At 35.1% G+C, this 72,089-nt stretch overlaps 1 protein-coding gene and 2 long non-coding RNA genes across 4 annotated transcripts; 2 read left to right on the top strand and 1 right to left on the bottom strand.

The window, feature by feature from the left end:
* Positions 1-23,129: 23,129 nt before the first annotated feature.
* LOC142621813 (uncharacterized) lies at positions 23,130-62,863 on the top strand. Of its 2 annotated transcripts, XR_012841840.1 has the most exons (5): positions 23,130-23,446; positions 47,425-47,598; positions 51,005-51,150; positions 61,751-62,173; positions 62,424-62,863. It is a non-coding gene; the product is annotated as an uncharacterized LOC142621813 (long non-coding RNA). The 2 variants fall into 2 exon arrangements; XR_012841839.1 differs by lacking the exons at positions 51,005-51,150; positions 61,751-62,173; positions 62,424-62,863 and having other exon boundaries at positions 47,425-47,904.
* A 342-nt stretch (positions 62,864-63,205) lies between these two features.
* LOC142639541 (uncharacterized) lies at positions 63,206-68,963 on the top strand. The gene is made up of 2 exons (XR_012845159.1): positions 63,206-63,323; positions 68,635-68,963. It is a non-coding gene; the product is annotated as an uncharacterized LOC142639541 (long non-coding RNA).
* On the bottom strand, positions 68,635-70,624 carry LOC142639534 (cytochrome P450 CYP82D47-like). Its single transcript, XM_075813698.1, has 2 exons — positions 69,651-70,624; positions 68,635-69,353 (listed from the first exon to the last, which is right to left on the bottom strand). Exons 1-2 carry the CDS (start codon positions 70,593-70,595, stop codon positions 68,727-68,729), a joined length of 1,572 nt encoding a protein of 523 aa, XP_075669813.1. The 5' UTR covers positions 70,596-70,624; the 3' UTR covers positions 68,635-68,726.
* Between the last annotated feature and the right edge of the window lie 1,465 nt (positions 70,625-72,089).

The following is a 72,089-nucleotide window of genomic DNA, read 5'->3' as shown; positions in this document are numbered from 1 at the left end:
TTTGCCTTCACATATACTTAGGGTTATCAAGATTGAGATTGATGTCGAGAGCTCAGTGATCATTCAGTTGTTGCATTAAGAGCTTAAAGATACACAAGCAGGAGTGCTTGTACTTGCTATCATGTGGTCATGGTAGTAAGTTTCCTACTCGAGGTAGCAATAGGATGTTAGTGATTTTTTCATAGTGGATTCGTTTTACCTTGAGGATAGCTAGGTTAAATCCTCCCGAGGTTTTTTACCGGTTTGGTTTTCCTGGATTATCATATCGTTGTGTTATTTATTTTCCACATTGTTTCAATGATATAATTTATATGTGTTAACCTAGATCTACATAATTTACCTAAGTCAATCACTTGGCTAAATAACTAAGTTAATCTGATTGTGTTTAAGGGGTCTAAAAACTGTACAAGTGTAATCAGAGCAGGTTAGCTCTTGTGTTTAGATCCTTTGATCTAAGAGTTGGTTCTTGACCCCTGTTGTCATGGAACATGGTCACTCTCTTGTGATCCCACCTCACTTTAATGGAAACAACTATGCCTACTAGAAAGTAAGGATGAAAGCATTCCTGAAATCCATTGATGAGAGAGTCTGGAATTCCGTTGAGTATAGATGGGAGAAGCCCACTACTCCAATTAGTGAGTGGCAAACTTCTCAGAAAGAAGCAGCCGCTTTTAATAGCATAGCTATGAATGCTATTTTTAATGCTGTTTCTATGGAGGAATTCAAGAGAATCTCAAATGTTCAAGTTGCTCATACTGCTTGGAATATTCTCCAAACTGTGCATGAAGGCACAAAAGCAGTTAAAATCAATAAGTTGTAGCAGTTAACTTCTAGATTTGAAAGTATTAGATGTCTAATGATGAATCATTTGATGAATTCTATGCTAAACTGAATGATATTGTTAACTCTGCTTATAATTTGGGTGAAATCTATGATCAACCTAAGATTGTTAGGAAGATACTTAGATCTTTAACTGAGGACTTTAGACCCAAAGTGACTGCCATTACTAAAAGCAAGGATGTTGACTCCATCCCTGTTGATGAACTTGTAGGATCTCTTCAATCCTATGAGTAAGACCTATCCAAGACAAACAAATCCAAATCAATGGCTCTTAAGTCAGTTGATGATGTTGAAGGGAATGGATTTGATAATGAGCTCTCTGTTACAGAGATAGCTTATCTTACCAAGAACTTTAGAAACTTCCTTAGGAACAATAACAGAAGGGCAAGAGGTAAAAACAATGCCGAACCTAGAAATTTTAGGAGGAATGATCCCACTAAGGTGAATAATATTGAAAAACCTAAAGAAAAAGTAGGTCAAACCTTTAGTAATTCTATGGGTCAAGGGTATGGTCATGTGAAATCAAAATGTCGTACATTCTTGAGGTCTAAGGGTAAGGCTATGGTTGTAACCCTTAGTGATGATGAAGTTTCTGATAATGAGTCTAGTAGTGACGAGGATGGAAACTTCATTGCTTTCGCAGCTACTGTTGTCGTTGATGAAATTGTTGTTGTTGAGGAGAACCCTTCTAATGAGGAACTCTCTGAGGATGCAGATTTGCAAGAATCCTATAATAAACTTTGCAAAGTTGCTGCAAAGGATGCTATGAGTGTTGATTTAGGCTTAAAGAAAATTGCATCTCTTGAACTTGATAAGAAAAATTTGCTTGTGAAACTGTTTGATGCTAATGAATTGCTAAATAATGTAAAGACTGAAAACATGTTTTTGCTTAATAAAGTTAAGAATTTGAAACTTGAATTGTCTGTTGCTAGAGAACAAACTAATAGGTCTACAAGCTCCAAACTTGATCATATGTTGAGTTTTCAAAAGTCTCCCTCAGACAGAACTGGTTTAGGTTTTGTAGAGAGCATCTCTATGCCTGAAACTCATTCCACAAACTTTATTCCTGATTCTAAGCCTCCCCTGAGTGAGGTTGTCAAATCTATAGAAGTTACACCTCTTAGGAAAATTAGGGTTGATCTTCAAGAATTTAAATCTAAGACTCCTAACCCTCCTAAGGGCAAGTTGCATGATAGACCTGCATGGGTTTGTCATTTTTGTGGAAAGTCTGGGCACATTCGTCCAAACTGTTTCAAGTTCCAAGCTGCTAAGCGAGCTAATAAGCCAAAAGTATTCGTGCCTTAAGCACAAGATCCTATGATACTTATTGGTGAATCGGTAAAGGCTTCAAACCTTTATTCCAATCTTGGAGTTGTTCATCATTTTAATCAAAACAATAACTCCAATGCTAGAGTTGCATCTAAAAAGTTTTGGATGCAAAAGGCTCAATCTAATTGAGTCTTTTTGACATGGTCCTTGTGCTTCATCTCTCTACTCTTTGTGACCGTTCTTCTTTTTTTGTTTTGGTTTGTTTTTTTTTTCTTAGGATTTGCATTGCATAACATTCATGCATTTCATTCTAGGATTGCTTTTGTTATTTCTTTTCAGAATTTAAAAAAAAAAATTAAAAATAAAAAAGTAAAAGGAAAGCAAAATGTGTTTTTGCATTATTTTTCTTGGTTTTTGAAATCAAGGTTGGCCAATTTATTTTACATAACATGTCCATGTACCTTGTTTAACTTAGATGAGCTTTTTTTTGCACTTTACTAGCTTAAGCTTTGAAGTGCATGTAGGAATGAAAACGGGTCGAGTTCGGGCCGGGTTTTTTCATACCCGGACCTGACCCGCGGGTTTGAACTTGCAGCCCAAACCCGGCCCATTTATTAAACGGTTTTTTTCCCAGGGCCCAGACCCGCCCCGCCGGGCTCCACGGGTCCCGTCCAGCCAGGTCAAATTTGGGCCCAATCTGCGGTCCAAATCATGGCCAAATCATAAAACAGTCCAAAAATGCCACTCCCCTCCCTGTCTAGCAATGTCTTTTTTTTTTATTTGAGGCTTTTTGAGGCACTGCATCAATAACAAACACAAAATAATAATAATCAAATACAAACCAACTCTCATAAATAAATAAATAAATAAACTACAAACCAACCACAACAAATCAACTACAATGAACTAGACCTAAAACAAACCCAAAGTTATTAGAATGACACAAAAAAAAAAAAAAAAAAAAAAAGGACTAAAACAATATGATTGGTGACCTAATCCCTTAGTTTTTAACTAGAAAAGATTGAAATGACTCGTGTTCAATTGCAAGTTTTTTTTACTAAAAAGAACATTTAATGAATTATTAAAAAATAAAAATCAAAGAAAGAAAGAAGCAATGGCCGTGAGAAACGAACCTGTGATGAACTCCAGGGTCGGCGATGATAGCTTGAGACCAGCGGTGACAGCGCTTGAGGGTCAACGGTGAGAGCTTGACTGCTTGAGGCTGGCGATGAGATCAAGTGATGGTCGGCGGTGACAGAGCTTGATACCAACGGTGATAGTGCTTGAGGGCCGACGATGAGATCGAGGGATGGCCGGTGGTGATAAAGATTGAGGGTGAGTGAGAGTAAGGAGAGTGAGGGAAATGAAAGGGTAGGGATGGGGCAGCTGAGTGCATGAGTGAAATGAGATTGGGAGTTAGGGTTTTTTTAGTTTATATATATATGGTTTTTTTGGTAATTTTTTATCTAAGTGAGTCGGGTCGGGTCTAGGTTTTGGGCCGAGTTTTTTTCAGAACCCAGACCCGCTTCGAGTTTCTTTTTTAAACCCAAACCCGACCCTATTCTTTATTAGGCCGGGTAAAAATCTGACCCATTAGGGTTGGGCCAGGCTGAGTACCCGTGGGTCGGGCAGAAATTGTCATCCCTAAGTGCATGTTGTGTGGGAATTGTTTATAGTTTTTGATCACATGATCTTGATATTGAAGTCACATGTCTTTGATTGTTGGACTTAAACTTAATGATAAAGGCATAAATAACCATCTCATCAATGTTTACTAGCCAATCATGAACACCTTAGTGCATATCATAAGATTTTGTGCTCGAGAAAGTGTTGCACATGCACAAAAAGAACATAAGGTGTAGCCTCAATTTAAATAATAAAATCGGTGTGTACATTATTGGCCTATAATAACATCACAATCAAATAAAATTGGTGTGTACATTATCTTGGCTGGTTTAATAAGTTTTGAAACAAATAAAATTGGTGTGTACATTATGAGGCAAATTCAAGAAACTTACATGATTGCAAGCTTTTATTCTAGGAGATGTGGGAGTTATAAGATGTAACTCTTTAAGGGATAGTCTCTTTTAAATTATGTGATGGATTTTGTAGAAATTGTGATTGATTACTATCTACTTATCACCTCACATGTATCTCAAGCTTTTGCTAGTTGCACACACTTCACAAGTTACTCTTTGCTAAACTTGGTACCTGTTATTGTGTATGATCTTTTTGTGGCTGTCCTAGATTGAAAAACCCTTGATTTTGATGCAAAATGTGTTTAAAGAGTTTTTGAAGAAAATTTGATTGAAAATCTTACTTTTGGATAATGAGGTTTAAATTCAAGTGTTTTTGAAAAACTTTTCATCTCATACTCATGCATTTTATTCATAAAATACTATGCTTTGAGGAGTTTTTGCATTAAAATGCTCTGTTTTTCAAAAATTTGTTTTTTTCCAGTTTTTTGATCGATCAAGTGTGTTTTTCCATCAATCAAAAATGCAATTAAAATTTTGGTTTGAATCTGTCTGTTTCGGTTGATGCTTGATTGTTACTGGATCAATCGAATGTAATGTTTGATCTATCGAACTTGTTTTTCGATCGATTGAAAATCGTTCAGAAGGTTTTTTAAAAGCTTTAGCTTTTCACGTGTTCTTCACTTTTTCAAAACTTTCAAAAGCTTTTCTCTCTCTATTCGATCGGTCCAAATTCAAAGTTGATTTTTTGTCATTTTCCTTCCAACTTTTTGCAAGGTTTTTGTCTTCTAAGGCCACTAAGACTCTTTTGCCCCTCCTTTTTTATTTATTTTCATGTTTCATGCATTTTTTTCATGCATTTTGGGGAGAATTTCAAACCTATGGAAAATTGGGGTTTTTGGTGTTTTCAATCAATTCTTTCAAAATTGATCATTGGGTTTTTGTTATGGGATGTTGTTAAATTGATCTTTGCTGTTTAATTTGATCAATTTGTTGATTTGGGAAAAATTAAATTTTTCTAGGGCTTGAAACTACCCGAATTGGGGATTTTGTTCAATTGAGTGTAAATTGATGAAATTGGCTTGTTTGCTTGATTGATTTGGTCATTATATTCTGTTATCTATCTTGTGTAATGATCAATTGATCAATTTGTTGGGATTTTTGAAAGTGGGTTTTCAAAATTTTTGGGTTTTTTTTATATAAACTCTATGCTCAAGCCAGTTTTGTGATTTTAAAGTGAAATTGAACTTATTCTCATAGCATTAGAGCATGCATTATGTGTTGTTATTGTTCATGCATCATATAGATTGTTATTTTTTTTATTGTTTTGTGCTAACTTGTAGTCTGCCCTTGGTTTTTCTGTTTTTCTTCTTTCTTTCTGTCTCTTTTGTTTTTTTCCTTTTAATCCTTAGCATCATGATTAGGAAGACTAGAGCAAATATAAAATCCTCCTCTTCTTCTACCCCCACCTTTGATAGTGAGAGATTTTTGAGTGAGAAAAACCAAGAGACGTAGGAGAAGCTGAATAGTCTTAGGTCAGTGTGGGCTGAGCGGAAAGTAGTGTTAGATGAGTTAGATGGTGAGATTCGGAGAAATTTTGAGAGTAGGGGTTGGCTTCCTTTGTTGGACATTTCACATCCCCCTCCGGCTGCCTTGGTTAGAAAGTTCTACTCGAACCTCTTTGTCCATTCCTATGATTCCAACACTCTAGTGAGGAGTTGGATACGAGGTGAAGAGTACACCATTACTTCTTCAGTGGTGGCTGCTACTCTTGGGGTGCCTTTGGCACAGCATCCTATTTATCCTTACGATGAGTCTCCACCCCTTGATGACATTATGTCATATCTTACTGGGTCTTCTATCCAGTGGGGTTCTGATCCTCGGATCACTTCTCACGAGTTGACCAAGATTTATTATCCCTTTTTCTAGATTTCTTGTCATTCCATCTGGCCTATCTCTCATCTGCACACTATTCCTTTGAAGCGATGTGCGTTTTTGTATGCCCTTGTCATAGACACTTCTATGAGTTTTCCTCATCTTTTCATTCGTTCTTTGATTGAGATTCATAGGAGTAGTTCTATTTCTTGTGGTCTGTTCTTTCCCCTTTTTATTCATCGGATTTTATTACATCTAGGATTAGATGAGTTTCCGGCAACTGAGTCCGTTCATATTATAGCTCCCATAGGTGCCACCTTTCTTAGGCAGAGGGCCGCTCATATGAGAGCCAGCTCTAAACGTCCTAGGGTAGAGTCTTCCTTTGGTGCACCTCCTCTTCCTCCTCCTCTTCCTTCTACAGGTGATCCTGCTGCTGATAATTTTGTCGATCCGACTGTTGCTGCTGCTCCTCCACCATCTACTTCGGATGTTTCTAGCATTCGTCGTGATTTGGATACTATTATGACCGTTCAGGGGGCTCATGTTCAGCTTTTAGTGGATGTGCTTACCAAGCTTCAGGCTTTGAGAGCAGATTTGGCAAGTTTTAGGCGGTCACCTCCACCACCTCCTTTTGTTGATGAGTGAGTGCCCTTTGGCAATTCATCACAAAAAAGGGGAGTACATATGGAGAGGATAGGAGTTTTTGTTGATAGGGGGAGAGATTTTTTTGTTGCTATGGAGATGTAGATTGTATATAGGTGCTTCATCTTGTTTTTATTTTTTTTGGGTTGTCTATGATAGGGGGAGATACTATGATATGTTTATTTCTGTTTCTTGTTTCACTTTGTGCTACATTGATTATTGATTTATATTTATGAGGTTATTCAAGATATATGTCTTGTAGTTTATGATAATGTGAAATCAAGAATTTATTTTGTTTACTTGTATTTTCCACACATGCGTTTATGTGTTTGTTAAGTGTTTCAAGAATATACAGGTTGTTTCAGTCATGTTGCTGTCTACACTTGCAACTGATAGAGAGTAGTTAGGCTGAATTTGTTTATTGTTGGGCAATGTTTTGTAATGGGCTGTTTTTGTAACTTTGAGCACTTTGTTTAATTTGTGTTTTGTCACGGATTGCCAAAGGGGGAGTTTGTTGGGTTATAAGACTTTAGGTTTAAATGTATTAGAACTTCAATTTGTAATGTTGGCAAACTATGATCAAAATGTTTAGTCTTGTTTTTAGACTTGCTCAAAGTATGTTTATATGTAAAGTTGGAATCGAGAGCACTGCAGGATTTACTATGTAAATATGTCTGGCTCGGTCGATAGAAAATTAGAATCGATCGATCGAAACTCGTGCAGATTGTTTTTCTGCAGAATTTTTCCAACTCAGCCCAAACTCGTTTAATGTGTAGGGTTTTATGTTTTGCCCTAGGTATAAAAGGGAAAACCTTATTCACGTTTTAGAGGTTGTTGCAGTTGTTGTTTATGTTGTGTATGTGAATCTCTTGTGGGATCTAGAGGTGTTTGCCTTCACATATACTTAGGATTATCAAGATTGAGATTGATGTCGAAAGCTTGGTGATCATTCAGTTGCTTTATTAAGAGCTTAAAGATACACAAGCAGGAGTGCTTGTACTTGCTGTGAATCTGAGAAAGAAGTAGTCCGTGGGCTCGGAGCTGTCACGTGGTCGTGGTAGTAAGTTTCCTACTCAAGGTAGCAATAGGATGTTAGTGGTCTAAGTCGCTATTGTGTAAACTTCAATTATTTCATACTAGATTCATTTTACCTTGAGGATAGCTAGGTTAAATCATCCCCAGGTTTTTTACTAGTTTGGTTTTCCTGGGTTATCATATCGTTGTGTTATTTATTTTCCGCACTGTTTCAATGATATGATTTATATGTGTTAACCTAGATCTACATAATTTACCTAAGTTAATCACTTGGCTAAATAACTAGGTTAATCTGGTTGTGTTTAAGGGGTCTAAAAACTGTACACTTATGATCAAAACTAGCCTCATCTCTTACTAACATGGACTCCCTTGATAACGTGTACCTCTCCTCGAACTACTTCATGCCATCAGATTGGGCCCCTGGCCCAATATACTTATGGATATATATATTGCTAGGCCTAACACCCTTACAGCTTTTAACTTTTGCTTTTTAAAATTTTACTTTTTTTCCTTTTTTTTTTATTTACTTTATTCACATTCCTTTTTTTTTAATTATAAATATACTCTGGCAGCAAAAATTTTTTAACAAAAATTTAGATAAATTATATCCAAACAGACACTAAATCTTGAAAAAAAATGGATGAAAAAATGTGAGTGAATGAGAGATATACATTAGGCAGGAAAAGTGAGGCTTAGCAACAACAACAACAGCAACAAAAGGGATTAAGATATGAGCTATTGCATTATACAGTATCATTTTTTATGGTTAAGATTCAATGTTAAAATTTTTAATTTTATTTTTATTTTCTAGATTAAAATTCTTAACTTTTAATATTTTTATCATTTTATCTTCTCAACGTGTTCCTCACATGGTGCTTGCACCTGATGTAGATCCCAACAAATGGGTGAGTACCATAGTGAAGATGAGTCTGCATAAGTGAACCTCGGCAACAAGAAGAAAAACCAAAAAAAAAAAAAAGTAAATAAATGCCATACACTGATTGATGGGAAAGAGACCTTAAAAAAGGATCCAAAAAAATAATAATAATAAAGATGGAAAGAAGGTGTTGAGCAATGAACTAAGAAAACAAAATGAGGTTTGATTCATTGAAGAATCAAGATGGACAGAAAGTCAAAAAGTCTTTTTTTTTTTTTTTTCTTTTGCTTTACTGTAGTTGTGGGGGTAGAAGAGTTAGAGTATGTTTGTGGACCTTGGACTTGGTCCGAGGATATTAACTCATCATAGGAGGTCTTGGTGATAATAATTGTACTGAATATAAAAGCCCACAAGCAAATTATTACGAGAGAAGTTGGTGGAAATGGTCTGAGGAGGGAGATCTCCTCAGCTTTATGAAATAAAGGTCGTACCATACATCCTGGTGTATGTAAGGGATTTCTAGAAGGTCTGATGAGGGAGGATATGTTTCGCATGAGCACAGGAAGAAGGAGTGAATAAGAAATATCTTAGAGAAAGTTGCTACCACCGCATTAAAGACTCTGCACCTACCTCTCTGGCCGCATTAATGAGAAAATGACCTCTGAACAGGGGTGGACAGTGTTACAGCTGTTGTTTGAGGGTTTTAAGAAGACGGTGGATGGGACAAGTATCTAGATTGGTGATCTGGTTCATACGTGGAGGATGGTAAGAAGAAGGAAGATGATATATAAGGATAAGAATGGCATTCAAGGAGGGGGAGGAAAGAAAAAAAAAATTTGTACGGACCACCTTCAAATATAATCTGCTATTGAAAGAAGAGAGAGGAATATAATTCATCCTCGGCTTACGTCCGAGGAGAGTTTTTGTCATCAAATCATTTCATTGTGCATGTATTGGCGATCTAGCCCACCATACCTGTTATCCAATATCCATAAAATCTAGATTTCAAGCCCACGCTCTACAAATTGCATTGTATAAGGCTATTTGGGCCTGCACCCTTCACACGGTTGGGTCCAGGTGCAAATTGTGTCCTTACAGTAGTCATTGTTTCTATCCTAATAATGTTGGATTTTACATAATAGTTGTTTGTATTCAATAGTGAATTTGTCTAGAAAATTATCAATTTTAATTTTGAAAGAAAAATATCTTTCACCTTCTGTGTGTTTGGAAAAATAGAAATTTTTACACTCTAAAAATGCCACACACACACACACACACACACACACATATATATATTTGCCAGGTCAAGGGATTCATTTGAACCCTTAGGTTGGGTGTGGAGTTGGCCGAGTTGCTCATGCATAAGATAGAATTATGTAAACTTGAGATTAATTTATTTAAGTGTGTAAATAAGATTATGAGATATTAAATTATTATTTTAATATTGATAATAAATATTTTCCATTTCCAATAAAAAATGCCAATGAATTCTACTAAGCATATAAGATTTGTGATATAATTTTTTAGTCATAAATGATAATTATTATAAATGTTTTATCAATGACATACTAGGTTCCATTGAAAAATGTTTTTAACATATAAAACAATTAATTATTTTTGACATCTTTTTATATTTCTTATAAAAATGGTCTCAATTTTTTTTTTCTAAAATAACTTATTAACAATTACCTTAAGGGCACCTATTAACATGACCCATAAAATTATATAATAATAATAATGGAGTTAGTTATTGTTTTTTAATTTTTTTAGTCATAAATGATAATCATTATAAATTTTTTATCAATGACATACTAGGTTCCATTGAAAAAAAATTTTAACATATAAAACAATTAATTATTTCGACATCTTTTTATATTTCTTATAAAATTGTGTCAATTTTTTTTTTCTAAAATAGTTTATTAACAATTACCCTAAGGACACCTCTTAACATGACCATAAAATTATATAATAATAATAATTGAGTTAGTTATCGTTTTTAAATAAAATTGTACATGGCATAAGTTGTTGACCAAAACCGTGCAAACACTTGATAATCCAACTCTTAAATTAATAATTATATTGTGACTGATGACATGAGAAATAAAATTAAGACAATAATTTACTGAAGCTTCACATGCTTCAAACTTTATTCGATAAATTGTGCACGCTCATGGATTCCCCCAAGGCCCAACCCAGTAAGTCAAAAAATGTAGTAAAAATTGTCATTTTATGCCAAGTGCAACAGCCTAATCCATCCCAAAAAAGAAGAAGCGAAACCTATCTTTTTTTTAGAGATAATTACAACATGCTACTAACCCCGTAGCTCAAACCCTTTCCCCCCTAGACTCCCAAGTACTTTGTGCATGGGGAGGTGCCAATTCAGCTACAAGGCCTTTGGCAGAAGCGAAACCTATCTATGTCAATATATCTTAGGTTTTTTGCCAAGTCTAATATTTGTGACTGTAATGTGCCCACTTTCTCTCCTATTTTCCCACCATAATCAATATGTCTTACATTTTTTGTCAATTAAGTCTAATCTTTGTGACTGTAATGTGCCCACTTTCTCTACTATTTTCCCACCATAATCCCTGAATTTGGGTTGTCATTTCAAATTAGTATTATACTAGTGTGATGCACGATTTAATCAAGAATTTTATAGTAAAAATAAAAAATAAATTAAATAATAGAGTGGATACAAACCTTGTTGGACCAAGTTTTTAACTAGTTCAATATACTTCTAATACATCACGCGAAGTAAGGAGACTATAAGGAAAAAGAAAAAAAAATAATAATAGAAGATAAAAGGGGTGAGGGTGTCTATTTGATGCATCAATTTGCACATGAGTTCATATAATATTAATTTTATTATGATTGCTTTGGAAACAATAACTAAACATATTATTGATAATTATAGTGCACAAGAGATATTTAATTTCATATCGATTTTTTTTTTTTTTAGATTTTAGTCACAATTTGTGTGAATTTTTATTACTTTTAAGTAACAATATCTCATCTAGAGCATGAATTGAATTTATTTAAAATTTTAATAGTTTTGATTAGAAAATTTTAGACCGTGTGGTTTAATTTGAAATAATGAAACTACCTTGCGGAAACTATAATGAAATTTTGTAATTTACAAAAAAGTTTAATAAGGTTAAAATACTTGGTGAAGGAAAAATTACTTGGCTAAACCATGGCTTTTAGGACCAAATTTTTATTATATAGTATATAATCAATAATTTTAATTAAAAGTTATAAACTTTAAAGTTTAATTTGACACTACTGCAACCTTTATGGAAATTATATAATTTAGCAAAGTCTAATAAAGGTTAGCCAATTGAAGTAGAGAGAATATAGTTGTGGATGACAAAATTTCTAGTTCGAAATAAATCAAACAAGTAAAATAGTTTCACAAATGCGAATTTGTATTGATGAATACGTGGTACAATTCTTTGTAATTACAAAAGAGTAATCCTCTGATTCGATCTCCTTAAAAGATTTGTTGATTGGAATTAAGGTAATGTGATTTTGATTTGAACACCAAATATCCTTCAATTTAGCTGAAGGATGGATCGAAGACCTTTGAAACAGAATTATAATGAATCTCTAGCCATGAGGTTGTTAGAAATTCTTTGTTCTTCGTGCATGTACGTTTTTAGACCCCTTAAAACACAAGTTGTTTAACCTAGTTATTTAGTCAAGTGATTAACTTAGGTAAATTATTCAGATCTAAGTTAACACAAACAAATCATATCATGAAAAGCAGTGTGGAAAAGTAAATAACACACGATATGATAACCCAAGAAAACCAAATCGATAAAAAACCTAAAGAGGATTTAACCTAGCTATCCTCAAGGTAAAACGAGATCCACTATGAAAGAATTGAAGTTTTACAATAGAGACTTAGACCACTAACATCCTATTGCTACCTCAAGTAGAAAACTTACTACCACAACCATGTGCAACTCCAAGTCCACAGACTACTTCTTTCTCAGATCCACCGCATCCATAAGTACACCACTTGTATTTCTTGAAAGTTCTTTATGCAGCAACTGAATCAATCAACAAGCTCTCGACATCAATCTCAATCTTCAAGCTCCATAAGTATGTATGAAGGCAAACACCTCTAGATCTCAAAAGAGATTCACACACAAAGCATAAACAACAACATAAAAACGTGACTAGGGTTTTTCCTTTTATACTTAAGGCAAAACATAAAACCCTACACGTCAAACAGGCTTGGGCTGAGTGGGAAAAAATCAGCAGAAAAACAATCTGCACGAGCTTCGATTGATCAAGCCTTGCAGAAAGTGAACAATAATTTTCTGCAATTACTTGATTCCAACTTTACATTAAACATACTTTAAGCAGCCTAAATCTAGACTCTAAGTTTTGATTATGGTTTGCTAACATTACACATTGAAGTTCTAATACATTTTGATCCTAAATCCTAAGAACCTAACAGTTTCTTCATTTTCAAATGTTTGTGGTGGAAATTCTTCAGTGCTTTGGAGGCTTGAATTTGTGGTTTGTTGAGGTTTCTGGAGGCTTTTGAGCTTGATTTCAGTGAATTTTAAGATCTAGGAAGATGATTTGGATGATTTCTCTTCGTATTTGAAGGTTTGTGGCAGAAGTTCTTCGAGGCTTTTGATAATAGCTTAATTTTGCATATTTATATCATTATTAGAAAAGTATTATCATACTTATTTTGAGTTGTAAGGTTGAATTTATTCATTCATGTGTTGGCTTTATTCAGTGCCAAATTTGCTTATAATTTAGCAATTAGATACCCTATATTTAGATGGGAATTATGTAAGGGTAGTGTGTGAGAGAGTGTGAAGAAACCTCAAATGTGTGCACTTAAGAAGAGCCTCGCGACTGGATCTCGCGACTAGCTCTCGACTGGCGAGTCACCAAAGGAAGCACACGTGTGAAGCATGCAGGGGAGCTGAAAGGTTGTCACAGCTAGAGCACTACAGGACAAAACTTCCAGTCTGGTGAGGCAGTTAGCTTTCGACTCGTTCTAGTCGCGAGGTCGAGTCGCCAGAATGCCTTGTTTGGATAAAACTTGACGTTTCACATTCTTCAAACACCATACTATAAATACCCTTATACCTAGAGAGCTGCTAGAGAGAATTTTGAGAGGGAAACCCCAGAGAAAAATAAAATTGACTCATCCATAATCTTCATCCTTTGATTCTCCAAATTCCTCTACTCTCATCCTCTCTATTGTCATATCCTTGAGAGGTACATTTAGCCAAATCCTTATCTCACCATACCCATATAAGTGAGGAGGTATTCTAGTGTTTGGGAAGCAGTTCAGTAGGGACCAATTCACTTGGTTGATGCAATGGGCTTATTGCGGTTCGGTAAGCTAGAAAAGACAAGATTCGGCGTAACCCTGTTGGAGCAAGAAGCTTGGAGGGCTTAGGTGCACTGGGTAGATTAGGCTTGGAGGGTCTTCTGCTATTCATGTATCCCAACTTTATTCTCTAGTGAATTATTGACCGCTTGGAGGGCAGCGGAGAGGTTTTTTGCTGAATTCTTCAGTTTCCTCTTCGATAACACATCTGTTATCTTTGTGTTTGCATCTATCTTCCCTTTCTCTTTGAGTTGGGAGTCTAAACGTTCATAAGTGTTTTGCACACTAATTGAACTTTCATGAGTTAATTCATGCATTTTATAGTTGATTTTGGAATAATGCTAAATGATTAATTTTGTGCTTAATTGAATTTTAATGCGTGAATTTGTCTTTTGTAGGATAATGAAATTAAAATAGTGGATTTGTGCAAAGAAGAAAGCTAATGGACTTTAATTTTACAAGGGCCATGATGAAGTCAAAGAAGGCCAACCCAATTAAATTCAAGTCTAATTGGAGCAAGGAATCAAAGGAAATTCGCACCTAATCCAAGTCCAATTCGAATTGCGATTTCAGCTTGCACACTAGTTAGTATTTGGAGTATAATGTTTGGCTCAGATGTTCAATTGTGATGATTCAAGTTGGGTTGGAAAGCTAACTTAAAGGACTACAAATTTGTAGTTTACCAAAAGTCTGAATTCTGAAGTTAAATGGATGAAAGGAAGCATGAACCATTCTCTAGATAACCTATGAAGAAACCAAGGCTGTCAAGGATTCGAAGTTTCAGAGGCTCACGACTAGCTTCGGAGAGATTAAGAAGGAGGAGGATAAGTCATTTGATGAGTTCTATGCCAAGCTCAAAGACATAGTAAACTCAGCCTTTAATCTTGGAAAAACCATTCCCGAACCCAAGATTGTGAGAAAGGTGCTCAAATCTCTACTTGAGAGATTTCATGCCAAGATCACCGCTATTAAGGAATCAAAGGATATTAACAAAATTCATTTGACAGAGCTGGTTGGCAATCTACAGACCTATGAGTTGGGTTTGACAATGATAGGGAAATCTAGTAAGGGAGAGAGCATGGCACTAAAGGCCAAGAGTAGTGACACGGATGAGTCTTCCGTCAATGAAGATTCTAAAATAAAGTCCTACATTACCTGAAAATTCAAGAAGCTCATAAAGAATGCCAATGCAAAGGGCTTCGACAAGGACCGTAAGCAATCGAGTTCTTCTCAATCTAAGAGCCAAGACAAAGGGAAGAAGGATGCTAGGGATGACGGTCAATACACTATTCCCTCAGGACCCAAGTGTTTCGGGTGTCAAGGCTTTGGTCAAATGAAACAAGAATGCCCTACTTATCTCAAGTCCATTGGGAAAATCAAGGCACTTGCTGCAACTTTGAGCTACACTGAACCTAAGGATGATTCCGAAAATGAAGATGACAAAAATCTAAATGCCTCCACAGCCATTGTCAATCCTACTGAGGGGATTGTAGAAGATGTGGATGAAGAAGAAGACTTGGTGAAGTCAAAGTTTGAGAAGATGAATGAACAAGATGACATCCACACATCCTATGCAAAGTTATACAAGGTCTCTGAAAAGCATGAGAAGTTGTATAAGTTGGCCACCAAGAAGCTTAGTGATGTTGAGCTTGAACGAGAAGAAATCTTCACAAAGTTTGATGAAGTCAATCATACTATTAGAGCACTGAGGTTTGAGAACAATTTCTTGGCTGAGAAGACCAAGAAGCTTGAGGCAGAACTGTTCCAAGTCAGAGCTCAGTGGGAAAGGACTTCAAGTGCAAAGCTTGATGAGATGCTCAGTATGCAGAAATTGCCTCTGATCGAACCAGTTTAGGGTATTATTTCTCTTCTCCTAATACTACTTCTTTCATTACTATTGTTTTTGTTTTCCTACTAATAATATTGAATTTAAGAATAATGATGTCAAAATTGTGTTAGCTAGTGAGAACGTAGACAAGGGTAAATCTATCTTAGGAGCACCCCCTAAGCCCACTTAGAAAAAGAATAAAAACCCTAGGGCTAAGAAGAGCAATGCTCAAAATTCTAAACAAAAGAAGCAGCATTTCTGTCATCATTGTGGAGCAGGCATACATACTCGACCTAATTGCTATAAGTGGCAAGCCATTCAACAGTGCAACAGTAACACCTCGACCCAACTTTATAGTTAACCTATGTGTTCAAGTTGTTAATTATTATTTGAGTCACTTATTTTCTAAAATTAATATAAGAGTATTTAATAAACATATTATTTTTATAATGCCATTGAATAAGAATTGTAAAGATTATAAATAATTGAAATGGCTATTTGTATTATAAATATATACTAAGTATATGTACAAAACTGTATTAATTAGTTAAGTTATTAGATATATAGTGGTTGGTGTTTAATTAAGTGTTTAAGGTAAGGGTTAATATGCAAAGTTATTTTATAGTTTGGGCCTTTTATAGAATACTAGTGTTTAACCCGCACAATGCGCGGGATCGTTTTACATATTAATGAATTTTGCATCTAATAATTTAATAATTTAGTATATTTAAGTGTATAGTGTGCAATACCTAAAACTATATACGCTAAATTGTTATAAATATGGGGACATACAAGTTCAGGCATGTGGGTCAATGGTGACAAAGGAGCATGACCATGCTATGTTAATATCATCAAAAGATATTAAGATATTAAGATATTAAGATGATGCCATTAAAAATCTGTAATGCATCTCAAATCCACAATTCAAAAAAAGCTGCAATGATACAAAATCATAATCCTTCACTAAAATTCATTGCAATATGTACAAAGTAAATGACACACTATAACTCAACAATATATTTAGTTTTCTCTTCTTTAAAAAAAAAAGAAAAAAAGAAAAAAGAGTAATCTAGTACGTCGATTTTTTTATCTTGCTTGTAAGTGTATGTTATTTATAAAATACACTGAGATTGTTAGACTTCAAATTTTTTCTTCTTTGATGCAATCTGCTTAGTACCCTTTTGATGTTTTTGCAGCATTTGGAATGGCACACTCTTATCATCAGTTTCTTCAAATTTTGTAGTTACAACAGCAATTAATTGAGGTCTTTCAATAGATGTTTGTCCTATTTCTTTTTTTTTACTAGCAATTGACTTGCCCTTCCTTGATTTCCTTACAATTTCCTCTATTGTGTCTTGCAATCATGATAGAACATGATAGAATTGCAATGACAATACCAACCTCAATTCCATATATGATTTTGAAATTATGTACACACGAATAAAGCTGAGGCGCCACTTCAAAAACCAAAAAAAAAAAAATTTAATTTTTACAAATGCAGATATCATTATACAAAAAGGTTTCAAGAAATAAAATTTATAACAATTTTTTTTTTCATTCACATGCTCATCTTTGGATTTCTTTTATAGGAAACGTAAATGCATTATTTTTTTTAATATTCTGCTCTTTAAAGAAAATGTAGTCAAATAGTTCAAAAAATTGTGATAGATTATTTTAAAAGATGATGTTTTCAGTTTTTATTCTGCTCGGAAATTCATTTGAGGGAATTATTTTTCAAAAACAGAATCACAATGGGAATTTAAACATCCTAGAAAATAATTTCGAATTTACTCCACATATATTCACTCTACAATTTGAAATCATTTTAGAAACAACATACAAAATGGCATAAAACTAACCTAAAATATATAAAAATTGAATAGAACATTGTTAACAATTAGTCATATACAATAGAAAATATTAAGAACACGGGTAACACAATTATTTTTTCCTATAATTTTAACCCAATATAAGATCAAGACATACATAAAAGGAAATAACAATAAGACATAAAGAAACAATAATTGTAGCAGTGACAAATTGACAATCAAAATCAAATTAAAAATATCAAACTTCTTCAATCTCCCTCTTGTGCTCTCTAATGGAAGGAGAACTCTGTTTTTCTTTTCTCTAAATGGTATTCTAAAGAGTAGTTTATGGGAAAAAATAACCTGTAGATAAGCAAACTGCCTATTTGGCTAATTTCTCCTCATGTATTTACATCCACAGTTATCCTACACTAATTCAACCAAGTCTAAAATAAAAACCATACCAATTTCAAAAGGAAGAAATCTAATATTAAGTAAATCAATTTCAAGTAATATCAATTACTCAATAAATTTCTAAGCAAACTGCCTATTTGGCTAATTTCTCCTCATGTATTTACATCCACAAATATCCTACACTAATTCAACCAAGTCTAAAATAAAAACCATACCAATTTCAAAAGGAAGAAATCTAATATTAAGTAAATCAATTTCAAGTAATATCAATTACTCAATAAATTTCTTCATATGAGATTCAGGAAGCATGAACTAATTCTACTAAAAAAAAGAAAAGAAACCCATTAAAGCATATTGCAGGAACAGAGTTTAAATTGGTAAGTAATATGTTGTAGTGCAACTCATATCCTAATATTCCACTCATCCAAACTTTAAATCAAATAAATATTAAATTAAACCCCAAAAAAAGTAATAGAGAAACAGAGACATAAAAAAAACTATTGATTTAAAAAAGAAAACAAACACTGGAAGCTGCCTTCTTTTTAATACAAAAGGCCATTTAGACTCAGAAGGGGATAAAAGTAAATAATTGATTAGAGAATTTAGGAACAAAAAGTTGAGGAAAATAAATGTAAAGAAGTTGAACAGGGGGTTCATTGCATATTTAAATTTTTAAAAAGAAAATAGAAATGAGACCAAATAACTTAGGAACCAAAAAATAGGACGAAGTTAGTTATATGCATGCTAAAGTTTATAACAATGAAAGAACTGTAAAACGTATGCTAAGATAATGCTCGAACCTAATTTTTTTAAAGGATATGCACGCATAGTATCAAGTAAACATAAAAATGATATAATATCATCTTTTATCTCCATTAATCTATACCTTTATGATGTATACAAAGTACAGATATGTTCAACTTTTATAACCAAATGGGATAATAAGGAAAAAAGAAGAAACTTGTTGCTACATATTAAACTTTTATAACAAAACAACAATATAATAGTATGGTTCGATATCAATGGATTGAAATTATATTTAAGCTCTTTTTTTTTTTTTATAAGATATTATATTTAAGCTCATTGGCGGGCTAGCAAACATAAAGTAAAATAAAGAAAACCAAAGTGAATCTGAATATGAAATGGCAATCCTGTGCTCCATGAAATCTAACCTTCTGCATAGCAGCATAGGCTAGGTAGCAAAGGCTTGCAACAACACTAATCTTGGTTTTACAGATTGGCCCGTAATTCTACCAACCTATAAAAACAATTATGATCCAAAATTCAAAATCCAAATCCAATACCAAGAAATATTCATTCAAGAACTTATTTTGATATTTTTTATGAAAAAAAATGAGAAACTTACCTTAATAGAAGTTTCTACTTTCTATTAAAAAAAAAGGATAAAAATGTATATCAATAGAGACATATATCAATAAAGAAATAATAATGAAAATCAACAAAACATAGATCTGCACAAAGCATAAATCGATTCAAATTTTAGGGGTGAACCAAAAAAAAGCAAAAACATGACAAAAAAATGTAAAACAAAAACAAAATATAATCAATACAACAATCGAACAAACAGAACTCAAGAAATTGTAAAAATAAATCGGAAATTAAAGAAAAATTAAAATATATATTGCAAATATATTATTTAACTGAATTAAAAAATAATAAACAAACCAGAATATTATTTAATTGAATGAAAAGAACAAAAATCTTTCATCGCAACATAGCAGAAAGTCAAGAGTAAAGACAGTGGAGGCAAATACAAATGGAGAATAGTAGCAAGAAAGCCAAACACAGGGGAAGTAACTCTTTCATCACAGCAAGCATATAATCTAACCTTCACACGGTACACTTGTACATACACAGCAACTTTACCATACCTGGTTACAAATCTCACACAGCAACTTTACTATACACAACAACTTTACAATTCAATGCTCTTTTTTTCTTTTTCTTTTGAGAACGAATCAAAAAAACATAGATCTGCCCAAAGCATAAATCGGAAATTAAAGAAAAACGTTAAATATATACCGCAAATTTATTAATGTTCACTCAGTGAAAGATCCCTGTATCAAATATATTACTTGATATTGTGAATTTTGTTACTATGAATCTAATTTTATTGTGTTCTGGATTTGACTTACAAAATAATAAAACTAAGTTTAGATGATTCTATACCTAACATAATTGCTCCCAAAATTCAGTAAATTAGTTGACTAAATCAAAGAACAAAAATCTTTCATCACAGCATAGCAGAAGGTCAAGAGAGAAGACAGTAAAGGCAAATACAAAAGGACAATAGCAGCAAGAAAGCCGAACACAGGGGAAATAACTCTTTCGACACAGCAAGTATATAATCTGACCTTTACATGATACACTTGTACATACACAGCAACTTTACTATACCTGGTTACAAATCTCACACACACCATTACACAAATATTCGAAACTTTGCATTTACTTCAATTTTTTTTTTTTTGGGAAATATTTTAGATGAGACTTTGGAAATATTTATCTTTGTGAATATATAATTATATATTGAATGAAACAGTCCAACTTTGTGCTTCTAAAAAAACGAAAGGCATGGAGGAAGAAAGGCATTTTAATATTCAATACCTTCCTATTCTTTATGTTCTAGGGTTTCAATTTTTCAAATCAGAGCAACTACAAACGAAAAAACTTTAAATATATACTGCAAAAACCTTAACAACAATGGTAGAAAAGAGGCATGGGAAACGAAAATATAAAGAGGGGAAAATATCACCAAATCGATTTCAAAACCCTAGAAACTAAAATATCACCAAATCAATTTCAAAACCATTCAAACAGTAACTGCATAGAAAACAAAAAAAGGGGGAAAAAAAACATGCCTACCTTATAAACGATCTTCTGAATCGCCTGTTTTTGCAGATGATGAACTATATTTTTCAATTTTCACTGTTTTTTGTACGCTTGTTGGTCTAGTCTGATCTGCGTTGTGCGACTATGGAGTAACAAAGAAGAGGCGGAAGTTAGTGAAGAATGGGGTTTGCGTTTTTTTTTTTTTTTTTTTTAAATAAACGTTTAATGAAAGTGAACCAAACGCAATAACTTTGCTATTTTAAGTGCCCGTTTGGTTCAACGTTTTGAGCCCAAAATGCCATTTTTTAAAAAAGTCAGTCCTTTATGTGTGTTTGGTTCAGTACAAAACGCAATTTTTTTCAAAAGTTGCGTTTTGAACTAAGGCATAAAATGCACAATACCTTATGGAGCTCTGGAGGTCCATTTTGCCAAAAGCCAGTGCGCGTTCTAATGTATCCGTTGAACAATCTTGGGCAATTACCAAATTCTCCTTTCTTCGTCTTCTTCAACACCTCTCATCAAGCTCACTCACGCCTCTATCTCTTCCTCTGTTTTTTTTTTTTTTAAATTTATTTCTCTAATCTGATCAACACAAAACAACTTAAAATAAACTCAAATCCCATTAGAAAACCTATCCCAAACCTAACTCAAAATCAAACCCAAAATCCACAAAAAAAAAAAAATCAACTCAAAATCCAAAATCAAACCCAAAATCAACTCAAAAAAAATCAACTCAAAATCAAACCCAAAATCCCAAAATCCTTATGTTTCAATCATCTTCATCTTCTTCATCATCATCTTCTATGGAGTGTGAAAAAAAAAAAGAATAAAGGAGGAAATACGAAATAAGGAAATAAAGAAAAAAGATGAAAAAAGAGATGTAGTACCTCTGTGGACGGATGAGTTCTTGCAGAAGAAGAAGAAGAAGAAGAAGAAAAAAAAAAAACAAGAGGAAGTAGCCCGAGTAGGAGAGCTCTGTGGAATGCTCTAGAGAATGGGAGAAGTGGCTGGGAAAAGTGAGGAAAGAAGGAAATAAAGGAAATGAGCTATACGTGGGTGGAGGAGAAAAAAAGAGTGGGAAAAAAAAAAAAGGGGAAAAAGTAGGAAATGCAGTAACGTGTGGAGGAGAAAAAAAGATGCAAAGAAAAAGGAAAGAAAAAGAAGGGAATGCTGTTACAATATTTTCACAATATTTTTACAATAAATTTTAAGTGGTAAATTATTATTAGTAAATATTGATGAGAAAAAAATAATTTTTATAGAAAGAGAAAAAAATAATTTTAATAGTACATTCAAATTTTAATCAGTATTAATTTTTATCACAATATTTTCACAATAAATCTTAAGTGGTAAGTTATTATTAGATAATATTGGTGAGAAAAAAATAATTTTTATAGAAAGGGAAAAAAATAATTTTAATAGTTCATTCAAATTTTAATCGGTATTAATTTTTATCACAATATTTTCACAATAAATCTTAAGTGGTAAGTTATTATTAGCTAATATTGGTGAGAAAAAAATAATTTTTATAGAAAGGGAAAAAAATAATTTTAATAGTTCATTCAAATTTTAATCGGTATTAATTTTTATCACAATATTTTCACAATAAATCTTAAGTGGTAAGTTATTATTAGCTAATATTGGTGAGAAAAAAATAATTTTTATAGAAATTTTTTTTAATAGTATGTTCAAATTAAAATCAATATCAATTTTTATCACAATATTTTCACAATACTTTCACAATAAATCTTAAGTGGTAGGTTATTATTAGCTAATATTGATGAGAAAAAAAAAATTTTAGAAAGAGAAAAATTGATTTAAGTATATGAAGTAGTTGATTTAAGTATGAAATAAACTCCCTTATATATACATTGTCCTTTTTGGTAATTTATCTCTTAAACTGCAACTTTTATAAATGCTAGCCAAACACTCAGCTTTTTTAAAAAGCACTTTTTAACAACTTTTACCAAACACTCAGCTTTTTGAAAAATCACTTTTTCATTATGCACTTTTTAAAAACTCAACTTTTTCATTATGCACTTTTTCAAAAAGCCCAACCAAACTCACCCTAAGTTTACTGAAACATTTCACCGTGCAGGTCTTTTAAGTTAAAGTTACATACAGGTCAGTTTTTAAAGTTTCTTATTTTCCTAACCTGCCAACGCCTCATTAAAAGGCTTCTGCTTTTATATATAGTATTAGATTAGATTAGATTAGATAAGCTTGTGAGGGGGTGGAAAGTGAATTTAAAAATAAAAGTTGCAAAAGGTGAGTCATCAACTCACTTTTTCCTTAGCAAATACGTGTCCCACTAAGTTAATTTCCCTTGAATTCTTTGGCTGCACCAGAAGGCTCAGCCCTTATTCTTCTTTCCCTATTCCCTTTTCCTTGTTCTTATCTCTTTCTTCTTCCCTTGTTCATACACGGCAACACCTTATCCCTTCTTTGACTTTCTCAAAGCAACTAAAAGACTCAAGAACCTCTCTTCCTCTTTCATACCCACGGGTCCAACACCAAAAGAAAGAAAAGCTCTCAACTCTTCTCTCACTCTCACACCAACGGGTCCAATAACAAGGAAAAAGATTTCTTTCAATTCTTCTCAAGCTTTTGTTCTCAATTTGAAGCTAGAGTGACTCTAGCTCTATCACTCCAAGAACCATGCTTAGGGTAAGGGGCATATCTAATTCTTTTAGTCTATTGTCCATTTTAAACTTGAGTGATGGTTATATGATTTTGTATATGGGTGTGTTGGACTCTAGAGATTGTTGATTGCCCAAATATGAATTGAATCATTGTTATTCTTACATGTGCTCCTAGATGATAGACTAAGATAAAATCTATTATGGGTGAGTGTTAAAAGGAGAAAAATAGCTAGATAAACTTTGTGGAATTGCTATTTGAGGTGCTGAATGTGTAATTGATTTAGTAATTGAACCTTGTTGAGAGTTAGTTCATAAACTTGTTAAGAGTTGCACTTATTGGTTAACTTATTTAGTCATTATAAATCCTGTAATTTTCTAGGACAGTTATGGGTAAAAGGTTTGTTAGAAATTATTATATGATATGTCTAGTATGTGGGTATTAAATTTCATATGAAAATACCATCATTTGATAATTGTTTGTGAATTTACAAGAAAATGTTGCAAGACTGTCACTGTGACAGATTCTATGTTTACACATGGTAAATTATGTCTTAAATTTTATACAGTGAATTTGGATGCTAGGGATATTTCTTATGAATTCTAAGACACATATGGTTGTAATGGAAGTGGTCTCACTGCATTTGGATTAATACAAAAATAATGGTTTAATTTCTAAGTTGCATGAAATTCTGTCAGGACAGATTTGAATATGTTGTCTTTTATGATTTTTAATAAATCATGGCTCTATTTTTTTACTCTGAAATTGATACGGTAATCACTAGACATCCAGAGGAGTGGCTCTATAAAATTGCATGAGAATTTGATTTGTTTAGATAGCCTATTTGTATTTTACAAATGAGGCATATGCTGCTGAAATGAGCAATAAACAGTAAATGATAACTCTATCTTTGAGTATTTATTTTAAAGTTATGGTGAATGTTTTGAGCTATAATTTAATATGCTTATCTTTTGGTATGTCTAGATCATAGATTAATTTTGTATAACTTGGTTCAAGTTTTAGTATTCAAAGGAGGGGTTCTAAACCATTCTACCACTTTTTCATGTTGCTGTCTTGTTCAACGTGTTGTATGTTGCCATATGAGTGTATATGGTTACAAGACCATGCTTAAAAGATTTTATGTTTATGCATGCATTCTTGCCCTAATCTCAAAGTGCCTTTTGAAAGGAAGTTGGATCTTCTGGATATATGATATAAATATGAGAATGTTAGTTTTTCTTTAGTTGGTGCATCCTTTGTTGATGTGTGCATAATATGTTTGTGGGAACCTCGTTGAGATGGGATTAGGATTTTCTTGGTTTTAAGAGATAGGCTTTGAGATGAATGTGTAAGTTATGATAAGGAATAATTGATAGTAATAAGCTTTGATATTTGGTTTAGGTATTACCAGCTCTCAGGTATGAGCTCTTTTGACTTTAGGCTCTTTGTTCCTTTGCTTCCAAGTAAGGGATAAGTTATATGAGAATTTGGTAATTCATGAGGTTATTTTAAAATATATTATGCATTAAAAGGCTTTTGATTAGAGATATGACATATAATCATGTTTCAAACAAAGATATGTACGTGAGCTTTTGAAACCTTATGTATATGATTTAAGCATATTGATGCTATTACTAATTCCATAAAAATGATGTTTAAAGAAAAGAACAGAAATGCTATTATTATGAAATGTTATGCAAAATAAGAATTTTCAGTATGATGTATAAGTATGAAATGTTTTCGGGTTATGTCCTCTGGTAATTTAAACTCGGCCAGTAGGGGTTAAATTACTAGCTTTCTATGGAAAATGTTATCTGATTGGTCATTAAAAGTGGGACTGGCTCTACTATACCAGCCCTTATTAGTAACAGCCAACATGTGGAGGATGTCAATCTACCCCCATGGTTGAAGATATATATTATGATGTGATCCCAAGAATACCTAGCATTGTGGGGACTGCTGGATGCCTAGCACAATGGTGCTAGAAGCCCCCCAAATAAGTATAGATTTATCATATATGGACTAACCAATATGTTATGAACAACTATATTATTTTATTAATCATGAGAGAATGATTTTGTTTAAATGCATTATGAAGAGTTAAAAGCTCTCATGAAAAGAAGTGTTTGATGAAAAGAAAAACTGTTCTTTATAAATAAAAGTTTATGAAGTTTTGTTGTGCTATAAAGATAAAGCTTCTAATGAAAGTACAAGTTTATAAAGAAAAGTTTCTTATTCGTCAAAATGTTTCTAATTTAAGATAAAGTTACCAATTATTTGATTTAAGTCAATATGATTATTTTGTAATAAGACTATATATATATATATATATATATATATATATATATATATATATATATATATATTTGTATGTATGTATGTATGTATGTATACACACACACACACACACACACACACACATATATATATATATATAATTTTAAACAATCAATATTATATTTGGTGATTTTGTAAGAAATAAAAGAAATTCAACCTGAAAGGTTTTGGTAATATTATTCTAATAAGAAAAAGGAGAACAATTATTTTCTTATGAAAAATGTATAAGTTAATATTATGAATAGTATAAAATACTATGCATGAAAAGATGTTCTCCTATTTGAATAATAGTAAAATGAAATGATTTGATTTACATGCATTCTTATTAAATTCTTATGCATCTTACTTTTACTGAGTTTTGTAGCTCACCCCTTCCACTCTTTCAGTCAACAGGTTTTATTTTGGAGCAAAGGGAGCCTTAGTTGAGTTTTGAAAGGAGCTGGTTGTAGTTTTATATGTATAGATCCCAAATTAGCAAATTGATGTTTAGCTTTGTAGTATTGTGTATTTTAGGATCTAATGAAAGTTGTGTACCTTACAGTATTAAGAGATGTATTATGTCAAAGTGTGGAATTTGAATGACTAGTGGATTATGTTATTCTTTGAGTACAGTGTACATGCTCTAAATATCAAGTGAAAAGTTATATCAAGTAGTAAAGAAACAAGAATGAAAAGAAAGAGGGAAGCTTTTGTAAAAAATTAAGTTGGTTCTTATTAATATCAGGTTTAAGCTTGATATTAGCATGCCAATCATGGTCACAAATCTGGGTATCAGGTTTGGGACGTGACAACAATGGTCTCATCCAGAAACTTGAGTCAGTTTCCATCCTTTCTTGCTCCTCTTGGAGATCTTCTCAAAGCCCTCATGTTCCTTTCGAACTTGAACGGTTGCAATGCTTCCCCCTCTCCACGCACTCAAGAATTCACTAAAAGGAAAGGTTCTTCCAAGGTGTGGAAGGAAAAAGGCTCCAAGTGATTTAGTCACTTTTCTCTCTCTCTCTCTCTCTCTCTCTCTCTCTCTCTCTCTCTCTCTCTCTATCTCTCTTTGTGTGTTTGCATTACTTGTGTGTTTTGCTTTATTATTTTGAGCCAGTCTAGTTTTTATACATTGCCTTATTTAACATGTTCTTTGTTTGTTTGTTTTCAGTTTTGTTTTATTTTGTTTCATAAAATAAATAAAAAATTAAAAATAAAAAAAATACGAAAGCAGTGTGTGTTTATGTACATTGGTACTTGTGTACCTTGAATGGCCAGTGAAATAAAGTTTTCTAAACTTTGTATTTCTTGTAGCTTAGATGAGCATCTCTATGCACAACTAAGCAAGTGAGCTTTATGTCTCTTGTTTGTGATGAGTAAGATTAAGTTATCTCTTGTACTTTACGCTCGTATCACTCTTTTTGATGGGAAGGACTAGAAAATTCTAAGTGAAAGGCATAAATAATCATCTCACCACTGTTGCCCACTAATCATGAAATGACATATGTATGCTTCGGTATAACAAAAGTGCAATGTCAAAGGCTTAACATAATTGGGTTTTTTTTTTCTCTCTTTTATATGCTCATGCATGATATGCTTAAAAGAAAATATGCAATGAAAAATTAAAGCAAAAAGTATCAAAATACTTTAAAATATGATTGCAAGCATGTATTCTAGGAGATGTGGGAGTTATAGGATGTACCTCAAAGGTGATAGTCCCCATGAAGTAATTATGATTGTGTGTGAGTTAAATTGATTTACTCATATCTCAAATCGTCATAACATGTAGACACTTATGTAATCTTGCGATATTTTTCACACATAACATGCAATATTCTTTGCTACTTTTGATACATGTGCAAGTACAATGTGATTTGGCCATCACGAGATATACTTGTGTTAGTGTATGCCCACTAAACTGTCTTGACTTGTTTTTGAAATATAAAATTGGTTAGATGTGTTTAGTGTATGTGTGTGTGTTTTGGATCTAAATTCATGACATTTTTCTTGATTGAGAGATGTTTTGAGAGCTAAAATTGTTATTTGGATCTTTGGTTGAGTAGCATGCTTGATTGCATTCATATCAGTGTTTTTCTCTTCTTTGAAAAACTGTTTTTAAGCAATCTCGACAGCTTCTCAATACCTCTCGATAGCTAGGCTATCAATCAAGTTCTTCAGTTTCTTTTTATCGCAATCTCGATAGCTCCTCGATCCATCGAGAAAGTTTCTATCTCCTTGATAAATGCTCGATAGCTTCTCGATCCACCGAGCCTTTTTGCTGTGCAAACCTCTCGACAGATCCTCGATAGCTAGCTCAATAGCTATTTTTGGCTTTTTAATTCTCAACACCTCTCGATCCATCGAGAATTATGAACTTCTATATAAAGGGTCATCGTGATTTCGGCTTCACTTTTCTCGATCCTTTTTAACCTCTCACCTTCCCAAACACCTCTCTCTCATTCCAAACTTCATTCCCAGTTGATTTTCGGCCTAGATCAAGTGTTTCTTCACTGGTAAGGGTCCTAAATCCTTCATTCTGTATGCATTTCATGCATTAGACCTAGGTTTTTGGGTTTTTGAAAATTTTTTTGGGGTTTTTCAAAGTTGATGAAGTTTTGCAAAATTTTGGGATGGGTTTTGTATAATTGATTCTATATGATCATGCATTGTATCATATTTGCATTATAAAAATGTTTCATGTATTTTAGATGTGTGTTTACTTTGTTGCAAACTTGTGTGCTAGTAGGTTTGGATTGGGCTAAGCCCATAATGCTTTTTAGTTTGCATGTCACATGTTCATGCATTTTTCATGCATACGTACCTTAATTTCTTTATATCCTTATATTGAATTGTTTTGGTGCTCTTCTGATGGTATCCCTCTCTCTCTCTCCCCCTTTTAGTCTGCATCAGGGCACCCAAGCTTAAATCCACTCCGTCTCCGAACCCTCTTCGTTCCGGGTATCTTCCTCTAATCCTACCATTTCTCATATTCGGTTCCGTGATGAGAAAGCCCGTAAGGACTTCTCGGAAAACTTTTCTCGATGAGGCATTCATTCAAAAGACCAAGTCATTATATCAGACTTCTCCGATACTGACCTACCCACTCTCATTCACAGTAGGGGTTGGAAGTCATCGTGTGGCATCCTGGTCACTTGTCCCTCAGTGATCATACAGGAGTTCTACTCGCATTCGAGGTACATGCATTACAGTCACTCCAGATATTGTATCCAAGGTGCTTCATGTCCTAAGGGTGTTACATCTCGACTACCCCAGTTATAAGCATCTTAAGACTGTGTCTAAAGACAAGCTCATGTCTTTGTTCTGTCAGACTCCTTCCGATTGGGGTGATAGTCAGAACACTTGTTGCTCGCCCTTTGCTAAAGGTCCGAGATTCCTTAATATGGTAATAAATTTTTTTTTTTTACATCCATTGTCTCACTATAACTCTATCACAGAGCCTCGTGCTCGATTTTTACTTTCCCCCCTAGAGCATCTTACTATAGGCTTCCTTTTGCACTTCATCTTCTCCCTTATAGATATCTATAGGGATATGACGACCTATGATAAGCTCATCTTTTCTTCAGCTATCACAAGGATTCTACGCCATTTATCTGTCTCCTTTCCTGCTTTCGATCATTTCTTTGTCATGTGTGCCATGGATGCGGCAACTGTCAGACGAAGTGAGGCCTAACTTCAATCAAAGCGGCCACGAATTGAGACAGTGACACCTCTAGCTTTTATAGCTCCATCCACCTCTGCTCCTTCTTCTACTGGTGGTGTTACTCTTGATGCGATCATGGCGCAGCTTCAGCTCATGGATGATCGCCTTGACACTCTTAGCGATGAGTTGTGTCAGGTGAACACTTCTGTCGGTCGTATTGCACGACGACAGGCTCGTCTCAGTGGCTTCATTGAGTCTCTTACTCCTTTGCCAAAGACTTCTAAGGATGAGGACGATGATGATGGCTCTGATGGTGGTGATGGTGGTGATGATGAGGATGATGGTGCTAGCTCCTCCAGCGATGATGAGATGACTACTTGAGTTACTTGACCTTTATCACTCATGACAAAAATGGGAAGTAGTTTTGGGAATGAGAGTAGTCATGTATTTAGGGGGAAAGTTAGTGCTTATGAGATTTTTGTTAGGGGGAGTGTCTATATTTTGAGGGATGTAGTGAGGACTTATGTAACTTTTTTTTTTTTCTATTTTAGATACTTTGTTCATGTACCTTTGGTCTTGTGATCACTTTGTGATAGCAAACCCTGTACTTTTTGATGATATATATATGATGAGGTTGTTATTACATTTCTTTCACCTATCTCTCTATGTGTTATTTCTTTTCTCTTTTTATGCACATGCTTCTTATATATTTGTATGCAATATTTTATTTCTGTTTCACACTAAGATACCTTGATGAGTTTTGTTTAAAGTGTTTCAGAAATACAGGTTGTCAAAATCTTCCTTGCCATGAACTCATTTCTTGCAAAGTTTTTCAAGAGTTTGTGTTAGGATAGATTTTATTGTATTCAACAAGTGAGTATGAGGTGAGTGATTTATGACTTCTCTCATATGTTCATTTGTTCGTTGTGGTTTTGTCACAGATTACCAAAGGGGGAGATTGTTAGGACATATGTGATTCATGTTAGGAACATATGTCATCATGTATTAGCTAATTCTTTGACAAAACGCACTTTACTTGTAATTGGGTAGATCTAAGATGTGTTTAATGCTTCAAGGGATAAGGTTTCAAGTGCAAGTGTTAAAGCCATGCAAGTCTGTCCAATAATCAAGTAATGAAGTGCTGGTTTTTAAAACTCGACAGCTAGTATCTATCGAGATTTAAAAAGCTGTCTCAACCCGAAACTTGACAGCTGCTCGACAAATAGGGTATATATCAAGAATTATGAAAATCAAATTTTCAGTTTTGATTTCATTCCAATCCGTGAGTATATGTTTGGGCTTTCTTTTTTCACAACCTTAAACATATATAAGGATTATTTTAAGGACAGTCACAAAGAGCACAATTGCACAAGTGTGGAGCAAAGTGTTGTTCATGCTAATTGTGACCGGAAACCTAGTTTGCCCTAGTTCATCTTTCTCTTGAAGAAGCTGCTGTGTTTATATATCGTAGGATTTTGTGACCAAGTAACTTCGTCATCTTCATTGTGTGATGAACTAAAGACCTTTACAGCCAACATCCTTCTCAAGTTAGTGATCAAGTAGCGGACTGGAATCCGCGCATCTATTGGTTAGTCACGTACTAGGAGCTGTGCATTAAAAGGAAAGATTGTCACTACAGAACAAGTCTAATTGGGTATTGGGATAAGGGTTCAACTGTAGGTAGGTATAAGGTATTATAATTCCTTTCCTTGTAACCACTTGTTATGATAATAGTGAATTCTCGAGAGTGGTGACCTTAAAATCACTCGGTGGAGTTTTTTCCTTGGAGGCTATCCCCATTTGAAAACAAATAACCTGGTCAAATTTATTTTCTAGTGCATTTTATTTTAGTTGGTGATTTGTTTGTGCTGTCACGTACATTGCATATTAATTTGATTAATTAATAAACTTAGCTAATTAATCAATTAATTCATCACAAGGGGTCAATATATTTTTGGCCTATCACTAGGTATTGAGAATGATGAAGCTATAGCGAGAAATGACTATGAGAAGAAGGATTTGAAATTTTGAAAGAAGCAAATCTTCATTTCATGATTCAGTGTGTTTTTCTTGATGAGCTTCAATGAATTAGAACCTTCAATTCATAGCAGAGGGATGAAGACCGGTAGATGGGTATGTTAGATGAGAATGGCGGATGAGAATTTATTTATTTTTTGGTAGGAAATGTTGATGAGAATGTTTGGCATTGTTAGGACATATGTGATTGGATGTTAGGAGCATATGTCAACATTTTATGTATTGGCTAATCCTTTGACTAATTACACTTTACTTACAATTAGGTAGATCTAGGATGTGTTTAATACTTCAAAAAATAAGGTTTTCAAGTTCAAGTGTTAAAGGCATGCAAGTCTGTCCAAGATCAAGTGAGAAAGTACTAGATTTTAAATCTTGATAGCTAGCTTGACAACTAGTATCTATCGAGGTTTAAAAGTTGTTGAAGCCCGTGGCTCGACAGCTAGCTCGATAGATGGCTATCTATCGAGGTTTATGAAACTTAGTTTTTCAAAACTGTTTTTAATTCAATCTATGAGTATGTGTTTGGGCTTTCTTTTCTCACAACCCTAAACATATATAAGGATTATTTTAAGGGCTGTCACAGGTTGCACAGTTAAGAGCATAGTTGCACAAGAGCATAATTCCACAAGAGTGACTGGAATCCTAATTTATCTTAGTTCATCTTGAAGAAGATGCTGTGTTCGTACACCGTAGGGTTTTGTGATCAAGAAACTTCATGATCTTCATTGTATGATGAACAAAAGAACTTTGCCACCAACATCCTTCTCAAGTTGGTGATCAAGTCACATACTAGGATCCGCGCATCTTTTGGTTAGTCACGTACTGGGAACCGTGCAATACAATGAGAGATTGTCACTACAAAACAAGTCCAATTGGGTATTAGGGTAATGGTTCAACTGTAGGTTGGTATAAGGTATTAGGATTCCTTTACTTGTAATTGCTTGTTTTGATAATAGTGGATTCTCGGGAGTGGTGACCTTAAAATCACCTAGTGGGATTTTTGCCTCGGAGGTTTTCCCTATTCGTAAACAAATCACCATGTCATTTAATTTCCACTGCATATTTAGTTATTTGGTGATTTATTTGTGCTGTCACGTACTTTACATGTTAATTTGATTAATTAATTAAACTTGGCTAATTAATCAATTAATTCATCACTAGAGGTCAATACGTTTTTGGCCTATCAAGTGGTATTAGAGCAGGCACACTCTGATTAGGGTTTAATCTTTGCTGTATGATCCATTGACCCCTGTTTGTCATGGATAGAGGATAGTCACTTATTGTACCTCCTTTATTTGATGGAACTAACTATGCATACTAGAAAGTACGCATGAGAGCTTTCTTGCAGTCATTAGATGAGAAAGTGTGGCAAGCTGTGGAAATAGGTTGGACCAAGCTGAATGAGGCATCAATCGACTGGGATGATGCAAAGATCGAGATAGCAAATTTCAACAGCAGGACATTGAATGCCTTATTCAGTGCGGTCACAAATGAGGAGTTTAGGAAGATCTCCTCCACTGAAACTGCAAAGGAGGCGTGGACCATTCTCCAGACAACCTATGAAGGAACTAAGGCTATGAAGGATTCGAAGCTTTAGAGGCCCACTACTAGCTTCAAAGAAATGAAGATGGAGGAGGATGAGTCATTTGATGACTTCTATGCTAGGCTCAAGGACATAGTGAACTCAGCTTTCAATCTTGGGGAAACCATTCCCGAACCCAAGATTGTGAGAAAGGTGCTCAGATCTCTGCCTGAGAGATTTCATGCCAAGATCATCGCCATTGAGGAATCAAAGGATATTGACAAAATTCCTTTGATAGAGCTTGTTGTAAATTTGCAGACCTATGAGTTGGGTTTATCTAGGCTCGAGAAGTCAAGCAAGAGTAAGATCATGGCATTGAAGGCCAAGAGCAGTCATGGATGAGTCTTTCGATGATGAAGATTCTAAAATGAAGTCCTACATCACCCGGCAGTTCAAGAAGTTCATGAAGAATGCTAATGCAAAGGGCTTCGACAAGGACCGTAGGCAATCAAGTTCTTCATAGTCTGAGAGCCAAGACAAAGAGAAGAAGGATGCTAGGGATGGCGGCTAGTATACTGTTCCTTTAGGACCCAAGTGTTTCAGGTGTCAAGGCTTCGGTTATATGAAACAAAAGTGCCCTACCTATCTCAAGTCCACTGGGAAAAGTAAGGCACTTGCTGCAACCTTGAGCGACACTAAACCTGATTCTGAAAATGAAGATGATGGAATCCTAAATGCCTTCACCGTCATTGTTAATCCTACTGAAGGGGTTGTAAAAGATGTGGATGAAGAAGAAAACTTGGTGGAATCAAAATTTGAGAAAATGAATGAGCAAGATGACATCCACACAGCCTATGCAAAGCTATACAAGGTCTTAGAAAAATATGAGAAGCTCTATAGGTTGGCGACCAAGAAGCTAGTGAAGTCGAGCTTGAACAACAACAACTCTCCACAAAGTTTGATGAAGCCAATCAGACCATTAGAGCGCTGAGATTTGAAAACAATTTCTTGGCCGAGAATACTAAGAAGCTTGAGGTGGAACTGTTCCAAGTGAGAGCTCAGTTGGAGAGGACCTCAAGTGCAAAGCTTGATGAGATGCTCAGCATGCAAAAATCTGCCTCTGATCGAACTAGTTTAGGGTATGATTTTTCTTCTCCTAATATTGCTTCTTCTAGTACTACTATTTTTGTTTCTCCAGCTAACAATATTGATTCTGAGAATAATGATGCTAAAATTGTGATAGCTAGTGAGAACATAAACAAGGGTAAATATATCTTAAGAGCACCCTCTAAGCTTGCTAAGAAAGAAACCAAAAACCCTATGGCTAAGAAGTGTAATGCTCAAAAGTCTAAAGAGAAGAAGCAGCATCTCTGTCATCACTGTGGTGCAGCTAGACATACTCGACCTAATTACTATAAGTGGTTAGCCACTTAATAGAGGAGCAACATGATTTTGTCGGGAAACTAGAATCAGCTTCCATCCTCCCTTGCTCCTCTTGGAGATCTACTCAAAGCCCTCGTGTTCCTTTCAAACTTGAACAATTTCAATTCTTCCCCCTTACCACCGGTTCAAGGGTTTGCTCAAAGGAAAGGTTCCTCCAAAGTATGGAAAGAAAAAGGCTCCAAGTGATTCTGTCACTTTTTTTCATTCTCTCCCTCCTTTTGTTATATTTGCATTACTTGTGTGTTTTGCTTTCTTATTTTGAGACAATATAGTTTTTATGCATTGCTTTATTTGGCATGTTTTTATTTGGTTGTTTTTTAGTTTTGTTTTTATTTTGTTTTTCATTCATAAAAATAAAAAAAAATTGAAAAATACAAAAATACAAAAACAGTGTGTGTTTGTGTACATTGGTACTTGTGTACCTTGAATGGCCAAAGAAACAAAGTTTTCTAAACTTTGTATCTCTTGTAGCTTAGATAATCATCTCTATGCACAACTAAGCAAGTGAGTTTTGTGGCTCGTGTTTGTGATGAGTAAAATTAAGTGATCTCTTGTACTTAACACTCGTATCACTCTTTTTGATGGGAATGACTAGAAAATCCTAAAAGAAAAGCATAAATAACTATTTCACCACTGTTGCCCTCCAATCTTGAAATGATATATGTATGCTTTGGCATAGCAAAAGTGCAATGTTAAAAAGCTTAACATAATTGGGTATTTCTTTTCTCTCTCTTATATACCCATGCATGATATGCTTAACAAAAGAAAAATATGCAAAGAAAAATAAAAGCAAAAAGATCAAAATGCTTTATATGTGATTGCAAGCGTGTATTTTAGGAGATGTGGAAGTTATAGGATGTACCTCGAAGGTGATAGTCCCCATCAAGCAGTTATGATCGTGTGTGAGTTAAAGTGATTTTCTCATATCTCAAATCGTCATAATATAGAGACACTTATGCAATCTTGCGATGTTTTCACACACAACACGCAATATTCTTTGCTACTTTTGATACATGTGCAGGTACAATGTGATTTGGCCATCACAAGGTTTACATGTGTTGATGTAAGCTCACTGAACTGTTTTAACTTGTTTTTGAAATATAGAATTAGTTAGACTTGTTGTGTGTGTGTGTGTTTTGGATCTAAATGCATGACATTTATTTTAATTAAGAGATGATTTTGAGAGCTTAAAATGCTGTTTGGATCTTTGGTTGATTAGCATGCTTGATTTCATTCATATCTGTGTTTTTCTCTTCCTTGAAAAACTATTTTTGAGCAATCTCGATAGCTTCTCAATAGCTTTCGACAGCTAGGCTATCTATCGAGACCCTTCAGCTTTTCTTTATCGCAATCTCAATAGCTCTTGATAGCTAGCTCGATCAATCGAGAAACTTTCTGTCTCCTCGATAGCTACTTGATAGCTACCTCGATCCATTGAGCTTCTTTGTTGAGAAACCTCTCGTTAGATCCTCGATAGCTGGTTCGACAGCTGAAAAACGCCTTTTTAAAGCTCGATAGCTATCGATTGATCGAGCTTTAAGAAGTTTCTATATAAAGAGGCATCGCAATTTCAAATCTCATTCCCTTGATTTCTCTTGATACTTTAAACCTCTTCACCTCCCAAAACACTTCTCAAGCACTCCAAACTTCTTCCTCACTTCTTTTTCAGCCTCAAGGTCTTTGTTCCTCATCTGGTATGATACTTTCTTCATCTTTATCATGCATTTTCATGATCTTTGACCTAACTTTTGGGGGTTTTTGAAATTGTTTGAGATTTTTCAAAACTTTTCAGTTTTGTTAAAATTTTGGGATGGGTTTTTGTTAAAATGATCTTCAAACTTCATGCATTGCATCACATGTGCATTATAACAATGTTTCATGCATTTTAGATATGTGTTTACCTTGTTACTGTTTTATGTGTTGGTAGGTTTGGATTAGGTTGAGCCTATGATGAATTTATATTTACATGTCACATGTTCATGCATTCTCATGCATACATACCTTCAATTCTATATATTTTGATATATGTGTTGCTTGGCACTTTTCTGATTATCCCTCTCTCTCTCTCTCTCTCTTGTTAGTTGCATCATGGCACCTAAACATAAATCCACTCTGTCTCAGAACCCTCTTCATTCCGGGGCATCTTCTTCTTCTTTTGTATCTCCACCGACGTCCAAGGATGAGAGTGACAATGGCTCCGGTAGTGATGATGCTGATGAGGGTTATGATGCTGGCTCGCCTAGTGATGATGAGATGTCTACTTGATGTACTTACCCCTATGTCACTTGTGACAAAAAGGGGGAATAGTTTTGAGATGAGAGTAGTCATACTCATAAGGGGAGGGATAGTTTAGGAGATAGGGGGAGTGTTCATATTTTTGAAGGATGTAGTGAGGATTTTGATGTATCTTTTTCTTTTCTCTCTATTTTAGATACATTGTTCATGTACCTTAGGTCTTGTGACCATTTGACATACATTGTACTTATATTTGGTTTATATATTTTTTCATGTATGTTATTTCACCTATCTTTCCATGTGTTGTTTCTTTTCTCTCTTTATACACATGTTTCTTATATATTATATGCAATCTTTTATTTCTGTCTCACACTAAGATGCCTTGATGAGTTTTGTTTAAGTGTTTCAAAAATACAGGTTCAAGTGTTAAATCCATGCAAGTTTGTCCAAGAATCAAGTAAGGAAGTGCTGAATTTTAAATCTTGACAGCTAGCTCGATAGCTAGTATCTATCGAGGTTTAAAAGCTGTTGAAGCTCGTGGCTCAACAGCTAGCTCGATAGATGGCTATCTATCGAGGTTTATGAAACTCAGTTTTTTAGAGCTGTTTTTCATCCAATCCGTGAGTATGTGTTTGGGCTTTCTTTTCTCATAACCCTAAACATATATAAGGATTAATTTAAGGGTCATCACAGGTTGCACAATCAAGAGCACAGTTGCACAAGAGTATAATTCCACAAAAGTGATTGGAACCCTAGTTTGCCCTAGTTTATCTTGAAGAAGTTGTTGTGTTTGAACACCATAGGGTTTTGTGACCAAGCAACTTCATGATCATCATCGTGTGATGAACAGAAGAACTTTGCAACCAACATCTTTCTCAAGTTGGTGATCAAGTCGCGTACTGGGATCCGCACATCTTTTGGTTAGTCACATACTAGGAGTTGTGCAATACAAGGAGAGATTGTCACTATAGAACAAGTCCAATTGGGTATTGGGATAAGGGTTCAACTGTAGGTTGGTATAAGGTACTGAGATTCCTTTACTTGTAACCGCTTATTTTGATAATAGTGGATTCTCGGGAGTGATGATCTTAAAATCACCCGGTGGGGTTATTGCCTCAGAGTTTTTCCCCATTAATAAACAAATCACCGTGTCATTTAATTTCCGCTGCATGTTTAGTTATTTGGTGATTTGTTTGTGCTACCACGTACTTTACATGTTAATTTGATTAATTAATTAAACTTGGCTAATTAATCAATTAATCCATCACTATGGGAATAAGTTTTTGGCCTATCATTCTGTCTCTCTGAATGTCCTTTTTTATTTTCAAATTTTGGTCCAGACTTCTTTGATTTTGAGTACATTTGAGTTTGTAATTTTGACCATAAACTTGAACTGATTTCATATATTTTTGAAATGTGAACACGATTTTTGTCATTGGTTGGTTGGTGGAACCATTTGATAGTTTGTTGACTTTTTTTTAAAAATTTTTCTTGCCAACTACTTTAGTAGAAGTTTTCTACATAAGAGTTTGTGAAATTAGCTTTGTCCATTACTTAGGCATTCTTTGCCTTTAGCCTCCTTCTCTTGCTTTCAAGATTTTTTTTCTTCATGTTTCTCATTTCTTTGTACTTGTTGGCTAGAAATTGATGCTTTTGTTTTTTCTTTTAGAAGATTTTTTTTTCTAGACATGCCATGAAATTTTCTTCTAACAAATTCTTTGTTGCATTTCATTGATAGCAACGTTCTTGCAGTGACATATGCCTTCATGTTGTCACATTCTTTTCCTGCAACAACAATCTTTTAGTGATATCCGTCTTTGCAACGACGTTTCCATAAGGATATTTAGCTAGGCCACAATGCTATCGCCAATACTTGTCTTTGAAGTCATACTAGCTTTTGTGCTGGCAATGAAGCAATACTAGCACTTATTTTTGTATGAAGGTGCTCCACACTTGTCTTTGTAGCGTAGCGACACCAATTGTCTTTACTGTAAAGTTGCACTAACATTCACCTTTGTTGAGAAGCTGCATCAACACTCATCTTTGTAAGAAAGCTATATCAACATTCTTCTTTGCATTGATAATGCACCAACACTTATCTCTGCCATGAAGATGCGTCAACACTTCATTTGCACCGAAGTCACACTAACATTGGCCTTTATAATGAAATTGCATTAGCACCAATTTTCAGAGGCAACAAAGTTCAAACATTGAGGGTACATAGCATTGTAGCCAGACATCAAGATTTCAGAGATGCCAACAAGAATTTGAAGATGCAAGGAGCTCTCATTAAGACTTCAAAGATGCAAGGAGATGCCAACAAAACCTTGAAGTTTCAAGAAGCTCCCATTAAGACTTTGAGGATACAAAGAGATCCTAACAAAACCTTGAAGATGAGAGAAGAATGCAATTGTCACAATGTCAATTTTTCTTTTAAATTTTCTACCTGTGATGGCACTAAGTTCCTCCCTTAGTCTTAGTCAATACACTACACACACACTATAGGAACACTCAAAATAGAATCATTATGGGAATTCACACACACACAGTACACATAGTATTTACAGGGCACCAACCCCAACCTTTATTACTCAACATTCAAGTACAAATGAAGCCTGGAGAATACACACGAAATTCTCTAAGGCAAATACACTCTCTGCTGTTGACAACCCTAACAGCCAAGTCTACATAAACAGAAATAACTGTCACGACAGTTACTTCCAAGGCTTTAACATTGCACGAACATGCCCTTAGAGGAGAGATGATGCAACACCAACTCCAAATGCTGGAGGAAGGTGACGTTGTCCAAATTTTATAGACATGATGTGAAACAACACCACTCAGTAGGGAGATGATGTGGTTCAAATTTCAGAGCTGTGAAATGGCACCTAGAAGAGAGACAATGTAGCCTAGACTTGAGATGTACAAGAAGATGCCCTCAGGAGATAAGTGATGCAAAGCGTACTTTAGAGATGTGGGAGGTGATGGAAATATGATATGTTTGTATCATATACAAAACATACGCAGCGGAAAAATAACGGATCTACTTCATTCATAAATGTTGATATGCACTATGTAAGTTTAAGAATTTGAGAACAAGAGAGTGTACCTTGGAGCGGTGAATTTCAAAATTGAAGATCAGAAGCACTTAGGAACACTTTCAATCTTCACTCCAATTCCACTAACACCCAAGATGTGTGATCTCTCAATTAGTTTTAAAGGGAGAATGTCAAAGTGTCTAACATTTCTTACACCACTTCGCAATAGTGTTCATACAATTCTCTCTACAAAAAATTCTGTATGTTTTTCCCTTTGTATCTAACTGATTATCGAATTGGGCTGACCTTTTGGGCTTTTCCAATTGGGCTTAAGTGTGTGGCTCGGAGTGAGACCAAAAGGGACCAATAAGACACTAGCTCCAATAGGCCTTAGGCTTTTCTGTCAACTCTTGACAAGTCCAAAGTTACCATTAACTATATTTAATACCACTATATAAAGATAGTTGCACTCTAGGCCTTATTTATAAATTATATCCCAAGACTTTATTGTACATGCAACCCCTTTATAAAATATTCGTAGTAATACAAAGTCATGAAAGTAGACTGCCACTTTGTAGATTACTACATCTTAATCCTTGAGTGTCTGATTTAATCCTTTTAAGTTATTCATCATATATTTATGAAATCCAATTTCATAAATATATACTCTAGTAACTATTTACTAAAGTAGTTAGGCCAACATTCTGAATAACAAACCCATTAAACTTATCTCAAGGGAATATTTTGTATCTCCGTTAAGAGACTATGAATTTCATCCTGAGAATATATGTTCCATCAACATTAAATGTTGTTGCCCAACATTAAATGTGGTTGCCCAACATACTGAGGTTTCGACTGTAACTCAAGATCTCACTCCTGATATATCAAAGCAACCTACACCTCATGATCAAGTCCATTATTCTCTCAGTATTAAGAGTTCATGCAAATATAAGTCGTGAATTTATTATTCATTTGACAGTCGTTAGGAGAATAATAAATCTCACAGCGGTCCAGTTCAATATGTCTTAATTCTTAAAACATATCAACATACCATCTAGAAATCTCCATTTCCATGATCAAGACAAATCATCTTAGTTGATATGTTATAGTCTTCGCAGATATGTTGTAGTCTTCACAAGAAGATCAAAACCCTCCATGTAGTACTTGCATAGTTCATAAGAGTACTCGTCAGAGTCCTTATAATCCTACACTACCGTGGCCCCAACATTCTGTAGCTTCAACTCCAAGTCACCAATTTGCTTTTCCTTCAACTTGTAGAAGTCCTTCTCCACTGGTAGGCTTTTCTCCAGGGTTGCCATACGCTCCTTGTCATTCTCAGCTTCAGCAGCGAGGATGGCAACCTTATTCTTGAATGTCTCATTCTCAGCAGATAAAGACTTGATCAGAGGCTCAGATGTAGCCACCTTCTTTTCCAAGTCCAAGAACTTCCCAAAGACGAACAAAGACTCTTCCAAAGCCTGCAAAGAACCTCCCTTAGCAGGAATAAAGCAAAGGAAAAGAAGAAGCAAAGATGGCCTACAACGCTTACCTGCACAAGCTTCTAAATGTGAGATGGCATCTCCTCGCTGGACGACTTCGCCATCAAAGGACACAAATCATCCACAAAAAGTTCCTCGTGGGCCTTCAAAGCCATTACATCAGCATCGTCCTAGAAGGTAGGAAGGAAAGATTTACCACCTGATTTCTTCTTCTTCCTAATCTCCTCTCCACCAGAGGCAATTATCTCCAATGATGAAGTGGGAGAGGCAGGGCGCTTGGTAAGAGGAGGCGTTTTCATGGGATCTTTCTTAAAGACGTCACTAGCTTTCTTCTTGGACAAAAGGCCACTGACGGTTCCGCCCTTGGCCTTCTTCTCTTGAACTTTAGGTAACTTCTACTTACTAAACCTAGTATTCATTCCTGAAAGGACGAAGAAAAGGATTTTTTTTTTTTTTTTTAAATCACTTACTCTTTTTCACAACTTCCAAGTCTTTCCGAACCTTAGTAGATGGTTTCATGCCCAAGAAATGAAGAAATAAAGATTAAGAAGAGACGAGCTCATCAAAATCCTTGACGGTCTCCAAATATTCCCTTAATTTTTCAACGCGAAGTTGGTATATTTTCTTTAGACAACTACAAAACAAGAATACGAGTAAGTCACCTATCACCCTCACTCCTAGAAAAAGGGAAAAACAACTAAAAAGACAAGGAAGATGCACCAGATACGGGAACTCCCCAACTACGAAAAAACTTAGGGGCTTCGTCCAAGTCCTCACCAAGGACGGACTCCCAACAGCTTCCAAAGATAAAAAAGAAATTTGGCTTCCAGGAATGAAAGTAATGTAGTACCTTGAACCTCTAAGGGATGCAACCGAAGAAAGCCCCCACAAATCAATGTGTACTAACTCCAATTTTTCAACCTTCAGTATCCTGCCAGTTTTCAAGAAGCTCACATTTTTCTGCTTTTCTATGATGCAGCTTTCACATATGTCAAAATCAATGGACTTTAATTCTGGTAGTTTTTCTCTTGACAACGGCATCTTCATCCCTTTCTCACTCATGTGACCAAGTCTGCGGTGCCATAGGCTTGTATCAGTACTTGTTTCAACAACTACAATTGTGTCTCTTGGACTTGAGGTCATATATAGAGTACTAGTCTTCTTTCCACGAGCCAATACTTTGGCTTCCTTTGTAACCTTCCAAGTACTACCAACAAATAGTATTGCATGCCCTTCATCATCAAGTTTTCCAATAGAAATCAGGTTCCTCCTCAGGTTAGGAATATGTTGAACCTTCTCCAGTAACTAAATAGATCCATTGGACAGCAGTATCCGGACGTCTCCCATACCCACAACATCCAAGGTTGCACCATCTGCCAAATACACCTTACCAAAATCACCTGCAACATAATTCTGTATGATTTCTCGATGTGGAGTGGTATGAAACAAAGCTCATGGGTCCAAAACCCAATCATCAAGTGGACTGTCTACTGCAAGAAGTAATGCATCTTGTACCTCTTTTGTTACAGCATTAGCAGAATCATCTTCATTCTTCTTTTTAGGACTTTTGCATTGCCTCCTAAAGTGACATGTTTTACCATAGTTCCAGCATTGTACTTGTTGGCCTGATCTAGATTTGCTTCTGTTCTGATTAGAATTTCTAGATTTTGATTTGCCCCGATTTGAATTTCTATCATTACCTCTACCTCTTGTCTCAAGGTTTAGGGATCTTGAGGTTTAACCTACATCTCTTCTGCGAATCTCCTCAGCTAGAATTAAATCTTGTATGTCATTGTACTTCAGCTTTTCTTTTCCTGTAGAATTGATATCTGCCATCCTCATTGCCTTCCAACTATTTGGCAAAGAAGCCAAAACGATCAGTGCACGAATCTCATCATCAAAATCAATTTCTACAGACGACAATTGATTTGTGATAGTGTTAAATTCATTCAGATGTTGTGCTATTGATGCGTTCTCTACCATCTTTAGATTGAACAGTTTCTTCATCAGATGCACCTTGTTGTTTCCTAACGGCTTTTCATACATGCCAGACAAAGCCTTCATCGGATCTGCTATGGTCTTCTCCTTTACAACAATGTGTGCAACAGACCTAGACAGAGTTAACCTGATAACTCCCAGTACCTGTTTGTCAAGAAGATCCCATTCCTCATCCAAAGTCCGTGCCATCGAACTTTTCTATTCTAGACGCCTTTCTTGCTTTCTCTGTCTTTGCTCCCACTTAAACCTAACCCTAGGCTATGATACCAATTGTAGGGAATTAACACGAACTTCCCAAACCTGTGAGAACAAAAATAGAGAAAATACATGCCAAAGAAAAATAATCACACACATAAGACAGTATTTACATGATTCAACAATTTGCCTACGTCCATGGAGTTACAGGAATTTCACTATTATCAGGAAAAAATACAAGTACGGCCATACAGTTTTCACTCTCTCAAAACAACAACCAAAAAACCCTAATCACCAAAAAACCCTATTCACAATGGGCTATGGCTTGGGCCTATCAGCCCAAGCCTCCGCTCCATGGACTAAGTCTTAGAAAATCTCCCATTAAAAACCACGCAACATTATTTCGGGTTGGGTCGGGTCGTCAAACGAATCAAACACAACTAGGCTCCACAAAAGCCCAACATCGTTGATAATCATGGGTTTGGTTTTGGGTTGAAATTTCTACTATTTTTTTTTTATTGTATATGGTAGATAAAACATCTTTATTTTTTTGGAAAAAAATCAAAGATGCAACCTATGCCTTCTAGTCTAGGGAACGATAAATTTTTATCTGGTATGTTATATATAAATTTGTTGAATTTGGTTTGGTTTTAAAGTAGAATTTGGAGATTCTATAAATTTTGAAGTTTTAAGTCTTGGGGTTTTTGGTATTTACGTCTTAGTAGGTTGATCTTAATTCTTCATCTTAAATGTTTTTTAATTAGGTTCATGTGATTTTATTGTTTTCTTATTAAAAGCTATATTTTTGGTTGATTAATTATTTGTTTGGATAAATTTCAATTAATTTTTTTTCAAAATGTCTATTTACACATTGTTGGATTTTTTTTCAGAGTTAATAGTTTTTTCGTGCATTGCACGGGTTAGCGACTAGTCAATATATATATATATAATCGCAGCCTTTGAAGCTCCCACAGTTTTCCACGTCAACATTTATTTATTTATTTTCAAATTTTTTTTTTATCCAGTCTTTTATGCGACTCAAAACTCTCTCGAACCTATATATGCATTCCCTTCTCAAAAAAACAAAAAAAAAAAAACCTATACACATTCTTAAAACCCAAAACCCTAACCTTTCAGCTCTCTCTCTCTCTCCGCTTTGTCTTGGGTCCTTTCGTTTCCTCTCTCTCTCTTTATTCCTCAAACCTCTGCCTTACAAGCCATCGCTATTCGCTCATTTGCTCAGTTTAAAGCTTTATCTTAGCTTGCTTTGCTCACTCTTCGCTGATTTCGGCGTATTTTCAAGTAATCTATACGATTTCACACCAAATCTGAAATTGTCTGCTTTTTTTCATTAAAAAAATATACAGATTGCATTAGATGGTTGAATTAGAACTTTGTTTCAGAAAATTAGGGTTCGTTTTCTTCTTCTTCTATTTCTTATTTTTTGAGATTTTCTATCAAAATTGCATAAAGTTGATTTTTTTTTTTAATCAAACCTAGGGTTCGATTTGATTAATTAGCAATCAATTAATGCTGAGTGCTTCGACTTTTTGTGTGTGTGTGTGTGTGTGTGTGTGTGTGTGTTCGGATCTGTAAAACTATTTGTTGAATTGAGTAAAATCTCTATGGATTTTCAGTGGACTAGAAATTTAACTAGGGTTTCATAAATTTTGTTCAGTTACTGATTTGCTTGATTCTAATTTGATCATTTTTTTGTTGATTTTGCTTTTGAGTCCGTTTGATCTATATGTATATTTGTGTTCTGTTTGTGTGTATATGTGTACATACTATGTATGTATTTAAGCTTCGCTGAAATTAATGCTATTTGTTTCATATTGTTCTGTCGGTTTTGTATTTGGTGACTAGGTTTCTGTGTTTGTGTGGTTGGCTTCAATGTTTTGCTTAATGAAATGATTTGGGACATGATATTTTCTGAACTCTGTTTTTAGTTTTTAACTACCTTGATTTAAAGCTTTGAGAACTTCTGATTTGTTCACTTGATTGTGGTTTACTTTTATGCCAAAATGAGTGGTGCTTAGAAAAGATGTATTTTCTTTTGGGGAAAACAGATATTCTAATGTAAAGTTCACATCGTTTGTAAATCTTTGTAAGCTGGAATTTTTATTTTAGTCTACCACCAAGAGTATTTAAGTTTTTTATTTTTATTTTTTATTTTGGGTTGATTGTCTTTGATTTAGGTATTTGAGTTATTGGTTTTGTTTAAGGTTGAATGATGAACAAAAATGAAAAGAATTGCACAATCGAAGACACCTACAACCCTACATAGAGATGAAGCAAAGAATGGTTTTTATTTTTATTTATATTGGTTTCTTTTGGATTGTATGTAGCAATTGAAATTTTAGATACAGTAGGTTTGGATAGATTGGTGATTGATTAGAGTTTAAATTTCGTGTTGTTGATGAATTTGGGATACCCAGATTTATTTTTAATTTTTATGGATGACCAAGTTTGTGATTTTTTTGGTATAAATAGTTATGTGGTTTGGTATTTGTTGTTTCATATTTTGCAGCAAAGTGAAAAGAAATCAAGTTAATGCTTCTATGTCATGTAAGGTTTTGTTGATTACAATTAAGGCTTAGTTGATTTGTTGAGTTGACTAATGGTTGCTCTATTATTTTAGGTGTTGATTTTTTTATGCATGCTGAGGTTGTTCCATTTTGTTAGAAATTACCAGCCAAGAGGCTTTAGGCTTTGCTTTGAGGACTTGTGTATTTATACTATAAAATTGTTTCTTTCCCTGCCTTTGTATTGATAAGTAAAAGCTGTTAATAAATGTGTGGCCTTTCAAAAAGCCACACGTTGCTTGATTCCTTTGTTTAAAGTTCCGTTGTAAAGGCTTAATGGAGTTGCAACTTATTATTGAGAAAAGATTGTTTACCCACCAATTCATGAACTTTTTTGGGTTTGACATGTTGGATTATATTCTCAAAATTTTAATTGAGCATCTGTATGGGTGTTGAGGAAAAAAAATAGTGAAGCAAAAGTAAATGGAAGAACAATCAGTTGTGAAGGGTTTTTTTAGAGACGTTGGTGAACTATGAGTTTTGCTTTGTTAATGTTCAAATTCACTGTTGTGAACATGATATTCTCTCTCTCTCTCTCTCTCTCTCTCTCTCTCTCTCTCTCTCTCTCTCTCATGTTTTTATTGGTATAATAGTTGAAAGAGTGATATAAGAATTGGTATCCTTTGTGAAAATAGGCCAACCCTAAGTGTTTGACAAAATGTCTCAATGAAATTAGAATCAGTGTAGATTAAGGCTTGGTAAAAAATTTACATTTGTTTCATGCAATAAAAAATTTACATTTGTTTTGTGAAAGTCTTCTATTTTGGATTGGTAAAAACTAGAATATGTTTGGATTGGTTGAAAAAGTCTAGAATTTTTTATTGCTCTCTTTATATGTTATTATGCTGTTAAGTTTAGTATTTCAGGTTATTAGTTGCTATAAGTTGATTTTTTGGGTTATCTTTGAATTACAGCTAGTACTGTTGGTGAGAATTTGTATTGCAACTCCCAACTAGAACTGTGATTTATAATTTTGTTAATAGAGAACTATAAGCATTTAGAATTTTGGTTAAGAGCAATGATTTTTGTTGATAAGTTCTTTGGAATTTTGGTTTTCTTTTTAGATGTTGTGCTTTTATTTAAGCAATCATTTTAAAAGGCTAAAAATGATGCTGCAACCTATGACCTCACTACATAAAATTATTTTTATTTGAATATATGTAGCATAAATGGCAAAACTATGTAATAGCACTCTAATGCTATGCTTTGGATATCGCCTTATAATGCTAGGCTCTATCTAAAATTTTCTTATGGAATAGATGTATTGAACACATCTTTATATGTATGTAGGATTGACCTATGTAAGCTCCACATACATATTCATATTGGTATATTCAATTTGTGTTTGCCTATTGGGTTTGTGTGTGACCTTGGGTCCTTGCTATCTAATTGTTACTTACTTTCTCTCTCTAAAGGCTAAATACTTTGATATGTTGAGTTATTTGGGTTTTGTTTGAATGGTTTCACTATTTTTTGCAGGTAATCTGGTGCTAATCAGGGACTGTTGCTTTACTCAAATTGTATCTACCGACCCTTCTAAGAAGCCTTCAAATATGTCTCTGAAAACCTGATCAGAGCATGATTTGGTCCCACTAATTCCTGCAAGCCTGAGTATGAGTCCTCCATGACCAGCGGTTGCACTTCAAATCCAAGGTTTTCTTTCTTCAATTATATTGAATTGGGAAATTCTAGCTCTTTGTATTATAGATTTATATTGTTGTTGACTAATTTTTTGATTAAATTTGTTTTCTCATGATCTATTCAACCGATACAGTCCATGAACTTGGTTTAGTTGCTATAGATGTTAGTTTGTATGAAAGTGTGACTATTGTTGTCAAATAGCATTTGTTGGGCCAACTAATGAGGAAAACAAAAAAAGAAGAGAACAAAATGAGTTAAATGGGAATTGAAACATGTTCTAACACGCTTCCAGTACACCTAACAACTTCAAAAATAAAATGTGTTAAATAGGAATGAAAAGATTGTTTTTATTCCCATTTGGAACTTGTACACCACGACGTGTTGGGTGTACTGCAAAGAATCTTTTCATTCCCATTTAGGGCATGTACACCGCCTATTTGAAAAAAAATCTCACTCCCTCTTGATTTATTTAGAATTTTATAGTTTACTCTTGCATTATTTTAAGTCAACTTCATGGTTTGTGTCTCTTGGTTTTGGTTGTCATAGGATTGCTAACACATTGAAACACCACCCATGCTCTAATCCTACATTAAAACAAAAAATGCTATGGACTGTTAACTAACCAAGCATGGCAAGTGTCCAAGAAAATAATATAGTAACTATGGGGAGAAAAAGGGCCAAGGTGGGCACATGGGCCTTTGAACTGTAGCATGGAGGGCCGACCTGCTCCAGAATTAAACTCTACGAATTGGCCCATACGCCGAGGGTCTGAGAATACAACCGAGGGCGAGCTTCTCCTCGGACAGGCCCAAGAGAACTCAAAGCTTCATTATGAAGGTCAAATCACAACTCTGGAAGGACCAATGGTTAAAGGGGGAAACCCTGAACCTTCTCGATGCACCAGTGTTAAGGAAAATATCAAGAGCAAAGGCTGCCACCTCCGCATTAAAGACTCTGCATCTACCTTCCTGGCCGCATTAATGGGGAAGTGACCCCTGAACAGTAGGGCTGAAACTTCTAGTCACTAGCCAAAAGGCATCAAGGAAGGAAGTATTTAAAGGGGGTGAAGGCCAAAGAGAAAGGGGGGGAGGAACTAAAAAAGAGAATTAAGAACTGTAACCTTGAAAGAAGAAAGAGAATTAATACAAAAATAGTCCTCGGTTCACGTCCGAGGAGGTCTATTTGCAATTATCGTTTATTGTTTATAAGTATTTGAAACTTCTAGCCTGTTATCAAATTCTCAGTAGTTCTAACCTAGGTTCGAAACCCACACTCTACAAATTTCATTGTTTAAGGCTCATTGGGCCTGAGCCCGTAGTTGTCTTTGGGTCCAGGTGCAATTGTGCACTTACAGTAACATTATCCCATTGCTTTTAATTTATTTCTCCTTCCCCCAATTCCACACAGATACTTTCACATATTTGATCAAACAAGTCCACGCATTACACCACAATGACTCACTAAATGCATTGTATGTAATTGTGGTAGATTTGGTTTTGATTTAGAATTGGTTTTATAGTGGTTGAAACCCTAATTTGGGTCCATTTCTATATACAACCCTCTATATACATCAACTGGTAAGGTTTTTGTTTTCCCTTTTTAAAATTTGGATTTTAAATATGACTTAGGTTTTGATATTGTGGTGTATTGGTTTTGATTTAGGAAATTAGGTTAGTCTATGGTCAACATAAAAGGGGTTTGCCTAAGAGATCATTTGGGAAGAACATGCACTTGGCATTAATTTGTAAAGTGTATTTTTGTTGTTTTTTTTTTTTTTTTTCATGTGGGTTTGTGGACAAATATCAATGAGTATTCACCTCTTACATGGTATATGTATACATGTTATTTTTAGATCTGTAATTAATGTTTTGGTCAATTTCACCATTGCCTTTGGTGATTATTATGTATAAGCTACACTTACATCGTTAGTTGAAGGAGTGGTATTCCTTTGCAAAGCAGCCAATAAATATACAGCTATCAACTTCATTTTCTTTTGTTCTTCCATGAAGATAAGGGGGATGCATGTTCACAAAGCTTGATGTGCAGGTTTAAAGAAAAGATATGAGATTCTAGAAGGAAAATGTTTGGATCTAGATTGTCATAGCATTGAGCAACCGTGATAGCTATTGCAATTGTTATTGGCTTCTATGTAAATTAAATGCCTACAACAAATATAGATGTGACAATAGTGTTTATTGGAATTCTTTTGACAGTATTTGATCTACAAAATACATTAGAGCGAAAAGTGAATTTATGTTGTGAGACTGATTTACAATTAATATGAAGTATGTTTTCATTGTTTCAAAATTGAATTTGGATTTTGACCTTGAGCCAAGTAAACATACAAAGATTGCAATCCTTTGCAAATAGATTTCCCATTGTCTTAATGTTGCTTTAGTTTTCAACATTATTTTCTATAAAAAAAAAAGTTTTTTCTTTCTTTCTTTTTCAACGTCTTTTTTTTTCTTTCCTTTTCTTGGTGGGAAAATCAGCATTTCCTTGATTCTTTTAGCTTTTTCTTTTAATATGAGGTTGATTAACTAAATATTCATTTAACTAGCTTTTTCTTTTAATGTGAGGTTGATTAATTAAATATTTATTTAAGTATCTCCTGCATTGCAGTGGTTAGCGACTAGTATAATATAAAATAAATCCTAGTCTAGTTTACTTAAATTATTGTCTATACCAATAATTTAATTTAATTTTTAAACCATTATTATCAATTAAACAAACAATTAAAAAAAAACTATTTTATCAAATTATAATTAATTTAAGCAACAAAACATTCGCAGCTAATGCCATGATAATGATGCTACTACAGTCGACAAAGTCTAATCTAGTACAAACTTATCTCAGCAAAAAATAAGTAAATAAATCAAGCACAAACTTAAATAATAAAATTAATTTTTTTTTTAAAGAGAGTTTCAGCTTATGAAGTCCGCTTCTGATGAGCGAGTGCCCTTTATTATCAGACTAAGATAATAATCAGTTTTTGGTGTAGGCAGGGATTGAACCCCAGATCTCTTATATAACTATCAGAGACCTTACTAGTAGAGCTCACTAGAACCCACTAGTTTGTATAATAAAATTAAACCTATCAAGTCTACTGGTGGTTTAATTTAAATCACAAAATCAATTATCTTTACTTACTCTACTTTCCATAATCAAAGTGCCAAACGGCTTTCACTCTACCAAAACGTAAGCAGAATTAGCCCAAAAAAAAAGAAAAATCAGAACATGGAGAGAGACCCCTACCCATTCCTTTCGTTCACAGGGGAGATATAGGCCAAAAATGGGCTGCGTTTTTATTTTTTACCAACTTTTTTTTGGACCAACTTAAGATTTGAAGAAGTATTTTTAATACACACAAAAAAAAAAAAGGGAGAAACTGACATTTATGTATACAATTTTTCGATAGCACTCACAGTCACACTCAGAAATTCCAAAACAAATGGCTGTTCGTCTCTCTTGGCGATCATGGCAATCGCATATCTTTTCGTCTCTCGGCGCGGCGGTCTCGATTAGGTACGAATTGGTTCTCTTTCTTCTACGCCTATGCCTCGGGTACTTTTCTACACAATCTGCGATTTATTCATTGTTTGTGAAAAGCATAATGGTTTTTTTGATTCTTCATTCATTGTTTGTGGTTACAGTTTGTTTTAAATTTTTTTTTTCTGCAACTTAGAACCGATTTGCGTGACCGGAAAATGGCGGTTTCGTCGCCAATTACGGTTTGAGAATTTGACTTGCTTCGTTGAATTGAATAGTGAAATATGTAACTTGTACTGAAGATCTGTGCAGTAGTTTATGAATTCGTAAGTTCAACATGGAATTCTCTTTCTTTTTTGGTTTGTTTGAAAATTTGAGAGTGGGCACTTGACCTAAACAGGATTGAATTTCTCATGTAATGTCGATGATGCGGATTTGTGTTTTGTATAGATGATATATTGTTGGTTTTTTGTTAGGTCGCCAATAGGATTAGGTGTTTATGGGTTATTTATCCAGATATGCTAAGTGTTTTTTGTGTAGATCATGTATGGGCTTCTTGTAAAGTAATGTGTTTCTTGATGCCTAAGTCCCATGCTGTTAATGACTTAATTCGATTTAGTTAATAATTGTTATTTCTCAATGCATTTGCTGCAAACTCTGAATTAGTATTCATGAATAGTTGTCTCTCTACTTATGACTAGACTAGATTTCTCATGGTTCATTTTCCAGACACATGAGTAATTGAATACCCCACACCGAAGTTGTAGTCACGCTAATTAGTCACAATTAGAGTCTGTTTGTGATCTGCTTATTTTGTTGAAACTGAAAACTTTTTGCTGAAAATAGACATAAATGGGTTTCGAAAAACCCCTTACTTGTTTAGATTTCTTTATTGTACTTCTCAAAACCCAAGAATAAGAAGAAAAACAAGAATGATCCAACTCATGCACGCAGTCACTAATTAGATGTTGCAACGAGCCTCGTCGCGGATGTTTTCGTCGAGTGGGCAGCGGGTTTGGAGACTGAGATGGCTTTTGGCTATTGTTGCGGTGGGGAGATGAGTTTGTGGAGGCTTTGACGAAATGGGGTTTTGGGAAATGGGGTTTTGGAGATGGGGTTTTGGGTTTGATGGAGAAGGAGGAGGTAGATGAAGAAGAAGAACAAGAATCATCGCTCCTCATCAGTAGGCTAATAGAAATCACTAAGTAAGGAATCAGACATGGGTTGCACAAAAAGTAGAAAAAATTGAGTGATAAGAAGTTGAAAAAAATGTGTCAAATGGGTGGGTATAGGAAATTGAGGTATTTTAAGTGATGAGCGATGAGTGAAGAAAATTGAATAAGGAGTGAAGAGTGATAGAAAAAGAAAAAAAAAATCCAAAGAAAGATGAGTAAAAAAAAAAGGGTATGTTAGGTAATTGTTTTTTCCTCTTATTTTCTGTTTCCAAAAACAATTTTCTATTTTTGAGACTAAAAACCTTGTTTGGTAACCCAAAATGAACAGAACTGTTCTCAAGTCCAAACTCAATTGTGAAGGAAAATGAAAACATGCAACAGACTGTTTTTAATTTTAAATTTTTAAAATTCAATGAAAACATGCCTTTAATTTAATGAATTTGTCTCATTTAATGAGTTAACATTAGAATTCAAATTCCAATAACAACATATTTTAGTACTTTTTATTTTTTTCTTCAAAAAAGTAACCAAACATGTTTTTTATTTTAAAAATACAGGAAAATAGTTGTTTCTTTATATTCCCAAAAACAAGTTTTTGAAAATAAAAAACAAAAGGTGTTACCAAACATAACCTCAATTTTTTGTAGCAATTGATGTCTCAGCCAATTGCAAGAATGCACGTCCAACATATTAACTTCCCTTGATATGGACATTATTCATACGTGCATCAAACATGAGTATTAAGAAAAGTCATTTGAACAAAATAAAATAGAAATTCAACTTTGTGTATCAACATTTATGTAAACTTTTTGAAAAAGAAATCATGACTTTAATCTACTCATACAAATTCATATGGCAATCTGCTGCCAAACACACATGCCTTGGTTTACTGTACGTTTCTTTTTATTAAATAATCTAGACCTAAAAACATAAAAATAAATAATACAAAAATGATTGTATCATGGATTAGACACTTTTTTTTTTTTTTTTATAAGTGAAAAACACTGTTCAAGTTCAAAAATACTAACTACCAATTAACTAACTACATGGCTATACAAAAATGACAGCTGTTATTAACTAACTACCCTACAACAGCAACTATCCAATTAAAGGTAGTAACAACCACACTAATTCAGCTAACAGGAGAGCCTGCATCAGCTGAACAAGTGCGTAACTTGGATGTGACTAATTCAGCCACACTAATGCGCAATCGATCATTAATCAAATAAGACCAAACTATATTGCTCTGAATATAGAATAGGTTTTCTCTTCATTTTCAGCTTGAGGTAACACACAGACACTCACCATCTATAATGGAAAGCAGGAACTAAGAACTATATAGCGCAGAATGATGGAACAAGATTAGTGTCCCAAGTTTTACTAAGAATTTTGCTGTTGAGGTTGACCCTTTTGAAAGAGCTCTCAAATCCAGTTACCTAATTTAAAGAAGTGATTATAATAAACATCAGGGAATGAGAATTTCCTTCAATCAATCACCCTAACCATCCCCCAAAGGGGGTCCAGGAGTAATAAACCGGTCATTGTTTACTACTCACCAGTCTTTGTTTGAAACTTGAAAGTCTCTCAAGTCATCAGCATGTTCATTCAAGAAGATCAACCAGAGACATTTTGTTGCCTATCTTAATTTAAGTTCTATTACCACCTAAACCAACGAGAACTACTATTGGAATTATCTTTACCCGACTATAAGCATGTGATATATACATTACCTGAAAGTGTAGTAAAAGAAAGAATACTAAATAACTTGGACAGAAACACTCATCTCTTTTTATTCTCAAACCACAATCCCACCTCCCAACTCAGATCAGACCAGGGGGAATTGGAATATGATCTCTTAATTCATTGTCATCGATTCAGCCAAGAATGCAATTATAAATCATGAACAAAACATAATTGCACCTTAAAAAGAGATATTGCCAATAACAAAGAAGAAGTATAGCCACTGTTAATGTTAAGGAACTAGTTAATTGTATAGCATTTAGTAGTTAATTGTATAGCATTTGGATAATTGAATAGCATTGCAAGGGTGTGTGACTGACTGTGCTTAAGTGAGATGTGCTAAGTGAGTTAGTTGTGACAGTTTTGTTAGTTAGAGCAGTTGGGTTGTTATCAGTTAATTAGTTTGTTAGTTTGGCGGGAAGACTTGTGACTTGTATAAAGATGTGGAATGATATGAGAAAGGGTAAGAAGAGAATTAGATCAACTTCCTCTATTCTATTTCTGTCTTTTCTCTCCCTCTCTTTCTGCTTGGAGGCAGTTACCCTCGAAGTATCTAGAAATTCCCAAAATTCTGTTTTCCTTTTCCTTTCTCTGTTTTTCATTCTTTCCTTCCTAATTTTCTGATTAGCCAAACACTTAACAATTGGCATCAAAGTCCTGCAACCATGACTAGATCTTCTTCTTACATCAACAAATCCTTGTCTCTTCTCAAAACCACCACAAACCACCATGCTCATTCACTACAAGAGATCAATCAACAGTTGAATGCTAACACTCAACAATTGAATGCAATTAGCCTAGCCCTGCAAAAACTCACTGAAGTAGAGGAACAGAGGCAAATAGTTGCATCCTTAAAGTCTTCATCTCAGACCCCAAGAACTCCAGTATCACATGCTGTTACTCTACCTATCTCGAATTTGTCAGAGTGTGAAACTTGATTTTTCACGATTCAAGGGAGATGACCCTGCATCTTGGTTGTATAAGGCTAATCAATATTTCAATTTTTATCAAACACCACTGAGTGAAAGGTTGTTAATGGCTTCCTTCCACGTGGACGGAGATGCCTTGATCAGGTTTCCAAGATAGTGATGAGACTGGGATGTTTGCAACTTGTGAGGGATTTGTAGAAGCTTTGTTGACAAGGTTTAGGAGCTAGAGTACTGTGTATGAAGATCCTATGGAATCACCCACAAGATTGAAGCAGTCAAGTAGTGTGGTGGTTTACAAAGGGCAATTTGAAGCCTTATCAAACAGGATTAGAGGTCTGTCAGATAGCCATAAACGGAGTTGTTTTTTAAGTGGTCTCAAAGATGAGGTGAGATTACCTGTGAAGATGCTTAATCCCAAGAATCTTAATGAAGCATTTGGATTAGCCAAAAATCAAGAAGAATACCTGAACAGTAGCCGCAGAAGTCAGAGACCTACAATTGATTACACTAAGCCTTCCATTTTGGGTCCAAAACCTAATGTGAAGTTGGATTCCAGATATAGGCTTCCCTTACAATAGTTATCACCTGCTTAGATGGAGGAGAGAAGAAGAAAAGGACTTTGTTTCAACTGTGATGAGAAGTTTCAACCTGGACACCAATGTAAGTCAGCCAAACTCTTCTTGTTAGAAGGTTTATTTCATTTTCAAGAATCTAGTTCAAATGTCTAGATAGTTGAATGTGATGATTATGAGGCTACCTTATTACCATTAGATGGAGATAATTCTGAAGATAATAAATCTGATATTGAGAAGGGTGTGGCTGAAATTACTTTATATGCTTTATTGGGTAGTCCTTCACCTGGTACCACGAGAGTTAAGGGTAAGATTAATGGTCACTGGGTTACTATCTTAATTGACACGGGTAGCACGCACAATTTCTTGGATACTGATATCTTAGCTACTTTACAACTTTCATTAGATCCTACCTTAACATTAGAGGTGAAAGTGGCTAGTGGTGCTACCATTTAGACTCAAGGTGTGTGTGCCAATGTTAGAGTTTCAGTGCAAGGGCATGCTTTTGCAGTGGATTTGAATGTGTTGCCTCTTGCCTCTTGCCTCTTGGTGATTGTGAATTGGTTTTAGCCACTCAATGGCTTAGAACCTTGGATGTTATCCAATGGGATTTTAGGGCTATGTTTATGAAGTTCCAACACTTGGGTGCCACAATGACTTTGGTAGGTATGCACCCTACTGATCACTCTCTACAAGAAGGTGACCAATTTTTTAGAAAGCTTGTCAGAAAAGGCATTCTGTTGCAGATTGTGTCTTTGGGATCTGCTACTTCATCTGCACAGCCATGTGACCCTGCTATTGAGTAGCTCTTATCTGAGTTTGCTTCAGTATTTGATACCCCAACTGGTTTACCTCCTTGTAGAGGGCATGAGCATCAAATTCTCTTGAAGGATGGTACTGACCCTATTTGTCAAAGACCCTATAGGTATCCACATTTTCAGAAAGCTGAGATTGAAAAGATAGTTGATGAATTGTTGGAGGTTGGTTCTATAAGACCTAGCCAAAGTCCATTTTCTTCCCCAGTGTTGTTGGTGAGGAAGGCAGATGGCTCTTGGAGAATGTGTGTGGATTATAGGCTTTGAATCAAGCTACTATTAAGGACAAGTTTCCTATTCTAGTGGTGGATGAATTGCTTGATGAGCTTGCTGGTTCTATCATCTTTTCTAAGTTGGACTTAAGGTCTGGCTATCACCAAATCAGGATGAGAGAGGAGGATGTTCCTAAAACTGCTTTTGGGACACATGATGGACATTATGAGTTCTTGGTTATGCCCTTTGGCTTGACCAATGCTCCATCAACATTTCAATCTTTAATGAATGATGTGTTCAGACCTTACTTGAGGAAATTTGTGTTGGTCTTCTTTGATGATATTCTAATTTTCAGTCCATCTTTAGAGTCCCATCTTAAGCATCTCAGACTTGTATTGGAGTTGCCGTTGAAACACAAGTTGTTTGCTAAGAGAACTAAGTGTGTTTTTGGGTGTTCAGAGGTAGAGTATCTTGGTCACATCATTTATGGGAAGGGTGTGAGTACTGATCCTAAAAAAACTGCTGCCATGGTGTCTTGGCTTGTTCTTACATCTGTTAAAGCCTTGAAGGGTTTTCTGGGTTTAAAAGGTTACTATAGGAAGTTCATAAGGCACTATGGACAGATTGCTGCCCCTCTCACTGCCCTTTTGAAGAAGAATTCCTTTGTGTGGACTCCTCAGGCTGAGGCTACCTTCCAACACCTGAAGCTTGCAGTGAGTCAGCCCCCAGTTTTGGCCTTACCTAACTTTAATCTTCCTTTTACTATAGAATGTGATGCTTCTGGGTTGGAATTAGGGGCTGTCGTGATGCAAAATCAGAGGCCTATTGCCTTTCATAGCCAGGTGCTTAAGGGAAAAGCTTTACAACTATCTACCTATGAGAAGGAGATGCTTGCTTTAGTCACGGCTGTCCACAAGTGGAGACCTTATCTCTTGGGAAGACCTTTTATCATCAAAACAGACCAACAAAGTTTGAAGTATATTCTAGAGCAAAGGATTGCTACTCCTGCTCAACAAAAACGGTTAACAAAGCTTTTGGGGTATTTGTTTGTGGTGGAATACAAGCAAGAAAGTGAGAATAAAGTGGCCGATGCTTTATCTAGGAAATCTGATTTAGTTGCTGTGGATCAGTCCATTACTAATGCAGCACCTCCTTCATTGTGCTTGATATCCTTCCCTTGTCTCTCTTGATTTGATGAGCTTAAGGCTAGCTATCATTCAGATCCAACTATGCAGTCCTTGTTCCAGCAGTTGCAGGTTGATTCTACTAAGCCTAAGTTCTTTTCTCGGCATAATGGGCTGATCCTGTTTACGGGCAAGGTGTATCTGAGCCCTTCTTGTGGATTGAAGCCTAAGGTTCTACAGTTGGTCCATGATAGTCCCTTGGGTGGCCATTTTGGATTTTTGAAGTCTTACCATAGATTGAAGAATGATTTTTATTGGGTTGGTATGAAGGCTGATTTAAAGAGGCATATCAAGGAGTGTGGAGTGTGTCAGCAAATGAAGCATGAAACTTGCCATCCTACTGGTTTGCTTCAACCCTTGCCCATACTTGATAAGCCTTGGACTGCAGTGAACATGGATTTTGTGGTGGGCTTGCCTAAATCACAGAGATTAGATGTGGTTATGGTTGTGGTGTATAGGTTAACCAAGTATGTTCATTTTATAGGCTTGTCTCATCCTTATTCAGCTGCTAAGGTAGCTGCCCTATTTGCTCAGCATGTCCTAAAGTTACATGGCATGCCTACCTCAATTGTATCTGATAGAGACCCTATGTTTACTGCTAAATTTTGGGCTGAGTTGTTTAAAGTTCAAGGTGTCCAGCTTGCTATGTCATCTGCATACCATCCTCAATCAGATGGGTAGACTGAAGTGGTCAATAAGAGTTTGGAGCATTTTTTGAGGACATTCTCTGCTGACAAGCCTACTAAATGGGCTGAATGGTTGTACTTAGCGAAGTTTTGGTTCAACACTAATTACCATACTGCTACAAAGATGACTCCTTATGAGGCTTTGTATTGTTTTAGTCCACCTAGACTTATTGATTATGTTCCTGGCACTACTCAGGTTGCCGCAGTGGACTCCATATTGCAGTCTAGACAACAAATACTTACCTTGTTGAAACAGAATTTAGTGGATGCTCAAGCTAGGATGAAGCAGCAGAGTGATCTTCATAGGACTGAGAGGATTTTTCAGGTTGGAGATTGGGTTTATCTCAGATTGCAGCCCTATAAGCAGCAGTCTTTTACTGCTAGGGGGTTTAACAAGCTGTCTCCAAGGTTTTTTGGTCCTTACAAGGTTTTGGAGAGGATTGGAGAGGTTGCTTACAGATTGGACCTACCTCCTGAGTCAGTTATACACCCTGTGTTCCATGTCTCCTACTTGAAGGCCAAATTGGGTAATCACAACATTTCCATCTCTATGTGGCCTTCTGTAAACTCTCAAGGCATCCTCACTCCTGAACCTGTAGCTGTACTTCAGTCCAGATCTCATCAGCTTTGGAAGAGGACCATTACTTAGCTACTCATTAGAGGCAAGGTGGTTCAGTTGAAGATGCCACTTGGGAGGATCTCTTTTGTCTTCAGCAGCAGTTTTCCCATCTTGTGGGCAAGCTATTCTAATGGGGGGAAGTATGTTAAGGAACTAGTTAATTGTATAGCATTTAGCTGATTGAATAGCATTGTAAGGGTGTGTAACTGACTGTGCTAAGTGAGTTAGTTGTCACAGTTTTGTTAGTTAGAGCAGTTGGGTTGTTATGAGTTAGTTAGTTTGTTAGTTTGGCGGGAAGACTTGTGACTTGTATAAAGATGTGGAATGATATGAGGAAGGGTAAGAAGAGAATTAGATCAACTTCCTCTATTCTATTTCTGTTTTTCTCTCCCTCTCTTTCTGCTTGGAGGCAGTTACCCTCGAAGTAACTAGAAATTCCCAAATTCTGTTTTCCTTTTCCTTTCTCTGTTTTTCATTCTTTCCTTCCTAATTTTCTGATAAGCCAAACACTTAACAGCTGAAGGTTGAGAGTCATTTATCTAAGGACCAAGACTCAATTTCATATTTTAACTAGCATTTTCATTGGTCAAGAAAGTAAACAAAGATGATACTCTTTGTACATCTTAACTGGGCAAAAATAGAAGCATTTTATAGATTCACATATTAACCATGTATGCATAAGAAACTCACCTTATTTGGATCTTGAAATTCTTTAAAAGGGACAACTTCTAGTACTTAATTCATGACCATGACAATCATTAGATAAAGAGAAATAATTACATAATCCACAAGCTCACAAGTTTACAACCATATAAGATCAAGGAAAATTCTAACAAACAGCCTATAATTCATTAGTTAAATTTGACTTTGCTGAGAAATCCTTTATTAAATTGCCTCCCTAAAAGGGGGTTCACTCTCCTTCTAGTACTTACAACAGCCCACAATTAACTAGTAAGAGAATGTAAAGTCACAGCCACAAAAAAAAAAAAAAAAAGAAAAAAAAAAAGAGAGGGGGCGGGGGGTGGAACAATGTTCTGATAATCAAACCTAGTTGTAGTGAGCTTTAATTCTAGTTGTTAAGTGTGTAGATGCTGGAAATACCATTGGTTCCACAAGTTTCCTGCAAAAATGAATGAAAATCAAGATATTACTTAAGATCATCATTACTCTTATTAATTTGTTTTACTACCCACTATATTGTTTCATCTTTCATGAATGAAGTATTATTACTTATCCAAAAAAAATTGTTTCAGTACCCACTGCTTTATGAATCCATTCATTAATTGAAACTTAAATGAATCTAGTAGCCACCAATAATGAATTTACAATAACACCACCCTTTGTTCAAAGTCTTACTATTCTCATTTGTTAAATCCCAATACCCAAAAACCTTCACAAATACATCTGTAAACCAGTTAGAATAGAAGAATAATTCAAATAGCAACCACTTACTTGCTAAGTGCTTGGAATAGGGCCTACCCAAACAATCTTCAAGAAGCCTATCTTTTTTCTCTTAATAATCAGCCAAACTTTTTCATTTCCCTACAGTCAAGAATGCAAATTTCACATCATGCAATCACTTAAAAAATGAATTAGGAGGTTAATGAAAAAACTTGTACAATTTAGGTTTAGGGTGGCTGATTTGTGGTGGCCAGGCCTCCTAAGAAATGAGAGAGATTAGAAACGTATAGAAGATTAGAAAGAGAGAAATTGGTTATTCCTTTTGTTGTTCATTCGATTACAGCAAGTACAATCTTTATACAACAAGCTGAATGTAACTTCCATAGCAACTAACTAGCAGTTAGTAAACTAACTTGACTCTAACAACTCACATGCCAATTCTACAAGACAGAAACTCATCTTGGGGGTGGCATAGTATTGAGAGGAAAAAGATCAAACAACAGGAGAATCCAAGTTAGTGAATTGCTCCATGCACAAGACTTTGGGTTGGATTCACATATTGTGAAATAAGGAGGCTCTTTTTTCAGCTAAGATAGTAGCAGGCTAGCAGCTCCTAGAGAGCATTTTCGAGGCCATCACTCCCACCACAGATTGGTTTGGGCAGTTGGTTTTATGTTAGTATTCTAGTTTAGCCTATTTGTTTGGTTTAATGATGGAATGCATGAAGTATAAAACGATTTACACTAACGAGTGTGCAATAATAGGTACCCTTAACATAAACTTTAGGTCCTTTAGTTATGCAAGTCAATAGCACTATGAATTACTAACATGGCCCAATCTAGTTCCTTTTTGTTGCTTGCAGAATCCTTAGGCCCTTGGCAAATGTTTCTGTTTAAGCCCACCAATATCAGCCAGCTTATTATACCTTAGAAATGCCATCCGCTCTGGCAGGCCATCCGTTACCAATAACCAATTAACCATTCTATTTAGATGGACTCAACCCCAGCCCCCTATGATCAATGGCCCAAGCAAACGAGCTGGGAATTAATCAAATTAAGGTCTTGTTTGGTACATCAACTTAAATACATGTTTTCAGTTTTTAAATAACATTACATGTATTTGCACACACCTTTTCACCCACACGTATTTTCAAAAAAACTGAAAACTGTTGTTTAAACACACGTACCAAAAGGGCCCTAAGTGTTCGTTGGCATGATTAATTTTGCCATCTTATTTTATTATTCATCTTATTTGCTACTATTTATGGGTCTCAATGCACTTTATGGTACTATTCATAGGTTCTCTTATACTATTTCAACTAACTTTTATCTTTATTTACAGGTATTTTGAAACCCATTCATGTTTATTCTGTGATGAAAAAAAAAAAAAAAGGACGAAGACCAAAAATATTTTGTGATAAAGAAAAAAGAAAAAAAGAACGAACTGACAAGATTCTGGTGAAAAGGAAGAAAAAGAAAAAGAAAAAAAGGAGAGTGAAGTCAAAAGTTGTGGCTAGTGGTCCCTCAATGTGTGTGTATTTACAAAATTTCATCATAACTCTATTTCCATAACTTGAAAACACTTAAAATATGTTTTCAATTTTCATAACTCATCGCTCAAAAATCAGAAAATTGAGTGATGGAAAGAAAAACTAGAAACAATGTCAAACACACTTCTCAGCCATCAGACCCACATATTTTGAGTTATGAGTGATGGAAACAGAATTATGGGTGATAGAAATACAAAATCCAAACAGCTCCTAAGGTACTCAAATTCCTTGGCATTTGTGTTAGATCATTTTAGCCTTTTTTTTTTTTTGGGAGGGGTTTTTTTAGTTAATTTTAAATTGCAAGTTTCCATTATATTTGTAACTTGGTGTGAATTTAAATAACTTTTTTTGTAAAATAGTTGTCGTTATTGTTGGGGGAATGGAGATGAGTTTAAGCATGTGCACAGTTATTTGTTTTTGTTGCTAGGCTTGACCAAGTTTCTTTTATTTGTATTTCTACTTCAGATGGGGATGGCTTGAGTGAGAAGGTAGAAGATTATCATGCAGTTTTCAAAGCAGCCAGTTGTGTAGCTAGAGATTCGAGTGATGATGGTTCACCTAAAGAGCCCAACAATGATGCAACTAACTTTTTTCAGAAACTAGGGGATAATGAACAAAAACTTTTTCTTGATTGCAAGTATACAAAATTGTCTTTCATTGTGAAGTTACATCATAAACATGTAGTGATTCATGTTTCAAATTAAAAATGTAAAGGGCATTAGACAAAGTAGTTGAGTATGTTATTGTCAAAAAAAAAAAAAAAAGTAGTTGAGTATGTTGGTTTGTACAAATTTTTTTTTTTCATTGTGTTAAAAGAGTAGTTGATTGGCTGTTGTAATTCAATTTGGAATTGCACAATTGTGTTTACGTTTATTTTTTGAACCAGGTTATTAAATTTTAATCAATGTGAAAGAGCGCATTTTTTTTTTATTTTAAGAAAATACTTATTTCAATGTTTACAAACCGTTGAAATTTAGTGGGGTCATGAGTGCCTCTACCACAATATGCATATAGAATGTAGATTATATTATAGACATAATTAAATTTAATTTTCAAGCAAGCATGTCATTCTTCCCAATCGAGATTAGGTGACATAGTAAATGTGATTGTCAAAAGAGTGATATGGACGTCATGTATGAATAGCTTAAGTTACTCTTATATGGAATCCATAACAATATTCATCATCATATACGTATATAAATCACGAATATTATTGTTATTCATTTAGTCTAGTTGATTAGTTAAAGGTTTTCTTATATTGACTTTTAGCATGTACCAAAACACTAGGATCAATACACCAATTGGAGCAGGGGAAGTATGATATTAAGTGCATGTCATGATATTTGACAAAAGAGTGTCATATAGGTATTGAAAAACAGAGAGAATTCTGAAGAAGAGAAACTCTATTTCATTGAAGAAGTGAAAAATCAAAATGATACAACCAGATACGCACCCATATATACATCAAATCCCTCCACTTAGTAACTAACCACTTAGTAACTAACTAATTAATTAGCTAACAGAAATAACAGACTAACACACGTGCCTATCACATGCTGAATTAAAAATATATACAACAACTAAACTACATGCCGTTTCTGTTATTAGTATTGCCTACTGTCGTTTCCTTTACAAACTGAAACTAAATCTTCTGGGACAGAAACTTGCTTCTTAGCTGTGCTCTTTCTTGATTTTGCTTCTCTTAGTTCCATTACTTCCTTTAGCATCTTTACACCCCCCCTCAAGTGGAAGAGGGGCATGAATATTGACCATATTCAACTTGGAAACAAGAAAAGAAAATTGTTGAGCATTCAAGGCTTTGGTTAACAGATCTGCAATTTGAGAATTGGTCCTAACATGTAGCATTCTAACATACCCTTCCAAGACCTTATCTCTGACTAGGTGACAGTCAATCTCTATATGCTTTGTTCTTTCATGGAAAACGGGATTTGCAGCAATGTGAAGGGCTGCCTGACTGTCACAGAACAGAAGGGCTGCTTGAGGGTGTTTGATCTGAAAATCATGAAGAACATATAAAAGCCAAATGACCTCACATACTGCTACTGCCATTGATCTGTACTCAGACTCTGCTGAAGACCTTGAGACTGTTTGTTGTTTCTTTGATTTCCATGAAATCAAAGACTCACCAAGGAAGATGCAAAAACCAGTAACAGATCTCCTAGTGTCAGGGCAGGAAGCCCAATCTGCATCAGCAAAAGCCTTCAAATGCAGCTCTGATTTGCTTGAGAAAAATAACCCTTGGCCTGGTGAGCTCTTTAGATATTGCAAGACCTTATGAGCTGCTTGCAAATGAGGCTCTCTAGGGTGTGCCATGAATTGGCTGAGTCTGTTCACAGCAAAAGTTATGTCAGGCCTGGTTATTGTCAAGTATAGCAACCTTCCTATCAATCTTCTGTAGGAGCTTGGATCTTGCAACTCCTTCCCTTCATACTTACTAAGTTTGAGATTTTGATCCATAGGTATTTTGGCTGGTTTACAACCTAGCATGCCAGCATCATCCAACACCTCAAGTGTGTACTTTCTTTGGCATAAATTGATACCATTAGTAGTCCTTGCAACTTCAAGACCTAAGAAAAACTTTAGATCACCCAAATCCTTTAGCTTGAACTGTTGATCCAATAAAATCTTCAAGGCATCAACTGCTTGCTTGTTATCACTAGCAATCAATATGTCATCAACATAAACTAATAGAGCAATAAAGGAAGTAGAGGTCTTCTTAATGAAAAGGGAGTAATCAGCCTTGGACTGTGTAAATCCAAGAGTAACCAATGCAGCAGAGAATTTGGCAAACCACTGCCTTGAAGCTTGTTTTAGTCCATATAAGGACTTAGTAAGTTTGCAAACGAGCCCCCCTTTGCTGTGGAAGCCTGGTGGAAGATCCATATAGACTTCTTCCTTCAATTCACCATGAAGGAAGGCATTATTCACATCAAGCTGACAAAGATACCAGCCTTGCACAGCAGCCACTGCAAGAAGACATTTGACAGTAACAAGCTTTGCAACAGGGGAGAAAGTTTCAATATAATCAAGGCCTTCTTTCTGGGTGAAGCCTTTAGCCACCAATCTGGCTTTATATCTTTCAACAGTGCCATCAGATTTGTATTTCACCCGATAGACCCACTTGCAACCAATTGTCTTTTTATGAGGTGGAAGAGCTGTGAGGGTCCAACTGTGATTAGCCTCAAGAGCAGAAATCTCAGCTGCCATAGCCTCTCTCCACTTGGAATCTTTAACTGCTTGATGATAGAATTTAGGCTCCTCAATGGTAGAAATAGCATGACAGAAATGCAAGTGTCTGGGAGACAATTTTTGGGAAGATAGGTAAGAGGATAAAGGGAAAGCAGTGCTATGTGGAACTTGAGACACCTGATTGCACTTATAAGCTTGCAAATAAGCAGGTTTTGTTGAAAGTCTAGTTGATTTTCTGAGAGGTAGAATAGAAGCAGGAGGTGTAGTATGGACAGTAGGTAAGGAGTGATCAAGAGAAATAGTGGACTGATTAGGGGAGATAGCAGACTGAGTAGATACATCAGAATGATCCAAGGAAACAGGTAAGGAACCAATAAGAATAGAAGAAGGAGAAGAAGTATCTGAACAAGGATGGGAATGAGAAACATGATCAATAATAGAGGTGGTGTCTGCAATAGGAAGTTGAACAGAAATTGGACAAGATGGAGAGTCAAAATTAGGAGGAGATGAATCAGATAGAGAAAAAGAGGTGAGATCAGAGGAGGAAGAAGAGTGTGAAAAAGGGAAGATAGACTCATGAAAGACAACATCTCTAGATATAGTAATCTTCCTAGTATGAAGATTGAGAACTTTGTAACCTTTCATGTTAAAAGGGTAACCTAAGAAGACACATGGAGAGGCTCTAGAATCAAATTTTAACCTGTGGACAGATGGGGTTGAAACAAAACATAAGCAACCAAACACTCTAAGATGAGTAAAAGATGGTTGTTTATGAAACAAAATCTCAAATGGAGATTTATGACCCAACAAAGGCATAGGCAACCTATTGAGAAGATAAGTGGCTGTCAAAATGCATTCACCCCAATATGCTGAGGGCAAATTGGATTGAATCTTAAGGGATCTAGCAACATTCAAAAGATGTTGGTGCTTTCTTTCAACCACAGAATTTTGCTGAGGTGTATAAGCACAGCTCTTTTGATGTATAATGCCATGATCACTATAAAAATTGGACAAAGAGAATTCAGGAGCATTATCTGATCTAATTGCCTTAATGCCAATGTTAAATTGAGTCAAAATCATGTTATAGAATGAGATTAAAAGCTGTTTGACATCAGACTTAGCTTTCATGAGGTATACCCAAGTAGACCTAGTAGCATCATCAACAATGGTAAGAAAAAATCTGAAACCATCATAAGTGCAAACAGAGTAGGGACCCCAAACATCTACATGAATCAAAGCAAAAGGTTCAGTGCTCATATTATTGTTTGAAGGAAATGGCAACCTCTTCTGCTTAGCCAAAGGGCAGATAGTACAAATGTCATTACATTTGGAAGAAAAGAAAGGCAAAACATTTTGCAGAGAGGACAATTTATTAAAAGAAGGATGTCCTAATCTAAAATGCCATAAAATGGACATATCTTTGTTAGAAACAGATGCTGAAAAGGCTGACTTAGGAAGCTTGTTGGTGGAGAGGTAGTCTGATAGAGAAGGTGGAGTCCTGGAAGTGCTGTGCTGCAACAAGTACAGACCATGTTGGACTTCACCCACTCCAATCGTCCTCCAACAAGAAAGGTCCTGAATAAAGCAGAATTGAGACAAAAACACAAGACAAAAGGGTAAACGTTGAGTGAGTTGGCTGACAGACACAAGATTAAAGGAAAATGAAGGAACACAAAGAACATGTTCAAGGGTAAGTGAATTGGATAGTTGGACAGTACCAATGTGAGTAACATGAGCAGATTCACCATTAGGTAATTCAACAACACAATGGGAAACAGCAATATAAGAATGAAAAAGTGAAAGAGAACAAGCAATATGATCACTTGCACCTGTGTCAAGAACCCAAGTACTACCACCAAAAGCAGATCTATTCACAAGCTTAGCAGAGAAAATGGAATGCTTGAGATTACCTGCCAAAGGAGTTGGTTGAGAGGTAGAAGCTTGGTTGGAAGAAACACTGTTAGCCATAGCAATTGGATTGTTGTGAGAGTCAGAACCTCCAATCATGGCAAGCAGTTTCTGACATTGCTCCATTGTGAAAGGAAAATGCTGTGAGGTGGGTGTGGCAACAGGCTCTTGAATAGAATCAAGAGAGGAGACCTGGTTTGCCCTTGCCTTGGTCTTATAGCCAGGAGGATATCCATGAATTTTGTAGCATCTCTCCACGGTATGACCAAGCAATCCACAATGGCTGCAGGTAGGCCTCTCTTTTCCTTTCTTGAAAGTCTTAGAACCAGAACCAAGATTCATTGTTTTGGCTGCAAGGGCAGTGGATTCAACAAAAGGACCATTGTTGCTATGTCCAACTGACCTCTGCCTTTCATCTTGAACCAACAATGAATATACCTTATCAACAGAGGGAATAGGATCCATTAACAGAATTTGGCCTCGAATGTGAGAGAATGAATCATTAAGACCCATTAGAAGTTGCATAATTGCTTCTCTGTGATGAAGATTGGAAATCTTTTCATTCACGTGGCACACACACTTCTCACAAGAGCACAGAGGAAGTGGTTCATAGTTTTGTATTTCATCCCATAAAATTGAGAGATTAGTAAAATAATCACTCACAGTGAGTTCTCCCTGAGAAATGCTAGCAAGATCTTTCTGCAATTGGTAAACCCTCGGTCCATTGCCTTGAGAGAACATATTCTGAAGCTTCTTCCAAACTTCCTTGGCAGTTCTTTGATACACCATGCTAGTTGCAATCTTGGGGGAAACACAATTGATGATCCAAGAAACCACAATTTCATTGCATCGTGACCAACTTTGAACAAGAAGAGGAACTTTCTCCATGGCAGAAGTCAGAGAAGCAGAGCCATCAATTAACCAAAACTTATTTTTGATCCTAAGAGCTCTTTCCATAGATCGTGCCCACATAGGATAGTTTTCTCCTCCAATCAGTGGCTGAGATACAAGAATTGCTCCAGGGCTCTCAGCGTGGTGAAGAAAGAAGGGATGTGATTCATCAATGGTGATGCTTGCAGAAACTTGATCAGAAGGCGCCATTGATGTAGCTTCGAAAGGGAAACCCTAGCTTTTGAAGAAGAAGAAGAAAATTAGGCGGAAGCAAGAAATGAATGCTCTGATACCATATTGAAAAACAGAGAGAATTCTGAAGAAGAGAAACTCTATTTCATTGAAGAAGTGAAAAATCAAAATGATACAACCAGATACGCACCCATATATACATCAAATCCCTCCACTTAGTAACTAACCACTTAGTAACTAACTAATTAATTAGCTAACAGAAATAACAGACTAACACACGTGCCTATCACATGCTGAATTAAAAATATATACAACAACTAAACTACATGCCGTTTCTGTTATTAGTATTGCCTACTGTCGTTTCCTTTACAAACTGAAACTAAATCTTCTGGGACAGAAACTTGCTTCTTAGCTGTGCTCTTTCTTGATTTTGCTTCTCTTAGTTCCATTACTTCCTTTAGCATCTTTACAATAGGCACTGAAATTTCCATTTTACATCATCAAATTCCATAAGAAATATTCAACATGTATAAGTACACTTGAGTAATATACTTCTATTTAGACGGACTAATCCATAAAGCTCGTGAGGTGCAGGCGTGGTGTGATGAGAACTTCAAGTGGGGTGGCTTTCAAGTTTGTGAGTCCAAAACTCTCAGTCATATCAACCTGTGCATTAGAGGGAGTAGAAATGTCATACATGTGTACAAAACTAGCAAGTGCTAAGTGAACCATTTGAACTCCAAAAGATGCTCCAGGGCATATTCTTCTACCACTTCCAAATGGAATAAACTCAAAGTTTTGCCCCTTAAAATCAACATCCTTGTGGGTGGTGAGAAATCTTTCCGGCTTGAACTTTAATGGGTCTGACCATTTGTGATGGTCAGTTTGGATTTTCCAAAGGTTTGGGATTAGCCGAGTGCCTTTTGGGACATGGTAACCACCTATGGTGCAATCCTCGATGAATACACGTGGTCCTGACAGTGGTGCCCCAGGATACAAACGTAAAGTCTCTTTAACTATGGCTTGGAGGTACACCAACTTATTTATGTCCGACTCGTTTACAATTCTTTCCTTGCCCACTTGGTCGTCAAGCTCATCTTGGGCCTTTTTCAATACATGGCGGTTATTTAGCAATAGTGATATTGCCCAAGTTAAGGTTACTACAATAGTGTCATTTCCACCAGCAATCAAATTCTGCAAAATTAAATTTGTTATTCAAGGCCAAATGATACAATGAAACAAAGCGATCCATATCGTTTTAGTGGTTTAAAAACACAACAATACTATAGGCATGAGAAATTTCATAAATGTTTTCACATTATTTAATGTGATAGATTGTGATTAGTGCAAAAATACTCTCATGACTACTATGATATCTGTTTTATCATACATCAATCATGTGAAATTTATTGTGTATTTAGACATATTGTTTAGAACAAAACTCGTATCAACTTATTATTTTCTCCTTTTTAAGAGAGGAAGCACGCATACCAAACATGTGGCTTTGTTGACTATGTCAGGATCATAACCTCCTAGGTCTGCTCCATCAGTGACTGAAAGCATTACGTCCATGAAATCTTGCTCTTTAGTTTCACCGAAGGCTCTCTTTCGCTTATGCTCTTCCAACCATTCCCCAAGAATGTTGTCAATCTCTTTTGCAGTTCTCTTCATCGCCTTTTCATGTCCACCCAAATCTAACCACCTAAGATATGGAATTGCATCCGACACCACAAACAAACCCAGTAAATTAAAGAAATCCCGCACTGCCTTTTGGCAGCACCGTGCCTCCTTTTCATGAACAGCATCATGATTAACACCAAAGTACCGCTTTCCAGCGATCATTCTAAGAATCACGTTGAGACTCATGTCTCCAAACCATTGCTTCAACTCCACTAAAATTTGGCCTGACCCATTCTTTTCCTTGGTCCATAATTTGTATAGACCTTTCAAGAACATCTCAACTTCAGAGACTCGAATATAGGCAAGCTGGTCAAGCCGACGGGTTGATAGTAGTTCTAACGTGATTATTTTACGCAATTCACGCCAATAGGGACCATGGGGTGCAAATCCAAACATGGCATAGTTATAGCCCATGTGTTTTGCGCCTACTAAATTTGGTCGCGATGACACGGCCAAGTCGTTGGTGGTGAAGCACTCTTTGGCCATGTCCCAACTGCTCACCACCAAAGCTGGGTGCAATCCAAGCTTGATAGTAAAAAGTGGTCCGTACTTGTCAGCCATGGCTCCCAAAGTTAGGTGAGGAGGTTGGGTTCCCCCTAAAAGAGGGAGGTGACCAATTACAGGCCATGCACCAGGAGCAATAGGTACTGTTTTGGCTAAGCCAACTCTTGACCTCTTTAGAAGATAGTGGGAGAAAAGAATTATAGCAGTAAGTCCAGCTATGGAAGAATATAGGGAAGGTGAAAGAAAATCCATTTTAGGCTGAGGTTACTGGAGTCCTATATATGGATATCTTTCTAATGAAATCTGTAAGGTTTTATAGACAAATATTTGGCTGTTCAGGGCATTTTGGGGATTAGATATTATTTTGGTACCATTAAGCTATCAGGGTGACTTAAGGTTGCAATAGCCAAATCAATATATATTAACCTAACCTTATCGTATTTCACTACCTAGTTTGGAATTTTGTACACTTTTATCAGTTTAGTGTGCTTATTATTGAATCGATCAGCTTAGTGTACTTAAGAGACCAAAAAAAAAAAACTAGTTCCATGTCTTATCTATACTAGTATGAAATATATAATTATAATTTGGGGTCCTTTCTCAGTGCCATAAAGTGAAGGTCACTGATACTTTGTCTTATTCTTTGATAATTAATTTAAATATAGGTGGTATTTTTCCTGTTCTTTTAACTCTAACGCATTTGACCCCTTCTTAATTTCCAAGCTTGCTTGAGAAAGAGACACTACAAAAAAACGTTTGTGTTTTTTTTGCCATGTTTACAAAAAACACGACTATAGTAGACTTACAGCCACATTTGCAAGTGTTTTTAGCTGCGCTTTTTAAAAAAAAAAAAAAAAAAAAAATTAATAGGGTCTCTATAGCTGCGTAAATTCTAAGGAGAGAAAATAATAAAGGAGAAGGTGGCGCCAACTAGCTGGTTCAATCATATTGTGTAAAACACAACTTTTTTTATTTTATTTTATATAGTATACTACTATTATACTAGTGTGATGAAAAGACAAATTTAAGTTCATATATAAACTAAGAAAGGTAATTGAATTTAAAGAATAGATAGGTTATTTTTTATATTAAAAAAGTTCAAGTTACATGGGACAATACGTAAAACTAAATTATTATTGAAAACAAAATTTATAATATTTAATTATAAAAATATACAATGAAAAAAAACCTTTTGAAAACCTTCATATTGAGTTTTAATCAAAATAGTATTGTAAATTTCAAAAAAATTGTTAGTAGAGTTTTACTTAGAGCAATATGTTTGTGATTTTATTGCATTTGCTTAGTGGCAGCTCTAGAACTTTTTTCTAGGGGGGGTCAAGAATGGCGGAGCCAAGAATTTGTAGGTGGGGGTAGGCAAGTAAAAAATAAGATGGTTATTCTTTTTATATATACAAATTTCACATTATATACAATACAACTATATTGTACAATAGTTTAAAAATTATTAATAGTTTAAAAATCATTAAGACAACAATCATTGGATGCATAAACAAATAGAATTAAATAACTAATCAAACATTTTTGTCAAATTAATAATAACTCATTATATTAATAAGTTATGTCAATTAAATAAAAATATATAGAATAAATAAGAACAATAAGTTAGTAATGCACCATAAGTTGGAGGAAACGTGAAACTAAGAAAAAAAATAGTAATAAGTTTTTGTTTTTGAAGTGTATGGTTTTTTAACCATATACACGAGTTCACTCCCTTCAAATTAGAGC

This window comes from Castanea sativa, chromosome 1 (genome assembly GCF_040712315.1).
Source record: "Castanea sativa cultivar Marrone di Chiusa Pesio chromosome 1, ASM4071231v1".
NCBI lineage: Eukaryota > Viridiplantae > Streptophyta > Magnoliopsida > Fagales > Fagaceae > Castanea > Castanea sativa.
This window is presented reverse-complemented; position numbering and strand designations above follow the sequence as displayed.

What these genes read in the sequence shown, in the direction of transcription:
- LOC142639534 (XM_075813698.1), bottom strand. Translation starts at nt 70,595, where the DNA reads ATGGATTTTCTTTCACCTTCCCTATATTCTTCCATAGCTGGACTTACT. An exon ending in TCAACAAAGCCACATGTTTG is followed by an intron (nt 69,354 to 69,650) that starts GTATGCGTGCTT and finishes TTAATTTTGCAG; the next exon opens with AATTTGATTGCTGGTGGAAA.